At 29.0% G+C, this 72,089-nt stretch overlaps 5 protein-coding genes and 5 pseudogenes across 5 annotated transcripts; 6 read left to right on the forward strand and 4 right to left on the reverse strand.

Moving 5' to 3' along the window:
- Positions 1–665: 665 nt before the first annotated feature.
- Positions 666–5,385, reverse strand: LOC113559952. The gene is made up of 5 exons (XM_026965748.1): positions 5,229–5,385; positions 3,606–3,812; positions 2,272–2,426; positions 1,273–1,509; positions 666–855 (listed from the first exon to the last, which is right to left on the reverse strand). Exons 1-5 carry the CDS (start codon positions 5,305–5,307, stop codon positions 850–852), a joined length of 684 nt encoding a protein of 227 aa, XP_026821549.1. The 5' UTR covers positions 5,308–5,385; the 3' UTR covers positions 666–849.
- A 3,729-nt stretch (positions 5,386–9,114) lies between these two features.
- LOC113559698 lies at positions 9,115–11,016 on the forward strand (annotated as a pseudogene).
- Positions 11,017–15,801: 4,785 nt separating this feature from the next.
- Positions 15,802–17,627, reverse strand: LOC113559697 (leucine-rich repeat protein soc-2 homolog). The gene is made up of 2 exons (XM_026965443.1): positions 17,118–17,627; positions 15,802–16,296 (listed from the first exon to the last, which is right to left on the reverse strand). The coding sequence occupies exons 1-2, from the start codon at positions 17,625–17,627 to the stop codon at positions 15,802–15,804; spliced, it is 1,005 nt and encodes a 334-aa protein (XP_026821244.1).
- Positions 17,628–19,168: 1,541 nt separating this feature from the next.
- Positions 19,169–21,371, forward strand: LOC113559696 (annotated as a pseudogene).
- A 357-nt stretch (positions 21,372–21,728) lies between these two features.
- LOC113559819 lies at positions 21,729–26,280 on the forward strand (annotated as a pseudogene).
- A 5,542-nt stretch (positions 26,281–31,822) lies between these two features.
- On the forward strand, positions 31,823–33,066 carry LOC113559695. The gene is made up of 3 exons (XM_026965440.1): positions 31,823–32,283; positions 32,350–32,599; positions 32,722–33,066. The coding sequence occupies exons 1-3, from the start codon at positions 31,823–31,825 to the stop codon at positions 33,064–33,066; spliced, it is 1,056 nt and encodes a 351-aa protein (XP_026821241.1).
- A 104-nt stretch (positions 33,067–33,170) lies between these two features.
- LOC113559694 lies at positions 33,171–34,834 on the reverse strand (annotated as a pseudogene).
- A 1,908-nt stretch (positions 34,835–36,742) lies between these two features.
- On the forward strand, positions 36,743–43,340 carry LOC113559693 (kelch-like protein 10). The gene is made up of 8 exons (XM_026965439.1): positions 36,743–36,749; positions 36,820–37,012; positions 38,587–38,838; positions 38,969–39,248; positions 40,259–40,662; positions 41,427–41,596; positions 42,251–42,614; positions 43,049–43,340. Exons 1-8 carry the CDS (start codon positions 36,743–36,745, stop codon positions 43,338–43,340), a joined length of 1,962 nt encoding a protein of 653 aa, XP_026821240.1.
- Positions 43,341–48,058: 4,718 nt separating this feature from the next.
- Positions 48,059–54,187, reverse strand: LOC113560210 (33 kDa inner dynein arm light chain, axonemal-like). Its single transcript, XM_026965978.1, has 5 exons — positions 54,089–54,187; positions 53,215–53,494; positions 51,722–51,867; positions 50,884–51,081; positions 48,059–48,128 (listed from the first exon to the last, which is right to left on the reverse strand). The coding sequence occupies exons 1-5, from the start codon at positions 54,185–54,187 to the stop codon at positions 48,090–48,092; spliced, it is 762 nt and encodes a 253-aa protein (XP_026821779.1). The 3' UTR covers positions 48,059–48,089.
- Positions 54,188–69,010: 14,823 nt separating this feature from the next.
- On the forward strand, positions 69,011–71,308 carry LOC113559691 (annotated as a pseudogene).
- Positions 71,309–72,089: the final 781 nt, after the last annotated feature.

The raw sequence follows: 72,089 nt of genomic DNA on the forward strand, positions 1-72,089 counted from the left end.
TAACAAGGTTATATACTTATACCATCAGCTTTATTAAACAAAGATTAAGAATATAATACTTGATATTCATATACTTTTAAATTAAACTCTTTCTTCTGTCACCTTTCACCAATTAAAATAATATTTATCCAATCGATTAATAATAGAATTAGTAAGACTAATAAATCGTTGATATGAGTACCATGAATATTGTTTTGGAAAAAAAAATATTTCACCAACACCAATAACTAGTTGAACTGGGCATGTTTACTTAACATTATATTTTGGTAGATCACATACCCACTTTAAGAGTCTATTATTCTTAAACATTTTTTTCTCTAGAGTTCGTAAGAGTTTATTTTATTCAAGCATTGTATTTTGGCAAAAAGGCAATAGGTGAAGTTGTATTAGAAGTCACCGTTAAGTTATTTGTATTTATAACCTATCAATTATTTTACAAATACACGACGAATGTCATAACATTCATAACAACGAAAAATAAATTATTAATAATATTATATTTGTACCTAATGTACCTATATATATGTATAATAAAAATAATGATTTTTGTTATTAAAATATATTTATTCTCTTCTCCTCACAAAATACATGCAAATTAAGAGAATAAATCATAAAGGTAAATCAAATACTAAAAATTTAATTATATAAATGCCGTTATAAAAAAAAAAATAATATATACGATTGTTATGCAATTTTTAAGTTATATAAATATTATGTATAATTCACTTATTGAGACGGTAAAATATATAAAAAGTGATCTTCTGTAAAGGTGGGTACATTTTTAGTTGTAGTATCTGGAGTGGTTTTAGTTGTTGGACAACTTGTTATAACTGTGCAGTCATCCTTTTATTAGACCTAAAAATATTACAAAATAAAATTAATTTGTATACAATTAAAATTAATATATATTCTATGTATTTTCTAAATTATATTGCCATTATAGCAACACAATAATATTCTGATCATAACGCTATTTTAAAGCCCAACACAAACTATTTGTTTAATGTTATAATTTTATTATTAAAAAAAACCCGAGGAACTTTCACTATTATGTATAAAGTGTCAAATATACTTTGTTATTGAGTAACCACTGTAATGGATGTTTTAAATTTTGAATAATTAATAACAAGTACCTTAAGTGAACGAATCGTTATTAGTTTATTACCTATATGAATATCTAATGTCATCTACATTTGAACTTTGGTCACCCATAAAAAATAAATATGGCTTCACACTAAACCTTAAACATTGAACAACTGGTAAGGTACTTACTTTGGGTTGTTCTTTTTTGGGGGGGGATTCTATTAATGATTTTCCCAACAGGTATAAATACAATGAACCATTGGGCCATGTTCGTCGACCTTCAGGGACGTATGATAAGTTATCCTGTCCCATGGTTTTCGAAAGGCTATCGCACTGGCTTTCATGCATCATCCCTACTCTTGGTGCGCTGATCGCCATTCTTATTATCTTCACTCCCTCAGAAGTAGCATTATGCACATCGTAAACCTGTGGACCAAAAGGTATAAAGAGAAAAAAAAATCAATTAACTGTAACTTATATAAATAGTACAAATACACTGAAACGCCCCCTCCCATTTTACAACCGTCAATGATATTCTTTTTCACACCTATAAATTCAACTATAATATTAATGCTAATAACGTGTTAAATTTTAGTTTAAAGAAAACGATAACAATGATACTATGCTCGTACTTAAAAATTTAAATGATTTTTTCATTCTATATATTTTTTTTAAAGGTTCTTGAATAGTTTTTGATTGGTATCTGTTAACAATTAAACGTTATGTTAAACATATATAATTATATTTATTTATTGTAGAAATACCTATGTATTGTTATTATTGGGATAATCTAACCGTCAAATAACTTTGGTTAATAATTAATATATTGGCACAACACGGGGACCTCATTAATTTGACTGTATACATTTTTAAGCTGAGTATCTATTTCTACTATTTTAGTATATGCAATATGCCTATGTCTATTAGACCTATTGTTTGTTTATAATTATTTTTTAATTTTTTACATGCTGAAAATACATTTTTTTATAATAATCTAAGTTACCAATAACAAATATTGTATCAACAATCATTCGTCTGAAAACACAAAACCTATATTGTATGTAGTATGTATTATAATGATCATCAATCGTGTGCTTCCCCTCTCCATAAATAAAATAGGTAGTTGTACGAATTTGTCTATTATAATAATATGTTATATTAAATAATATGTAAATATTCTATACTCACGGCACATCTGAAGAATAATGTTGATTTGATTTCCGTATTATTTTTCATGGATGGCCTACGTTCTAACAGCGTTATATAATGCCAGCCTCGAATATACTCGTTAGTACGGTGCGGATAGTATTTTGGAATACACTTAAAAACGAAGTGATCCATAGCTGATAGAGCATAACAACAGAACAAATACACGAGTATGATAAGTATATTTGTTTTTATTTCTAAATTAAAATAATGTATCTTAAATGTAAGTTGGTATTTAATTAATTATTGTCATATATGTTCTTATGTATTAAATATTATGTGAAATATTCATAGTTCATACATTATTTATAACTTTGTTTAGTGTTTACATTGTACTCTTTAGCACTCTTTATCCCCTCTAAAAATCAAAGGTATATATGTTATATTTGTGTAAGAAAGGGGCGGTGAAGGCGAAGCCCCTGCAGGTCACTTTATATTGGATTATTATAGTCCTCCTAAAAATGCAATCAAATGTCCACCTATACTTCTTACATAATTGTATACATACTAGGGTAGTAACTTGAAGTTACTATCACGGTTATCTATACTCTAAGCATAAATAATACGGTTTTTTGAGAGTTAACAATGACTAAATAGTAAATAATACATAAATAATTTTGTAGAGGGATACCAAATATTACCTATATTAGCATTGAATATAATATATTGTATAATCAATGCTATTAGCTACTATATGATGATTTATTTTGAGGGGAATTTTACCTCAATTTATGTCCTATTTATGCCAAATATGAGTATAAAGGTATTTACAAAAAATAAAACAAAACATACCCGGCCCGGCCTTCCTAAGCGGCCCGCTAATGACAATGGGGGGGGGGGGACAAATGCCCACCTCATTACCACCCAAATGACACCATTGCACTGATAATGTGATATATGTAATTAAAGAGGTTATTAAATATTTTATATTATAAATGTACAGTAGTGTTATCTGTAGCCCTTATAGGTATTCTAATGTGCATACAGTTATTAAGAGTTTCTACACTTATTGCACACCCGATACCAATACCGATAACCTATTATATTATGTTACTGTGAATGTCATCGTATACCAAAGTCAGTGTTGACAATGATAAAATTTGTATTGATTCATTAGTAAATGTCTACATTTTTTTTTTTAATTTTTCAACATTCGCCAATTTAGGTGACTGTCGGCATTTATCAACTGTGGACATTCACAGTAATTAGTAACATATTCTACAAGAAATACACCTAGCTCAATACGCTGACCCGCACTAAACGTAACCTTTCACGTATTGTGATTTGTGACAATAATAATGATTTGTTATACGTACAAGTCAGGTCATCGCAATGTCCGTGTACACTTGTTTCCACGGGACGTTCAAGCCACATACTCAACAATGGAGTTTTACTCAATACCGTATCTTTATCTAAGTAAGCACAACCGTACATTCGTGACTTTGTTTGTATCGTGGCAACCTCAAAGTATTCTCCTAGTCCAAGTGGAGGACATGATGGTTGCTGGGCATAACCTGTGATATCTAGACACAAAATATAAATAATAAATTAAAACATATGCGTATTTTATTGTTTTCATAGTTTTGTTTATGTTTATTTCACATGCAAATATAGCTGTTTAGAGGAGATGTCATCACCAATATTATCACAATGGTCAAAAAATAGGTTATAGTCAATAAATGTTTATAATGTTTGTGTAGGTATTTTGCCAGCGATTATTTTAAGAAATTGCATATTTTTCTAGGTTTATTATATAATATTATATATGATAAATCTATATATTTAGAGGAAAAAACTATTAATGAACGTCTTATTATGAACGTAAAACATAGACAATTTACGTTTGGCATAATCAATTTTATGCTATTAGCATTAATATTAATGTTAAAGTCGATTAATCTATTATCTAGAACATGGATCACCGACTAATATTTTTGAAGGGCCCTCACAATTGTAAGACATATTTACATTATTTAAAAACCAATAATATTTAACAAAATTAATAATTTACAATAATACCACATATAATGCTGTCGTAATATGTGTTATTTATTCTTTGTCTGCGGGCCGGATAAAATGGGTTCACGGGCCGCCATTTGATGACGTATGATCTAGAATTCTAGAACATATATGTTTTTATTGATATTTTAATTTTTAAGTGAGTTATGGTTATGTAAAGTATTTTAACTTTCAAATGCTCATAACAGTCTTCAATAAAATCCTATGAGATTTTGAGCTTATATAATAAGAATTCACTTTTACTACTAATTTTAAATTAACCTATATTTGTATATGTATATGTATATTCTTGTACAGTTTTTTTAAAATATTTTTAAACATTGATCCTATTAAAATTTTGGATGGATCTCTGGAAGCAGTTATATATAAATGAGCTTAATCAATATCAATTAAAATAATATACATATACAGTAATCATATCTGATACCTACATAAATATATAGACAGATAGGTAACTATGAAATACAAGTTAATACAAATTATGATAATATAATTTACTAAATAGATGACTGTCATCAAGATTGTTGCCACGAGACATATATAGTTACTGTAATACAGCAGATGATACTCAGATATTCTGTACACACATTTCACATAAATTATATAAAACACGTATTTATCAGATATTTAAATCCATAAAACAATAATTAAATATCTGTATATTATTTCATTATAATAATAATTATTATTATTATCATAAATTAGTGGAGTAAAATTGTAAAGTAATAATTAAATAATTAATAACTATTAATTATAATGACCACAGAATGTAAATTAAGTTTAAAGCAAATAAAAATATATTAAAAAAGAATATTAATAAAAATAAAATAATAACAATTTACAAATCGAAATTGTAAATGAGAACAAATATAAAATAATATTTATAATAAATTAACGTATACTCATTAGTCATTACTCACTTTGTTTTGTCTCGGCTGCCACCCAGGAGGATGTGATAAAAAGTAAAACGTAGAATGTTCTTGATATTGACTCCATCATTTGTTGAAAACCACCGCGATTAAGTCTGTAACGGGCGTAAAAAACGTTTAAAGATTACAGTTGGACATAAACCAAAGAGTGAACTAAAAAACTGACGGTAACACACTGATTCTGAACCGCACTCTACATACTTTTCTATAAGCTACTACGGCGGCGGTCGTGCAGGTGGTGGTCCCTACCACCGATCACGCGTCAGGGTCATCGTCATAATACATAATATTATAGGAATGCGGCACGCTATACGTTGAACAGTTGTCTTGTGTATAGCTGAAACGACGTGTGCGGTCGATCAAACCAAATATTATACACAGCACGTTGTTTAGTACAACTATACGAGTATACGACATGTATATAGAAATACTGGTACCGCGACTAAGACTTATTTATCGACGGGGGAGCAGGCATATTGTATACGTTGTCGTATTACCACTTGCCAGGCAGTCATTCGACAAGGGCGTTCACAAATATGCTGGTACACTGTACTAACTATATTTCGTGCCGTTTCCTTTGTCCGACGAGTAACCGTGTGAACCACGTTTTATTTAACATGTATATACGCACGCACCTGGCGTTATTGTTACTCATATTCGTTCAGCCCTCCGCGCTCGTAAAATGACCGCGAATAAGCAGAAATTGTTTTTACAAGATAATAATTAGTTTGTGTTATAGATGCAGGTGTCATGGTCTTATAATTTTTATAGTTCACGATTAGTACAGCCAATTCATAATATTATAATGTGCGATCCGTGCATCGCTTATGAAAATAAAAATAATATTCAGTTAGGTACGACAGATCGCCGTGTAGATTATATAACCTTGATATGGGCAGCTGTTGACACAATGGTAGCATGGTTTGTTTAGCGGAGCGTTGCGTTTTAGAATTTTCGAAGGGCGTTCGTCGCAGCCGCCGTCGACATCTATACAACCACCGACACCGTACGATATGCCCACATGCAATATACATATATACAAAAAAGCATCATGAAAATATTTACGATGACGTCGTTACGTGCGGAAGACAGGTGGAATAAACCCCACGCCCCCCGAGTGTGTTCGTAAAGATAAAGGGTATTGGAATTAGGATAGGTGTCGGTGTATCGTGCGCGTAAAATTACACGACGTGTGTTGAACATTTTAAGAGTAAAAACATCTCTATTTGCACCGCAAAAATATATAATTTAGTATAATATATTTGAGTAGAAAATTCATCGAATGCCGCAAACCCAGTCGATTCGGATCTTTTTTTTAATCGTTAATAGACTCGGCCTGATGACTTCATTACTTTGCGGCTACGACTTGAGAAGTTCGGCCATATTTCAAATAGTGACCTAAAATTGCTAGAACATACGCTTACATAAGGACGTGTACGGGTGCGGTTAGTCGAACTAGTCGAAGACGTCTTGATTGCTACTTGTGTGGCTGGGTGTTGGCCAATCGCACAATGGAACATTTACAGTTAGTCGATTAGGAAAATTTATATTTCGTAGTTAATATTTAGTTTTGTTGGTTTTAATATTAGTTATGATTGATATATTATTAAAGGTAACAACATTGTGTTTTGTTGAAATAGTTCTTTTTATTATTTTTAATTTATGGTAATATTTTACGTACGTATAACTTAATTTAAAATCAAAATATCAGTTTACTTTAATAATATGTCTATTCACTAATTTTGTGATAATAAATTAATGTGGGTGTGGAGTTCTTTAAAAATTATGTACTAATACACACAAAAAAAAAAAAAAATTGTGTATGATGTAAATTAATAATGAATTTTCAAAGTAAAAACATTTTGTAATTGTGATTTTAAATGTTAATTTCATCAAAACCAAATCTAAAATAATATAATGAAATAAAGTTATTATTATAATACTATTTCATTTAACAAAACTAGCAGTTGTTATTATTGTATGACGTATTAAGTACTGACGTACAGTTGAACAGTGTGAAACTAACACGATATATTAACAAGGTGATTCTATCAAACTGTTTTATTGAGTAAAGTATATAAATTAGCCTTATTCAACGTATACTATATACAATAGAAGACGCTTATTAGAAACACTTGAATCATAACTATAATATTTAAAATTTAAAATGTTGGTCAGGTTTGGTTAACAATCTTAAATTGCTTGTCTACTGTAGCCTGTAGCCTATAGATGGCTTAATGCTAATATTAATACCTAATCGATTATAAATTCACGGCTAAAAGTGCGATACCTATGTGAAGAGAATATTAATAGTTTGACAACTACAGATATCATGGATATAAAAAAAAATATTCACTATAAATGTTCAAGTGTGAATTCAAAGTTGCTAAAAATTTAACAGATTCCATTTGGCTTTAAAAGAATTATGTGAAATTAAATCAAATTAAGATGAAATATTGTTGATTATAAATACCTAATTTAATCATATAATCTAGTAACAAATATATAGTATTTTAAGATTATTAGACTCCTACCAAAGGCTAGATCTAACTTTTCAACACAAGACCGTGAATCATTCTATTAATTTTGAAGATCTTAATACTCTGGCTCACACTAATAATATTGAGACTTTGAGAGTTCTTGGGTCTAAATAAAATCTCGAAATAAAAAACAATGGAGTACCTACCGACCAATGTTGAATAGCTACTCGGTCGAGTACATGTGGAGTAAGCGTTACGGTCCTAATAATCTAAAAAAAAAAAAATAGTGGTAGTGAATTAACGGAAAAGGTCCTATTATTGAAAATACATTTTAAAGAACCTTTATTGATAAAAAAATATTTTGTATTTAACTTTTTACCACGAATTAAGATATACTTAAGGTATATCTTAATTCGTGCTTTTTAGTTTTACGCCGGGAACTAATTGTCCGTGTATAAGATTATGACGGGAACCAGTTGTCCGCATACGACATTTTTTCGCGGGGACCAATTATTGTCCGGGGAGCGTATTACTAAACCGACTAGAGCCCCAGCGTCGTATGTAAATTACTAAGACTAAACACTTTCTCATATCTGTTATGAAATGTTAGAACCAATGTGTAACTGTAACTTTTCTCTCATATTTTTATATTAGTACATAGTTTTTTCATATTAGTAAATAGGTAGTAGGTAATTAATGTAAATACTATGGATAAAAAATAAATGGCACAACATTATCTTGTATTAAAAAAAAAATCAAAACCTTACACAAGTCAAAGTAGTAATTACGAGGTACCTAAGTGGTCATTAACTACGTAAAATAATTTTTCAATATTGGTATTCTGAGTAAATACTTAAATAGTTGTAAAAAAAAATGGTACCTATTTATATTAATGTGTACCAGATACCCCTAATAGAATGTTTTTAAAAACCTCTATGGTTGAAATTTCAATATGTGGTTATTGCTAATATCTACACAATTATACTTTTAATATTTACTAAAATTACCTATTTATAGCTAGCTTAACAAGTGTACTTACCTACTCTAAATTATTACTAATAAGTAAATTATTTACAGTTTATATTTCATTGAAAAAATACTATATGATATTTTAAAACTGCTACAAGATAATAATATATCAAAAAAAAGCCAAATATATTTGATGGTATGTGTACTATTTAGTAATGTACTATCATAAGTCATAACTATTAAACTATATAATATAGTCATTATTGTAATCAAATGCTTCTTATTAATTAACAATTAAGTTATTTTTAAATTTTTTCTATTATACTAATTTATACTTAAACAGTTAAATACTTACCTAATTTCTGATAAATTTATTGATTTGACAGATTTTTAACAGTTTATTACTAACACTTTAGTAAATATAAAATATGACATTGGCAGCATTTTCAGCATTTGTACAATCAATTATAGTATACTATAACATATTTCCTATTAAAAGTCATGATAATTAGTCACTGAAACAAAAATTAAGGTTGATGAAAACATTAAAAATACATTGGTATTATACTTTATAATTTTTAAACTATCCTCTATTATATAGTTGTCTTGAAAATGTATTTATGTTTTAGGTTACTTGGTTAGCAGAGTTAATAAGTGTCAATGATGTTGGAAATAGTGTTCAAAGAATTGTATCAAGAATGTTAAGTAATGTTTTACTATCTGAATATTCATTACATGGATTTAAATCAAAGCTGTTTTTCAAGCTTAAACAACTATTGAGTAGGTAAAGCATATAAAACTGATTTATTTGATGTAAGACGTAAGTCAACAATAAAACTAAACCTATCAAATATAAAATCACTATAGGTAGTTGATAGATATTATTATTAAATATTGAAATATGTTACATTTTATTTTATTAATCTAACATTATTATTGTATATTCTAGATGCTATATTAGTTAATGTAAAGTATAGTGTTGTTCCTGAAAATAAATCGACAATTCATTAGGCATTTAGCTATCCCATGCTCCCTTCTGTATCAAAAAGCTATTTTTGAAACAAGAAAAACTTGAGAATTCTTACATTTTTTTAATTCTTCGACAATTTTTTATTTACTGTTTATGATATATAATATAGTTAATATTAAATATAATAATACTCACCAGTTATATTTTTATTTTTATTTGATGATACATGATGTACATTTTATGTTTAAAGTTTATTTTATTATTTTTATATTGGATCATAATACATAATTATAATTTAAAATATTGATATACCAATATGTTATTTAATGATAAATATGTATCATTATACCTTAAAATGTGTATGCTATAAGAGACAATAAATTAACATTTTAGTTGAATTTGTTTGATTAGTTACAATAACCGTACATATTTAAAAAGATAATTTTCCATTATAATGTTATAATATTTGAATAAAATTATTATTAACTGAACATTTATTAACATTATAATATTGATAATATGCAAGGCTGGGCATTAACAAGTTAAAAAGTTAAGTTAATTTTAACTAAGTTACTTAACAAGTTTATTTTTTTAAGTAACTTCTAATTTAACGAGTTAATTTATTTTACAGTCACGTTAATTTTTTTTTTCCTAGTATAATTTTTATAGATTTAAAATTAAAAATTCTATTTTGATTTTTACAAATTATTTATATATATATATATATATATATAAATATATAATAATAATTATTGGAATAACGAAATATTATAAATATAGGAATAGAAAAAAGGTATTTAAATATTTAATATTCATTACAATAATTTAAAACTATTTGAACAAATTAAACATTATTATGTTTTGTGATATAGGTTTCAAAGGTACATGATTTTTAGTCCATGTCAGATATCATCTGCTATAGTTCCTAAGTTTAAGTTAAACTGGGCTAGTTTAGAAAAAAAGCCAGTATTAAGAAAAAGTTGGTTGAAACTTTAAGATCTAGTAGTGAAGATACAGATAGTATGTTTCTCTTTACAATCTTTGAGTCAAAATGATTTGTCACATCAAAATGCAACTGACACAGAGAATGATTTTTTGCTTTTTGAAGAATGAATCCCAGAATAATAATGCTTCACAAAAAATAGTATCTGATTATTTATTAAACCCTAACATAAAATCTCCAAATGATTTACCAGCATTATTGAAATTACTATATATTGAGTATAATACTGCAGTACCATCATCGGCTTATGTTGAACGTTTATTTTGTGCGGGTGGACAGCTTTATAGTAGGAGAAGAGGTTCCATGTTTGATACTAATTTTGAAATGGCATTATTGTTAAATTTCAATAAATATTTGATTAAATTATGATAATAAACATGATAAATTTATTTGTATTCAATATTTATGTGTGTAATTTAATTAAATCCTAATAACAAATTTAATTACTAATATTTAAAAATTTGGGTATTAATCAAAAAATTAAAAATTTTAACCATTATTTTGGAAAACTTGTAGGTAATAAATATATATTGAAATAATTTATTTGTTTTGTTGGATTTTATAATTGATTGAACTGATTGAAGTATATATAACTTTATAAGTAATACTAACTAAGTACAGTACCTACTGTAATTAATATAATTACGTATTGACTTCAATTATGTTATGTTATTTGTTAAGCTTTAATAAAAAGGTTAGATAATTAATTTTATATGAAAAAAAAAATAACTTATTTTTAACTAAGTTAAGTTACCTAGATTTTGAACTGAGAAAATAAAAAAGTTCCTTACTAATTTATTAGTTATTAAATTTTAACTAACATGTAGTGTTATTATATCTTAATTCAAACTTTTGTCAACGTTTAGTAAGACAGTCATGCTAATAAACTATTAATAGTTTATTAGTACATAAATATCAACATGTATATAAATAGCTTATGCGTTAACATACAATTTACAATAATCTTAGTTTAATTGTTTGTTTAAGTATCCATATAATACAATAAATGCATATAATTTAAATTCTTAGTGTTATAATTTTTATATCTACGTTATAAGAAAACTGAAAACTCACTTTGTTGTACTGCCGTGCGGTAGAATGGTGTAAATAGGTTTGATAGTATAAATAGCTTAAAATTAATCTAAATATTTAAATATTTCATTGCTTAATGCAAATAATAATATATATACTATTATAATTATTATATTATTATAGTAATCAATCCATGAATAGTAAAATTAATTGGAAATTTATAAATTTTTAACCACAAATTTTAATGATTAATAATTTTTAACTTTTTGTGATATCTATGAATTTTAATACAGCAATAAAATATCTAGATAAGCTTAATACACTATTTTCAAATAATCAATTCAATTTGAACGTACAATTTCTTAATAAAGGTCCAAGGATCATTGTAAACCAACTTTTCGAACTTCACTACTTAACACTGCACGTCTGCACTTAATGACAAAAATTATATATTAACGTCACCAAAAATGATGACTCGAGAAAATTATTAATTAAAATACTATTAAATTAAATTATAACTAAAATGCAATTTCATATTTTAATATAGGTATCTACGCAAAATTTGAGTGTTTAGTTATATTTATTCGGAATAATATTGTACTTCATACAATATAAATATAAATAGTGGATGCTCTAATTCTCTTTTCGACAACTACATATTTAAACAAAATAAGATGTGGAAGAATTTCAGTTTACAGCTCCCTAAGTGTTAATATAATTACATTTATTGTGAATATAGTCATAATATTATAACTATAACGTCAATAACCAATATAGTCAATTTCTATAAACACGTTACACTAATTTAAATAGGTTAGATTTTATATTAACATATAAATCTACTTAATACCACTAACTCAACAACAATATATTTAGACTTACTAAATTAATTTGATTTCAACCAATATAAATTAATTGTCTTAACCCATATTATCCATTAGTTGTATCAATCATGTATTCATATTATATTTGTTAGAGGCAATCACAATCATTAAGTTATTAACTCAGCTGCTATAGACTCTGCAATAACCGATCACTATCCCTAATTCTACAATTAAATCATTCTATGGTACTTATAAATACCATTATCAATAAAAACCAAATAGATATACACATTTTAATAAATTAAAAAAATAAGATAACTAAAATTAATTTAAGTGACATAAATACAATTAAACTTAATGAAGATGATATGGTAGCACTATTTCCAAAAATTATAAAAAACCTATTAAATAATTTTAGGTATGAGAAAACAAAATAGAATCAATAGATTCAACTTAATAATATTATTTCTCTCATGAGAGGTAACTTTGTTCCTGGGAAAGATCAATTAAATAAAGGTAATTTTAAACGGCGCGTAGTATTCACAACATTATATCCATTTATATCTATCGTTAAAAAGTTTACAATTATTATCATCAATTGATAATTAAACAAAAAAAAGAGATAAAAATTAGGGAAAATAATCTTTATTCATTAGTATTAAATAAAATGAAACACATTTTCATACAAGAATTATTCTACCATTATCAGAATAAAAAGACATTTGCCTCAAAATCCAACCATTTCTTGTTTGCTATCGATTATCTTTAATTATCAGTTAATATAACGCATATTAATGAACAATTAAAATAATTTTTTATCTTTATTTTTTTTTTAAAAATTTCTAACTCTGTCTCCAACACAGACATAGCTTAAAGGAGATATAGAACATTATATCTTTAAATACTTTTATTTATTTTCTATTTAATTCCTATTTATTTTTGAAAAATAAAAAAACTATAGAATAATATATTTTTTTATATTTAAAATATGTAAAATAAAATTGTAAATTTTATCTAATAACTAATTAATATTAAACAAGATTTAATTTTCTATTGAATACTACAACAATTAACAAATTAACTCAACCTTTGTCTACTCCAGAAACAGGTAATTTATTGAAATTATAAAATATGCATCAAAATATTAAAAAATATGTTATAAATATTATTATCCACAAGAAATCATAGGCGCACATTAGATTTAAATTTAGAGGAGCTAAAAAATGAATGGTACATGAATGTGAGAGGACTTTGTCCCCGCCTACCTTCCATAGTACTGCAATTAACTATGTTATAACAATTTTAGATTTTTAAACAAATATAATAATAAAAAACTTAAATTAATCAGACTTGTAAAAAAAAATAAATTATTCTAGTAATATCTAACTAGGTTCTACCAATCAAAATTATAAAAATTTTAAGGTTTGGCCAATAAGATTTGTTCACAAAAAAAAATTAGAAAAAACGTGGTACAGTATAAAAATATACAAAAATAAAAAACAACACAGGGCATTAGATGCTAAAGTGTTTTACGATGTTTAATTAATTGGATTTTTACATAAAACAAAAATTTAAAAAAATTAGAAGTTATTGTACACATGATGATTATAGTCTGTAAATATATTTTTTTATATTTTAATTTAGTGTAACAAGTTCTTTATTAAATTATGTTGAATAAATGTTATACTGTTATTTTATTTATCATGTAGGAGTAGTAAATAATATTAATTAATAGTATTTGTTTATTAATTTTTTTTTTAAATCTACTATCTATACTTTTAAAAATTTCTAATTCTTTTTCTACAATACAAGCATAACTTAAAGGAGACAGATAATTGTAATTGATATCTTTAAAAACAATTATGTACATTGTACACACTCTGTTTTTGATTAATAAAAAAACACTGGTAGATACCTATAATATATTTTGTATCTTAAATATGTAAATACAATTATAAAATGTAATTACTAATTAATATTAAGCAATATTTAATTTTTTATTTATTATTATAAATTTTTGCAATATAATTTATTCATATATTTTGTTGACAAGTTTACAAACATTGGACAGTAGACTATTCTTTAACACCAGAGTTTTTACTGATAAATTGTTCAAAATACCCTGATATATCAAAAAATGAAGAGTTAAGTATTTCAAAAGACAAAAGTTTATAATAAGTTAATTTTATCAATTGCATTCCTTATAAGTGTCAATAAAACAGAAATTATTATCATCATTTAAAAAAAGATCTTAAAATTTATAATAATATCCACTAAGGTGCATCTACACAAGAAACTATATTTTATTCCACTATAGTACCATACCAACACACACCAATAAGTAAGTTTTTTAATATGTCCTCATTTATGACAAAAATATTTTTAATAACTATGAATCAAATAGAATATTAAACACTAATATACTCTGTAATCTGTTCAAAAGTTAATACAATTTACATTTGTGCATTATATATATTTTAGTCTGTATAACAAAATAGTAGATATCAAACTATAGGTAATACCATTTCACTAATTTTATAAAAAAAATTAATTAGTTTTGAAGTTAATGTACTTTCCAAATTTAAATTATCCTCAATTAAACATACACTATAAGATAATCAACTAGACTTTTTCATATTTTGTATAACATGACATTTAAATTAAAAATACATAGTACATTTACGGTTATTATTTGTGCAGATGCACAAATCTTTCTATCCTTGATCAAAATTAAAGCAAATAATCAACTATATTATAATAATTAATATTATGCATTACTTTTATAATATATTTAATATTATTGAAGAATACAATTATCAATTTTTATCATCTTAAATAATAATAAAAAAAATATTTGTGAAATATTTTTGTATAAAAATTTAAAAAAATATATTGTAAGGAGATTCATATTTTTATATGATAAAAATCAGCTATTTTAATATCACAACATGTATATATAAATAATCAGAAAATCTACTTAATATAATATAAACAAAGGATCACATTTTTATATCACAGTTACAATTATTACAAATGAAAAACATTTATATAAACGTGAGATTTATGAATTATTTTTTAAAATAATAATCTTATTTACAGTTTTATTTGTTTAGTTGTTGTACAATAATTATCATGATTTCATGAAAAAACAATAATTGATAGTAATAATTGAATATATAAAAACTTATATGACTACTTAATTAATAAATTATTATACTTATCCTTCAAATGATCTTATACAGGGGCAGACTGGGAATTGTGGGCTATTGCTCCTTTGCCACCCTGGCTAGTTTTCACTTGGTATTTTACAATTATTTGGAATACTACAAGACATTGATTGCATTAGATAACCTATGGAAAATTCGGAGAAAGGTATCTCATCTTTGCTATGTGTATACTTTATTTTAGAGTAATCGGGTAATATCCATCTATTACACACAATACAACGACCCACTAAATTTAAGTATACCCACAGTGTACGAGGTATATCTTGTCTCTTGAATGGTATATTAAAATTATCCATAAAATTGTACAATGACAAATTTGTTAGTGGTTGAACGGTAATTTTTGAATAATCTTCATTATTTTCTTTGTTCAACACATCCAAATAACGACGTATGTACGATTTTTTTTGGCATTTCGTTATGACCATTGGGTTATCTAATAAATTCCATCCAAGATTTTTTCCAAAAAAAAGATTTTGAGGAACATATACTAATGCATTGTGTTCTAGATTGAAGTATACTTTCTCAAGTTCTAGAAGACAGTGAGGTATATATGTCTGAAAAAAAAATCAATCATTTTCTAATTATTCATAGGATTAAAACAACTAGATATATAAATTCAACATTTTTTATAGTTATAACTTGCATGGAAATTGAAATATCATAAAAACACAAAGTACAAATACAGAATATATTTTTAAGTTTGTTTGATATTTCACAATTTACTCAAAAATTAAAGGTTACACACTAGATTTGTTTTGTTGACAAAAAATTTGATTTTTACGAGTTAGAAAAATAAAATAAAAATAAGAACCCGTAAATATTGTCATAGTTATTAAAATAATGTTATCATTAGTTGAGATAATAGAATAATGCAGTTAATTATTAAAAACTATTAAAAGATTTCTGGTATAAGTAATAAACATTTTTTTTTTTATCAAGTACTTACATAAAATATAAATACAATTTTTATAACTACCTAACTATTTAGATATTCACTTTTTCTTTACGTCATTTATTATATTAATTTTCAAATACATATTATAAATTCTAAGTTCTAAATTAATAATGAAGAATAATATATTTTAGGATTTTACCTAAAATCTCAAAATTAATATATTTTTTAAATAATCTTGTGATATATTTTCCAAAAAACTAGAATCAACTAGTATACTAAAGTAATAACGCTGATTGGATATGAAAGTAGATGGTACAATTTACATTAAAAATACAATACATTCAAAAGATAATGTAAAACAATATCATGACTATCCACAGCTAATCAATGTATTGGAGAAAGAAATCACAGAACAAAATCATGGTTTATAAAAGTACATTGTAAATAAGACAGTTAGTAGATATAAATTCACAATATTACCAGTTCATTATATCTTGCAGATAACGAATATAGATTTTTCAGGAACATAATTTCAAATGGCAATCTTTTGAGGCCAGTAGAATCTAAATTTAAGGATTTTAATGTATTGCAAATTGATGTCATTGATATCCAATTCCAGAAGGTATCTTGATTGGTAGGTAGTTTACTACCGCGTATGCTTAGCACTTCTATCGGTAAACGGCCAATTTCTACAGGAATCGTTGGTAAATCACAGTTTTCCAGCCGAAGTGAAGTCAAATGAGTCATGTTTAATATACGCTTATCAAAACTGTCAAGAGCTATACACTGGACAGCTGTTGGATCAAAACGATTAATAATGCGCTCCCGTAATTCATTGACCATGATTTTTCTCTCATCAGCCATAATTCGAATTATATCGTCCAAACAGTTGATGTCCAGTGATTCTATTAGCAATAGTTTATTGGGTTTTTTGAACTCCAATTCTAATTTACCATTGCCAATATTTGCGTGGTACACAAATCTCAGCATGGCTAAGTCGAAGTAGATTATACGTGGTTCCGTAAAACATAAATAGTGTTTGTTATTTATCGTTTGTGTCACCACTCGCGTTTTGAAAGCACGTGCGTTCGACTCCTTTAATTCTAAATTTTGGATTGTAACATATAAAACCGTATTATATTCAGACATTATTATTAAAATTGACGCGCACGTTCACGATTTATAAAATAACGAACAGTAAAACTGACTACTCACTGAGTACTGAGCATTATACGGTCGTCGTGGTTGGGTAATGGGTATTGTCGGTGACACGAATACTGGTGGCGGAGGCTGACCGCCGCGATCCAAACGGATCATTCATTTTTGTTGTTGCCGCCGCCGTTCCGGAACGCAACAATAGACTGAGAACCAGTGTCGGCCTGGCATAAAATGGGGGAATGACAAACTCCTGCAAATGTAGTGTAAACACTGTAAACTCCTACAAATTTAGTGTGATCTCCTACAAAATATCAATACCGCTCGTATCGCTGTAAAAAATATCAGTCTTGCAATATATTAACACATAAAATAAAAATTGTTTGAAAAAAATAATAAAAAATTCAATAAAACAATACTTAGTCATAATCATTAACGTATATTTGTATGGCATACTTTGGAGATAAACTCAAAACGTGATATTTCTCCTCGTATATATTTGTTTTTTTGATTAAGTATGAATTGATATTTAGAGATTGTTTTTGTCTGTCTGTGACTAACTTTACTGCACAAAACGGTGAAAAACGCAAAAGATTCACTAGACTAAACTCAAACAGTACACAGTTATACAAGTAGTACATATTAGTATGTTCTGATGGCAACCCATGCGTCCCATGCATCCCATGCGAGCCGCCATACGACCTCCCGGCCCGCCGCCTGATCCGCTACGTGTGTGACATATATTTACCCTTCATCACCTCACCACAGCCCTACTGGTCCACCACCGCTCGCGTATGTATGCGATGTACATTTACCCTCTCCCCGATCTATATATTTAACCACTACGTGTTTACATCTGATCAGTTATCAAGTTATCATTATCATATTATTGTATACATTAATAGCTATAGTTACAACAACAAATTAATATATACCTATTATTGAATAACATACAACGATATCAGAATCTTCCCACGAAATACTATCATACCTATTAGTGAATAACACGCATTAATAACCAATATATATATATATACTAAAAAATACCCTAATCGCTTACAAACAATAATAATTAAGTAAATACCTATTATTGAATATCATACAATGATATCAGAATCTTCCCACGAAATACTATCATACCTTTAAAAAATCCTAAAACATAATTGAACGGACAATGATATAGAATCAGTCTGTTCTAGACATCTATAATTGTACGCATACGTTGTTCGCTACGTGTTTTCGAAGTCTCCAAGCAATTATTTTACCGTTTACAATAAATTGTCTACTATTTTACAATTATCACTACATGTTTTTCTGTGTTTATTTTTTTTAACATATTATATTTGTTATCAATTTATTCCTTAAACTATATCATTATGTTTAAATGCAATGAATGTTCATCAGTCTTCACCGTGAAACGAAATTTGACCGTTCACCAGAAGAGGCACGCGGGTATATGTTTTAAGTGTTCTATATGCATCAAGACATTCTATAACAAGTCACATCGTAATAGACATGAGAAAAATGTTCATGGTGAGTTTACTTATTTTATTCAATATTAATTTATATCTTATATAATAATATTTATTTTTCATAAGGTATTGTTAACGTTACGGTTAATCGTCAGCCCGCTCAACCGATTGATAGACCGAGCGTTATACAGTATGCACCACCTGCAGTCAATACACCTCAGGGGAGTATTCAGATTGCACCTCAAATTTTTGTCCCCGATACACCTCCCAGTTGTTCGAGTACATCAACTGACATATCTCTATCCGATGATGATATTTGTATGACAGCTATGGACGAATATGAAGTTAATACAGGTTAGTCTATTTTAAAAATTCGTATAAATCGCATGTTTAATTTATTTAAAAAATTTTTATAAATCATAAGTTTAATTTTAAACTTATCAAGTGGTCTGTGAAGCGATCAATGGTATAATAGTTGGAGTATTCCGGCATTGTATCGATCATTTCACTCGTCGCATTCTATAGGGTAATAGTTGGAGTATTCCGGCATTGCACTGGCTGTCAGATCGTTTGATAGGTTTATTTTTTTAAATTATTTTTTTTCAACACGATTTTATACGATATTTCTTTTAATATATATATATAATATACATATATCATAGGTATAATAATATAGGGAAATTAGTTTTTCATTAGATTTATTTATAAGGATTTATTTATATTTAAGATTCTTATACAACTACGAACGTTAACGGTAAACGTGTATCCACCGCCAACACCACGTCAGCTGCTAAGGCAAAGAAGGCACGCATGAGCTTAGTACAATCCAACGAATTCGTTGAGATTTCATCGTCCGCCAACCGTAAAATCGTTTGGTACTACGCGAAAAATATAAATAATATAACGATTTATTCTGAGTTTTTCCGCTCACTCAAGTCTGAGCTTAAAAATTTGATTAAAGTCAGCGTACAAAAACATGCTATTAAATTCAATCTAAAACGAGAGGCAACTTACAGCAGACCAAATATATTAAATTCATCGGAAAATAGAGCGTTTAAAACAATAGCAGTGGAAATATTTATAGACAGCAATATTTCAGAAATTATAGAAAAGGCGATTGTTAAGTTGTTGGATGAACAAGAGACATATAAATCGCGTGGAAGTGGGTTCACATTAGATTCTATAGACGGGTTATTGGTAACCATATATAGATATACTCCGATGGGTGGATCATCATACATAGCGTTACCAGCGTATATAGATAGAAAACGGGGTACAATTAACCCTCAAAACAATGAACAACAATGTTTTAAGTGGGTGATACTAGCGAGGCATGTGACAGGGCAGGCCGTATGTCGAGTTGGAGAAAATTATACTAAACATGAAGCTAAATACAATTTTAGTAATATCACGTTCCCGACCCCTATATCTGATATTGTAAAATTTGAAAAAAATAACGTCAACGTATCCGTAAATGTTTATGGGTTGGATAAAAAATTTCAGCCACTACGCAAATGTATGACGTATGAAGTGTACCCGCTACGTATTGTTGACGATGAGAAGGCTGACCACTTCGATCTACTATTGGTGACGGATGAAGAAAACTCTCATTATGTGTATATATCGAATTTTTTCCGACTCATTCGCGCGCAGAAAACTAGACATACAGGGAGAGTTGTGTTCTGTAAGAGATGTTTCACGTCATTCGATAGTCAAAGTTTGAAATTCAAGTTGGGTGGACAGGCGGGACTGCAACAGCATAAGCTGATTTGTGGTGTACAAAAGCCTATATTACCTTTGATGCCGAAAGAGGGTGAGTGTCTATAGTTTGAAGCATGGAGAAACACTCAGAGACATCCCATAGTAATATATGCAGATTTCGAGACTATACTGATGAAGACTGACGAAGCGAAGGGGAAAAACACAGAGATAATACATAGACATGAAGCGATGAGTTATGGGCTCATGGTGAAAGCGAGCAATAACGTACCGGTAGAGCTATTAGCGAAACATAACATATCAACAGAACCAATATTATACCGAGGAAGTGAGAGTCGACAGGATGTGGCGAGACATTTTGTTAAAACAGTATCTGAAATAGCATTAAACATAGAAAAATTATTGAAGACGAATATTTCGATAAACATGACTATGAGTGACGTTCAGACTCACGAAGCAGCTACACAGTGCAACCTCTGTCGAATCAAGTTCACATCACCCACAGAAATACAGCATCGTAAGACAGCCGACCATTGCCATCTCTCAGGAAAATATCGTCAAGCTATATGTAACACATGTAATCAAAAACTTCAAACACCAATTTTTGTACCGTGCTACTTCCACAACTTATCGAACTACGACGCGCACCTGATAGTCAAAGAACTTGGTCATGACATCCAAGCCATTAGAGTAATACCGAACAGTGAGGAAAAATAAATATCATTCTCTAAATACGTGTCAAATAAATTTTCAATCCGCTTCATAGACACTTTTCGGTTTATGGCATCAGGACTGTCAACTCTAGCCAAAAATCTTGTGACACCGGGTCTAGAGAACTTCAGAGAGACCGCTAAAGTTTTCGATGAAGTCGATATGTCACTCGTGACTCGGAAGGGGGTTTACCCGTACGAGTACACGGATGGATGGAAGCGGTTAGATGAAGTAAGACTACCTAGGAAGAAAGAATTTTATAGCACGTTAAATGAGTCGGGAATAAAGGAAGAGGAATATGATCACGCGAAGGAGGTCTGGGACCACTTCGGTTGTAAGACTTTGGGCGAGTACAGTGATTTGTATTTGAAAATCGACGTTTTGTTGTTGGCAGACGTCTTTGAGAATTTTCGCGATGTCTGTATGAAAACGTATAACCTTGATGCCGCTTACTACTTTACCGCACCTGGGCTGAGCTTTGACGCAATGATGAAATTTACAGGTCAAAAGTTGCAGCTGTTGACTGATTATGACATGTTATTGATGTTTGAGGATGATTAGTATATCAAAATTATTTTTAAAATATATATAATATATATATAATAATCTTATATATATATTTTTATAGGTATTCGTGGTGGATTGGTACAGGCAAGCATGAGGTACGCGAAGGCGAATAATATAAAGACCCCAGACTATGACAAGACTAAGGATAAATCTTGGTTAATATATCAAGACTGTAATTATATTTATATTTTTTATTTTATTTTATTTTCAATCCTAAACTTTAAACTTTATAGGTAATAATCTCTATGGTTGGGCTATGAGTCAGTACATGCCATACGGTAACTTCAACTGGGTTGAATCCAACCTGAACGGACTGAGCGAGATGTCAGCAACGTCAGATAAAGGACGAGTATACGAAGTCGATATCTCATACCCACAACACTTACACGATCATCATAACGATCTACCTTTCCTACTACAAAACGGTATACCACCAGGTTCGAAGGTAAAAAAATTGATGGCAACGTTTCAACAGAAGAGGAATTATATTATTCATTATAGGAACCTGCAGCAGGCAATTGAAAATGGGTTGATAGTTGATAAAGTAAATATTTTTATTTTAAAAGCTTTTATTCATATTTATATAAATAAGTATTTTTTTTTTTTTAGGTACATAGAGTTTTAGAGTTCAGTCAGTCTGCATGGTTAGCAGATTACATTAACTTAAACCAGTGGTTCCCAACTCAACAATAGGCACGGACCACTTTTATAAATTTTTCACCGTCACGGACCACTTCCTGATTTCAACCCTCCCCCCCTCTTTATATTACTTATTTTTTTTATAGTTTTATATATAGTTTATAATTTCTAGGTACAAAATAAAATCAGAAATACAGTTTATGTCGTGGAAAAATATTTTAACTTATTTATTTAAAAATTTAATTTAATAAAAAAAGCTGATACAAATTTAAATTTTACATTTTTTTTTATTTATTCAATGAGAAAAAAATATAACAAATGTATATTATTGAGTATTAATGTGACTTATTAGGGCGCGCTTCTTTTACCAGTTGTGAAATTCTTGGAACGATGCTGTTGCTTAGTGCCAGTCGCATATCATCACTTGAATTCAGACGATTTCGTTGTTTATTTTTTATAGATAATAGTGAAGAAAATCCTTGCTCACATAAATATGTAGTTGAAAAAACTATGAGGAAACGTAATGCTGTTTGCCGAATGTTTGGATATCCCATGGCCTTTTTACACCAAAACTCTTCTAAGTTTGTACTATATTCAAACGAACTCTTCAAGTTGCTGTCGTTCTGAAGATCTATTAATTCATCTTGCATTTCTTCTTGAACATTGTTGACTTCGACAGTGAAAGGATTACGAATTAACTTCTTAACAACATCAGTGTCTACTACACCATATTCTGGAAAGTATCTATCTGGTAAATTCCTCTTTAAGGACTCTTAAGTGTTCTAATACATTATTCTGAATATCTTCTGTAAAACATTTGTAGTGTTCGTCATCAATAAGAACTCGCAGTGTAGGAAATACAGAATAATTTTTCATCTGAGTTTTGTCAATCCAAAGATTTATCTTGCAGACAAAAGCGCGAACTTTATCTTCAAATACGAAAATATTTGCGGAACCTTCAAGTTTAACATTACCATAACCTTGCAGTTGCAAATTTAGGTGATTTAAGTGGCCAAATATATCCGCAAGATATGCAATTTGCATTTCAATTTTTGGCTCTCAAAGTTGCTCATGTAAATAGTTCATACCTTTATCGATTAAAAAAACCTTCAACTCCTCTCGAAGCTCAAATAAACGTGCCAACATATTTCCTTTTGAAAGCCATCTTGTTTCAGTATGAAATAGTAATGTTTCATACTCAGCGTCCATATTTGCACATAATTTTTGAAAAACACGTGTATTGAGTGCACTATTTTTAACAGCATTCACTAACTGTATGGATATTTTCATCGCAAAAGCTAGATCTTTTGGTAATGTTTTGGACGCCAACGCTTGACGATGTATAATACAATGCGTAGTTAATGTGGTTGGATTTTTTTGTTTTACCAATGTAGCTAAACCTGAACGTGATCCGAGCATAGCAGGAGCGCCATCGGTACAAAATCCAGCAAGATTTTCCCACATTAGTTTATGTTTTTCAAAATAATCAAGGATTATTTTCATAACGTCAACCCCTCTTGACGTAGTTTCTAATACTTGTGATAGTAATAATTCTTCTTTTATTGTATTATCTGCACTTAAAAATCGAACAAAGATTAGCAATTGACAACATTGTGCTACATCCGTACTTTCGTCACACTGAAGAGCAAACCAGGGAGATTTTTTTATGAGGCATATAAGCTGTTCTTCAATGTCTTGTGACATATTTCCTTTTCGCGATTTTACAGTGTTATTTGATAAAGGAATGTTTTGTATTTTTTTTGCTGCTTCCTTACCTAAAATCTCTTCTGTGGCTTTCAACAAACACGGTTTGATCAAAGTTTCACCAATAGTATGAGGTTTTTTAGATTTTGCAATTAATAGGGAGATCTCATATGAGGTATGAAGCACTTTTTCAGAGGTTTCAAATCTCGTACCACTTGTCCCAAGTTTCATTTTCTTAAAGTTTTCCTTCTTACCTTCAAAGAATTCTCGAGAACGATCACTAAAATTTGGGTGGACTGTCTTCAAATGTCGTTCTAATTTTGCAGGTTTTAGTGCATCATTACTGAGAACTGTTGTACAAATCACGCACTGTGGTCTTACTTCCTTATTCACTGTAATATCGGTGAAACCAAATTTAATGTATTCATCATTGTATTTTCTTTCAAATTAATGAACAACGCAGTATTTGGTATGTCACTTTATTTACTTAATTTTACTATTTTACTATCAGTTTTTTTTTTTCTAGGGAAGACTATGCAATCGAAAAGGAAAGAAATGAAGATGGAGTTAGTGTCGTGTGAGAGACGATTACAAAGACTTATTAATAAAACGACATTTAAGCATACGACTAGGTATAGTGAAAACCTGAACGCGGTCGCACTGGAAAACAAAATAATAAAATTTGATAAACCTATCTATATTGGTAAATAGACTTTTTAATTTTTATAATATACATTATTAATACATTTATTATATATAAGATTTGCTGTACTTGACATCTCCAAGACGATGATGTACGATTATCATTATAATGTTATGAAAAAACATTATACTGATAATATCAAGCTTATGTATACTGACACAGGTAAATATATTTAAACTATCCTCATGCATCTACATAATATAATAATTTAATATCAATATTACAGATTCATTGATATACCTTATTAAAACCGATGATTTTTATAAAGACTTACTTGACAACTCCAACTTGATGGATAGACTGGATACGGCGGACTTACCTCCTATCCACCCGTGCTACACTACAGCTAGGAAAAAGGTGCCAGGCTTTTTCTCAGACGAGGTAAAAGGACATACGATGACCGAGTTTTGCGCACTACATGCAAAATCATACGCGTACAACATAAATGCAGGAGAAGAGGATGCGGTGAGAGATAAGGACGATAAGGATAAAGTTGGTGGAGAAAATATCAAGGCTAAGGGGGTAAGACAGCATGTGGTTAAAAACCATATGACGTTGGAGGAACATAGAAGGTGTTTGTTTGATGAAGGTAGAGTGGAGGCATATAAAGATAATATATCAATCAGATCGTTCAAACACCAGCTCATGACAATAAAAACAAAAAGTTAACATACAACAATTATGACGACAAGCGAGTGGTATTGATTGATAAAATACATACCTTAGCTCATGGACATTACAGTATAGAGTAAGTTATTAAAACTATATACTTTTCAAATTATTTTACCTTTTAATTTTTATAGGGAAGACGAACCTGGAGAAGCTGAGGAGTAGTCAGAACTTGATTTTGAGGTAGATGGTGAAGGACGTAGATGGTTAGATTTTGAAAAAAGTTTTATGAGAGAGCTTCTTCAGTACAGTACTAAATAATCCTACCACTGTTTTTAAAAATATTATATATATATTCAATTTGTAAATAACACTGTATATATTACTATAATAATTTATATTTACGTTGTATTATATGAATGTAAGCATGTAATTGATAAATTATTAAGATTGATTAATGCAAAAGCCATATAGTTACCTATATATATACATTTATATTTATTTATTGTACACTTTTTTTTCCTATATAAATGTTTCAGATAGGAATCATTGTATTTAATTAAAATATAAATAAAAAAGCAATGTTAACGTATAATATTATTATGTTTATTAAATATAATATATACAATCTCTTTTTTTTTTTTTTACGAATTATTTATATACCATTTTCTTATAGCAAATACTTTATAGAATGTACATTGTTTTGGATTAAATTCCATATGAAAAATACAACAAGGTAGAGTTTCATCGTTACAAATTTGATCCAATCGAGGGTAGCCCAAGTCTTCGATGTTAATGAGTGCAATGTGTGGAATATAGTTCATAAGAAGTTGTTTTTTCTGCTCACCCTTCACGTAAATGCACTCGAATTTCAACGAATTCAATATCCTCCCGAGTTCCTCGTACTCGACATCGCCATATTCCAGAGATAGTTGATGATAATTATGCTCCAACCACTTGTTAGTTTTTCAACTCTTGTTGTCCTGCATAGTTTTTGAATTTTTAAAAATCCAATGTTGAGTTGCCCATGTTTCTGTGTCGATTATAGACATTTCTTTAATAAAATATTTATTTTTTACTCCAAGAACGCATTGAATGTCTATGATGGCCGAACACATTATGACTTGTCTTTATAATGAGATTCAATAGTACTTATTATGTCAGGTAATATTTTTCTCAATTCAATACACATATAGTTTATCAAAACTCCAATACTTTTCACTTGCTCTGCAACTTCTATAGACGATAGTTGTATCGTTTTTATTTGTTCTTCCTGCACATGAATGGATTTATAATTTTCTTCAAGTAAATGCTCGATTTGATCAAATTTATGTGTATATGTTTTGAAAGACTGCTCGATATTTGTTACAATGTTTTTAGTATCACTCGATTGAGAACTACCAAACACGTTCATAGCTAAAGTACGACTGACACTATTTCTTAACATCACATGCATTTATCCAACTATTATGTGTATTATCAAATCCTATCCACTTGACATATATTTGTTTTCCCTTCCTACGTATAATTTTTTCGATTAAATATTCGTTTGGGAAATTGGTCTTGTATATTTCTTCAGAGTAAAAACATCCGGATATAGGTTTACCCATATAATCTTGTAATTGATAAGTAACGGGTAATGTATTATTTATTTTGATAACTTTGAATATTTCCGTAGACCAGTTTGGTAGATAACCTTTTGTAAACACGCCTTTTTGTGTACTGATACGAACGTTATCGCCGACTTTGAATTTAATTTTTACATTATTAATTTTACACTGTTTTATTACCAATGATGCGGGGTCGGAATCTGCCTGTACTGGTGTCATTCCTATAGTCCTATGTCGTGAATTATTGTATTCGTCAAGCAACTTTGGTAAAATTGAAACCCATTCGTGTGAACCACGTGCAGTGAACTCTCTATACATTTTTTGTTTCAGAGTACGGTTGAATCTTTCTACTATACTCGCTTTTAGAATACTGAAAGTTGAATATTTGTGTATGTTATACTTGGTCATTAAAGCGTCAAAAGTAGTGTTATAAAATTCTTTTCCGTTATCGAGTTGTAAAAGTTTTGGTGAACGAACAAGTAATATTGTAGCCATCGCACTAGTAACTTCTTTACCCGATTTTGTCTTTAATGGTATTGCCCAAGAAAGTTTTGTAAAACAGTCAATAACACATAAAATGTACTTAAATCCACCATTTTTTTTTGAATATGGTATCATTTCAACCAAGTCAGCTTGCCATAAATCATTTTTTCCATAAACGATAACTCTACGCCTAGTGAAATTTTTCCTTGCTGGCTTGTGAAGTTCGTTGGCGATTTCCTGTTTAGACATTTGGAATTCGTTTTATTAATCCAGCCTCACGTAATTCTTCGAAAATCGAAATTATTTCGTTAGAGACACCTGTATTACCGGCTGATGTTGACGCAAGAAGTAAACGTAATCGATCGACCAACTCGTTTGGATTATCCCAATATACTAGGTTATTTTTCTGTAATTTCATGGACAGCCCGCCACCCGAGGGAAATAATTTCCTGATAACTGTAGAATATTTAGAGCTACCCTTTTTTATTTTTTTTCCGTTTGTAGTTAAATGTACCGATGTTTGAATTAATATAGATTTATATATAGTTAAATCGTTGTCAGTATAAACAAGTGGATTTTTCAAAAATAATAACTGTGTAAGACCTGATGTTGATGGGTAAACAGTACCATCAATAAGTATAGTGTTTTCAATGAATTTTACTTCTTTATCACCCAAGATAATATAGCCGTTTGGAAGTTTTTTCGGACCATAGATTTTATCCAAGTCTGTAGACTGAAGCCAATTTTCAATTTCTTGTTGATAGTCGTTAGCAAATGAGTTTTTCGATTTATCGTTATTATTTTCTTTGATCAACGATAATCCGGGTTTATTTGATATTTTAGTTAAAGGATCGATAATTGGTTTTAATGTCTGTGTCATTAATTGTTGAACATTATCTGACCCGGTTTTTAATGCAATATATTTACGTTTGATACTTTCCTTAGCTTTAACTAGCTCATCTAAAACAGTAGTTGATTCTGTCATGACTACGTTTTGAATGACACATTTTTATTATTTGTAACGTGTTATATAACTACATAAGTATCAAACCTAAAACAATAACGTCCGTTATCACGATCGCTATCTTTACAAATAACGACAAATGTAAACCTATCGCGGTTCCAACATGTTACACAAAACTGTTTAAATTGCATATATGACATATCCCCAGAACAGTGCTCGTTGTACACGTGTCTTAAATTGGTTTCATCTTGTTTGAACAATACTATTAAATTTGCATTATCACGTATCAACTGTTTAGGTACTTTAGAATAACTCTGAGCCAGATAAAATATATCTATTTTATTATGACGACCTCGAGAGAAATATTCTCTTATTACTTGTTGCTGTTCCCCGATAACATCATCCAAGATAAAAATTGAATTTGATAAGACTTTTTCAGGTGGAATTACTTTATCATTCTCGAAAAAAGTAAAAATATTGATACCGTCAATACTATCAATAATACGTTTTAATAGTTTATATTTTGGTTGTTCAAGCGTTTTAGAGTATATATAAACGTTTTCAAATCGTAAACCGTTTTCATCGACTAGTAGAAAATATATAAGATTGGTTTTACCACATCCCGAGCTCCCGAGTACTAACGACCTTATCGTATTTGGGAAAAGCTCGCCGTGTCTCAACTGTATAGTATCAGGGGTATCAATGTTATAAATTCGAAGTTTTTTCTCTTGCTCGATAAAGCGCATTTTTAAAAAGAAAAAATTTTCACTATAAATACAGATACTATGTTAGTGAGAGCGTCACACGATGTCTCACGTTCGTAAGCGGAACAACAATAAGGGGTCCGGTCTTATTAACTCTGTTATAAATCATTTACCCGTGGAATTACATTTACCAGGCTACAGGTAAGTCATTGTAATATATTATTAAAATCTCAACTAAATTATATATTTATGTTATAGATTTGCTGGTCCTGGAACCAAATTAAAAGAAAGATTAGCACGTGGAGAACGTGGAATAAACCGTCTTGACGAGTTGGCCAGAGCTCACGATATCGCATACGAAGAAAGTAATTCGCTAACTGATAGGCATAGAGCAGACGAAATATTGGAAAATCAAGCGTGGGAGGTGTTTAAATCTAAAAACACTGGTATCAAGGAAAAAGCTGCGTCTTGGCTAGTTACTACAGCCATGAAGGTCAAACGCGCTGGATGCGGATTTAAACAAATTGTTTCAGCTGCTAAAAATTCAATCAAAAATAAAATGAATGAAAATAATATAACTAAATTAGTAAAAACATGTCTGTCAGCTGCGAAAAAATCTAAAAAATCTAAAAATAATAAGACTAAAACTCCAAGAATTATACCAATACCAAAAAAGGGTGGTGTTTTACCGTTAATACCTATTTTTGCTGGTTTATCTGCATTAGGCGCACTTACCGGTGGTGTTGGTAATATAGTAAAAGTCGTGAATGAATTAAATTCTGGTAAAAACACTCCTATTCATTTAGGTAAAGGTCTATATCTAGCACCTCATAAAGGTAGTTCTTATAAAATCGTAAAAGGTGAAGGTTTATACCTAGCACCATACAAGGGCGGATCAGTCAAGAAATCAAGAAAATCTTCAAAAAACTAATTGTCACGTTACCCGATAGAGCGTTGTACGATTATGAGATTATAAAATACGCTGTTTTGTTGAAAATACCTCATTTCATCGGTGTATTTTCTAGAGACAAGTTGCCACAACGTATCAAAAATCAAGAGTCAGCTGTAGTTAATTTAGACAGTGAAATCGGTACAGGTACTCATTGGGTAGCGTATAAGAAAATCGGAAAACAAGTTAAATATTTTGACAGCTACGGAAACATACCCCCTCCGTTAGAATTACAGAAATATTTTAACGGATACAATATTGAATATAATTACGAACGAAAAATATAATACAATAAACTGTGGGCACTTGTGTTTAAAATTTTTATCATGTATACTATAACTTTAACCGGCAACTCAAGCGAATTATCATGCGACTTTTTCCCACCTATAGAAGTAAGTAAAAATGCAAAAATCGGACTGTTAGGTTTTCAAACGAATAATTCTATACCTAATGTAAACGACAAGTGCAATAAACTAGGTTTCGTATATAATAATCTCGATTTACGTGTAAGCACTAGTTACACAATACCTACAGGCTCTTACGAGTTGAAAGAAATTGAGGCGGCAATAAAACGTGCACTACCCAAGTCGGATATTTTATTCGTATTGAGAGCAGATAATAATACATTAAAATGTTCAATGTTTTGCAGTGAAACTGTAGATTTTTCCATGTCTAATAGTATTGGGCAGTTGTTAGGGTTTAAAAATGGTAAATATGATGCTAATATCAATCACGAATCAGATACGTTGGTTAATATTACCAAAACAAACTGTATATATATCGATTCAAATCTGGTTATGGGTTCATTCGTCAACGGTAAGCAGTGTCATACAATACATGAGTTTTATCCGAATGTACCTCCAGGCTATAAAATAATAGAGGTTCCAACACATTTGGTGTTTTATTCTCTCAATGCTACATCTATAACGCATGCAAGTATAATTTAAAAAAATCAAGATAATGAGTTGATTGATCTACGAGGTGAACCAGTATCAATACGATTATTATTTCAAGACTCGTGATGGGCTTGCAATTTTATAATATAAATACGAATGCATATGTAAAACCTGTTAGTCGTGTATGAAACAATATCAAGGTAACAACTCCTAAGAAGAAATACTCTAAACGTAAACTAGTTGAACATAGTCTAACACCAGAAAATTTGGCTTTTCTACGCTCGCTAAACGCTATTTAATATGGATGATATGTATTTAGATGTCACGGCTGAATACACCGATGATTGTAAAATAACTCAAATTGAATATCATTCATTTTTACCTTATTCAACATCTGCCCTCTCCAATAACGATGAAGTACGTATTGCTTTACATAACACAGAGTCTTATACTTTACCATGTGAGAGTTATATTTACATCGAGGGTACAATAACCAAACCTACAGAAATAACTGAAGAAATTAGAGTTATAAACAATGGACTGTCATTTCTTTTCTCTGAAATGAAATATGAAATAAACGGTACTCAAATTCAAAAACTTGTTAACCCAGGTATTTCGACTACATTAAAAGGATATTGTTCGTATAATAAATCAAATATTATATCGCATCATAACGCTGCCTGGGATTGTGATATTAAAAATGCCAATAAAGATTTTATCGACAGCGGTAATTTTAACGGGTGTATTAATCTTAAAGATTTGTTTGGTTTTTGTGAAGATTATAAACGTATTTTAATAAACTGTAATCAACAACTTATATTAAATAGAGCATCGATCGATATGAATGCTGTTAAACAGTTTAAAAATAATGAAATAGTAGACGCTCCTAAACTAAAAGACGTTAAAATAAACATAACAAAAATATTGTGGAGAATGCCTATAGTGAAAGTGAGTGATAGAGAAAAAATACGACTGTTGAAAGTAATCAACAATCAGAAACCTCTAACATGTGCGTTTAGATCGTGGGAACTGTGTGAATATCCGTTTTTACCTCAAAACACTTCGCATTCGTGGAAAGTAATGACATCTAACAAATTAGAAAAACCTAGATATGTCATAATCGGTTTTCAAACCGATAGGAAAAATAGCTCGAGTAAAGCAATGTCATTTTTCGATCATTGTAAAATTAAAACGTAAAGGTCTATTTAAGCTCTGAAGTATTCCCATATGAAGATTTTCAAAGCGACTTTACTAAGAACAAGATGGCTACATTATATCACGCATATACCGAGTTCCAGAAATCATACTATGGTTATAACGATGTGACACCTCTATTGAACCGTTCGGATTTCAAAAATCTTTCTCCAATTATTGTTGTCGACATGATTCGGCAGAACGACAACGTGAAAATGTCAACCGTAGACCTCAGGATTGAACTTGAAGTTGATGAAGCGTTCTCATCTGCTACTTCAGCATATTGTTTAATATTACATGATCAAATTATAACTTATAATCCATTTAATGGAGAAGTAAGAACCTTGTAAATATTTATTGTAAACCTTAATATTAATAAATAAAAATACTTTTTTTATATATCATGCTTATTTTTATTCTACATATTATCTAAATTATTTAACTTTTATAAATATTATAATAATCTACGCTTTACGTTACGCAATGGTGCTGGGTGTTGAGCGTTCCGTTTTTTTGCGGACTTGTTAAAGAATGATGGTGAGGGTGGAGGTGAATGAACGAAAACAGTTGGACCATCGTTCTCGTCAACTGCAACACTCGTTGACAAAGGTTGTATATATCTAGGTGTAATAAACCACGGAGGGTACTGTCCACAGTTATCCGAATCGTACCCATCGGATGTTGATGGTAGACTGTTACTAAATCCATTGTTCTCTACGATAGGCTAAACAAAATAATAATTTATATAAATATATTATATGAGATGAAGGCGGCGTATTACGTATGTTAATAGATACAATATTGTTTTTATTTGAAGACAGATATTTTATAAATTACCTTAGCTAGAATAGATATATCATCATTTTTCTGTATACTTGATATTTCGTTGTCTGAAGAATAGTTTGGCGATATCGGTGAATACTTGTACTGTAAAAAGTTTGTGATCAAATATATATGATTGTTTATAATATTACATTTATGTATTACCTTAACTAAATTAATGTCATTCTCTAACGGATTGATTTCGTCGCATGCATTGATTTTTTCTTCTAATCTACTCATTTCATCATTTACTAGTGAATAGCTAGGTGACAAAGATGACAGGCGTCTGAAATTCTTATCATATAGCTAAAATAAAAAAATAAATGTTATTTTATATACGTATTAATATATTAATAAATTATTACTTTAGGGTTTTGTGCGTTCCATTGATCCATACAAAGTATAGCTAATTGTACAGTAGCAAACATTTTAATTTGACTTAAGCTCGGTGTAGCCATACTCTGTCTGATTTCTACGTTACGAATGAAATTTTCCATTTCTTCCAAATTTTTAGGTTGTAAATCCACTCGTAAGCACTTTTCAGTTATATATTTACAGTATTCGTCCATTTGTCTCATAATTTTTGGCTTTATGTTTAACTCTTTTTCATTAATATTCTCAGTAATACACCATTCTAATTCCTGAAGTCTTATTAAATCTTTACGATTTAGTAAGACTCTGCATCCGTCAATATCTTTAGATTCAATTACTAGGACGTTTGAACCACTATAAACCATAGTTTATATTTTATAAGAATCGGTATCCAGAAATATCATACGTTTATATGATTGTGGAATGTTCAGTATAAAAGATAAGATATTACCCATAAGCAAGAATATACGTCTTAAAAAATCTATACTAATTTTAACATAACGTGATGATGTTAATAAATGAACAACTGTTTGAAATTGTTCTGTTGGATCGATACCGATAAATATAAATTTTCGACCTGTAAAATCTAACGCGTAGGATGTAGACTCAATGAGTTCGGTCGGAGGTGATGGCGGCACATAAGTGAAGGCTCTCTTCTTCTCGTTGTATAAGATAGCATTATCTACGATTGAACCGGCCATATTATAATTTAATTTAAAACTTGTAAAAACACTGAACACTGAAAAATTATAGAAATAATAAACACTAGACAATATTATAAGACTTGGAAAACTATAAGCTCAGAACAATTTATAAGACTGTTCGAAACGTAGATGAGAATTACAAGTGTGTAAGACTAAGAACAGACTGAATGAATGTCGGCTCTTGCAGAGCCAAGTGCCTTTCGATGAGTTCATTATTGGGTAGGAGATATATTATTGTTGTTGATAAGTATAATATCTAAGAGTCTAACGTAGTACATTGTACCTATAGTTTAGATTGGATATTAATATGTTATTCACTAATAAGTAATTAAATTGTTGTTGTTGAGTATATGTTATTAACTAATAGGTATGATAGTATTTCGTGGGAAGGTACAAATATCTTTATGTATATCAGTAATTAATATGTTAATCTGCAATAATATTAATTTTATCTTCTTGTTATTAACTAATAGGTATGATAGTATTTCGTGGGAAGATTCTGATATCGTTGTATGTTATTCAATAATAGGTATTTACTTAATTATTATTGTTTGTAAGCGATTAGGGTATTTTTTAGTATATATATATATTGGTTATTAGACCAGTAGGGCTATGGTGAGGTGATGAAGGGTAAATATATGTCACACACGTAGCGGATCAGGCGGCGGGCTGGGAGGTCGTATGGGTCGCATGGGTCGTTGTTTTAACTAAATATGTAATTGATAACTCGTATCAGGTGATAGTAATAAAAAAATATAAGTACATAATTTATATTATGTTGATCACTTAACGGATAGGAAGTTGGTGGGGTAAATATACGTCACACACGTAGCGGATCAAGCGGCGGGCCGGGAGGTCGTATGGCTCGCATGGGATGCATGGGACGCATGGGTTGCCATCAGAACATACTAATATATACTACTTATACAGTTACGAGCGGACTACGTACCGTCAATAAACGCCAATTTGTTCGGAAATTTCCGATACAGACGAGATTATCTTTTTTTATCGTTACTCGACAATATTCGATTCCATATCGCTGATCTATTTAAAACATTTTGTACTGCAAATACCCATATAAACGTATAGTATAGTATATAATATGGATATAACCTAACCTTCGAGAATCATCATACAGCGTATGAATACGCTATATTCAAGCGTTTGTTTGTTAAATATACATATATTTATTATTTTCAAATTCTTTCCCACTTCATACAGACTTAGGACTGTCTCAAAAGAGGTGTAGTTAAAAATGAACACTAAGTAAATTATAAAAAAAATGTATTAAAATTATATAAAAGAGCATATTGTATTATTGTGTTATTGTGAATAAAATTAAGAATAAGTTAAACAACGTATGTAACGCACGTTAGTAAAACGTGAGTATAATTATATATAAATATTAAAAAAAAAATCAAAAATTTTAATTATTGGTAACATTTTTGGCACAATTTTTTTATAAACTCATTGTATGTTATTTTATTTAATGAAAACTCGTTGATTATTTGCGCAATGAACTCCTGTTTTTTTTTCATAAAATTCGATTACTTATACCAGAGACTTAGAAAAGCTCAAATTAGTATACTGGTATTACCGTTAGCAGTTTGAGAATTTTCCTGTTTATAAATTTATTTTCGATGGGAGCCGTTTAGGAATAAGCAAACAATGGACGGGAGCCGTTTGGGATGCGCCGATTTATCCGACTGGGTACTGAGTACGTAAAATAGACAATTTCAATATTTTTTTATCTGCAATTAGGTAGGTATGTCTCATTTTATGTAGGTAGGTAAAAAGATAGATTAGTGTACACTAGTGCGGCACCGTAGTTGACCGTCCACTGTCCAGTGTAAATTGACAATCATTGATTATTGCGTATTTGCGTCTGTATCTATATGTATTATGAGTATTATGACCGTACTCGTTTCTATATTAACCAAAGTGTTTATACACCGGTATTGAAAAAATAAAATGTAATACTTATCCAAACGTCAGTTTTTTACGAATATATTTTATTTATTTGCATATTATACAAACATATTATTATTTTGATATTTCAATTTTAAAGATAGGTACATCAAGTAAAGAGTAGAGTTTTAACATTTATAATTTTAACCTTAATAGTATTATGAACGGTAAGTAGACATTTAAAACGCTTGACGACTGAACATTGTTTTAACAAAAATAAATTTATGCACACTTTAGAAGTTGTTAAAAAAAGCGACGCAGAAGATTCATACAGACGTCGGTTGACCCGGCAAGTTTCTATGCACACTTTGAATGGCTTTAACGAACTCCGGCTGAACGTAAAACTCTGTGATGCGTCATTGATCCTCGATAGCGGTGACACATTTCCAATACATCGATCAGTATTGAGCGGTTCAAGCGATTATTTTAGGTCAGTAGGTACCTAACTAGTTGTATACCTACAACTCACGTCTCACTTGATTCATTACCTAGGTCCTACACTAAACCCTACTGCCCTAGTCCCGAATAATTGAAAAACAAGAACGTTCAAATAAAACATTGTATAGTCCATGTACTTAATGACACTTTAAAACTTTATTACCTATAATATTATAATACAGTCTATTACTTAAAACTATAGTTGTCAATATAGTAGTGTTAAATGTTTATGTTTCCAAAGTATTAAATATATATATTATATAATATATTTAATATATTGACATTAAAAACTTAAGTCTTATTAAATATATTTCATCTTTCAGTGTATAGTTATTTATAAATTAAACTTCAGATTTCATGGGTAGTATATACATATACTACTTATAATAACTAGGTTTAAAAAAAACAACAAATTAATTATACATCCACGAAAATAACGGCCATTAAAGATGCATTACAATAAACAGCGATAAGCTTAAAATTAAAATATTAGAGTACATTATTATTTAATATTTGTCAGTAGATACCTATTGGCCATTTTAAATAGTTTAATTTAAATTCGAAGCAACAGAATTTGGGCTAAAAGTTATTTAAAGATGAATATGTTTTATAATGTTTTTAATAAAAGCTAGAGCTTTGATATTCGTAGATACTATACCTATTATAATATTACATGTCAACCACATTATTTATTTAATTAAAGCTTTAAAGTATTTTTGTATAGAAATACATAATTCAGTTATTATAAAAATAATATAATACACAATTATTATAATAATTCAATATTACTAATATTAATTTGAAAAATTATAATTTTTTTTAGTCTTCGCGTAGGTATTTAATATTCCTATCATTATAATTTTATTTATTTTTAACTTATTTATAAAACATAATTAGTAATTAAGAAATACTATAAGTATGTAGGTATGCTATACTATGTTTATCATATACATTTTGTATTAAGATTAAGATTTGACTAGAATTGATTATGTATAATGTGTGATAGGTAATTTAAATTTAAGAGAGATTTAATTCTCTTTATATATATTAAGACTACTATATTAATGCCTGCATTGATTATTAATAGGTAAATGTTTTATACTATGGTACTAAGCAATGATACAAAATGCAAATCACTATAATTAGCAACCAGGTAGTATACCTATAGTATGTAATAATGTGAATAATTATTTATTAAGTTTATTTTAAAATAATTTTAGTTCTATTGAAATAATTCATTTTTTTATGAATGGCAACATTTATTCCAATCATGGCTTTCGCTTTCCATTACCAGGCCTCTTGTAGTGTATATAATTTTTGTATCACCTTTTATAAACGTGATTGAGGAATACCTTTAGATATAAGTAGTAGGTACAATAGGTACATACTACTACTATTATTATTTTTAGATAATTTTAAATTGTTTCTTCTAGCATGGTATTTTTATTTTTATCGTAGAACACTATAATGAATACAATAATATAAGGAATAGGTATTATTACTTTGCGGTTGCTTATTCTAAGGCAATCATTTTTAAAAGGTGTATTGTACATGCCATGTTTTTAGAATACTTTTCACTACTACGTTGCATGAAGGAGAATACACGAAAATAAATCTAAAATCGATTGAAAGTACAACAATGGAATTTATTTTGCAGTATATTTACATGAGACAAATTGACATAAACTATGAGAACGTAATGGATATCATGCGGACTGCTGATTATTTATGCATAGACGGCTTGGTACAACTCTGTCACGAATTTGTCGTTGAATGCCTGGGACCTGACAATTGTGTTTCTGTATTACAATTTGCCGAGTATGTGTGCTTAGTATCTTCTAAAAAATAAAATTAAAAAACATCACTAGATACCCACGGAAATAATATTACTATTTAGGTTAATAGGTAAAAATAATATGCTGTATAATAATAATATGTCATCCGACAGTTACTATTACTTTGGATCATTGACGAATGCCGCATACAAATACATCATCAAAGAATTTATGACCATTGCAGAACAAAGTGACGAGCTGATGAAACTTCGTCAAGAAGAATTAAAACAAATAATCGAAGACAACCAACTGAACGTAAAACAGGAAGAATGTGTTTGGGACATTCTGTTGAAATGGGTGGACAAGGATCCCAAAAATCGGAAAAACGATTTGTTGTTTCTGCTGCCCAAAGTTCGTTTCGGTCTCATGGACTCCAAATATTTCATCGATAACGTAATGATTATAATAAACCTTACTTGTTTATAAAGTTTTAGTTCTGTTTATGTCTGGTTTTGCTAAATTAATATTAACTGATTCTACCAGAAAAAAATTGATAGCCAAAGATTTCCATTTTTAGTTTAAATGTTGTTTTATGTATTATGCGTCAATTAATACAACATGTAATATAACTTCGAATTTTTCAACATCCAATAAGAGCTAATAATTTAACAAAAACACAAGCACAGTTTTTTTTATAGACATTTTAAGTTTAAATTTAGACGAAAATAAATGTTTAAACAAAGAGTAACAATTTTAGTTTTTTATTTTAATTAAAGAATATTATTAACAGGTACTTGACATTTTTGAAATTTGTTGTTATATTTAATAATATCTCTAAGATATTTTCAAATGCATTGCTTTCGATAAAAATGAATCTAACTTAGCATATTTTTAATAGTAAAATAAATTACTTAAATATCATTCAATAAATTTAGTTATGTAGTCAGATGACAGCATTTCGCTCAAAATCGTTTTCATATACAAGTATTTAATAAGTAAATTAAATTTTAACACATACATTACAATGATTTACTTTTCAATAATGAGGTAGGTACATTTGTAACCTAGGTACTGTAGAATAAAGCGGCTGTATCTATATTTTTTTTATCTAATTATTAATAATTGATAAAATAAATATCTATTATTTATGATCTACGATTGTAGGATGACAAAAATATGTTGTATAGTTCTGTAGACATACATATATATTATTAAATTGTTTGCACTATTAAATATAGTCCCTAAACAATATTTTGAGCAGAAACATCTTTTCAAAAAAAAAAAAAAAATTTCGGTGGAAATGGGAATGATTTCTTTTTCATATTGAGGAAACAATCTATATGTAAATTTTGTAACAGAATTTTTCGTGGGAAATAAGGGTAATTCCCGGCAGTATCTAATTATTATTTATTATTACGGTATATTAAATAACACATGACGAATTGTCTGTGATATTATTGCAGGTCAAGGACCACCATTACATAAAAAACCGGGACGATTGTAGACCTTACATTATTGAGACCCTGAAATTTATGTACGACCTTCAGCTGACGTCGAGCATAACCGATTCCATTGCGCCGACGCTCGCACGTCCCAGGTACCCATCCGAAGTATTGTTCGTCATTGGCGGATGGAGCGGTGGCAACCCGACAGCTATTATTGAAACATACGACACAAAATCTGACCGATGGACGAGAATATTCGAAGAGGACTCACACGGGCCTAGAGCGTACCATGGTACCGTCGTTAAGGACCAGTATATCTACATAATCGGAGGCTTCGATGGATTGGAGTATTTCAACTCTTGTAGAAAATTTAACACAGTTACGAAAACATGGGAGGAAGTAGCACCGATGAATTGTAAAAGGTAAGGCAACGTTATTATATTATGAGACAACCATTGTCAACCATTTATAATTTGTAACTTTCGTAGAACAGTACCTGCATTTAGACCACGCTATAATTTGGTTATAATAAAATATGTAGAGATAATATAGTAAAGTTCGTGTGTTTAACTTGGAAATATTATAATATTGTTATTACCTTATTACTTATTAGATATCTATATGATAAATTGTATTGATACCTATTGACACACGTCATACCTAAATCCTAATCGAGAGACAAGACTGCATAGTTTTAGGGGCCTACTTTTTACCAATTTTTTTTTTTTTTAATATAAACATTCAAAAAAACTTTTAAAAAATTAAATTAAAAATGATCATATCGTGACAAATAAAATTATGATACGATAAATTCATAAGCAAATTTGATAAAAATATGAGTAAAAGTTAAAAAGTAAATTAGTAAATAAGTAAAAATATGAATTTAAGGAAGTTTAATCTAGTACGTGGTAATAATATTGATGATTTATATTTTTTGTCTGTTAATGTGAAGTAAGAGTAACTATATTTTAAATGTACCTATAATGTTTAAAATATAAATTATTAGTTTTGTGGTATAGTGGCGGTTACCGCGACCAAGTGTTATACAGATGGAATAAAGTTCACAGTATTTTTTAAGTTTATTTTTTTATTGAATCACATTGATACGAGTATACTGAGAAAAATTGGATATTATGAATGTCTATAATTACTATAAATTGTTGATTATTATTAACTAACGCTGCAGATGTTATGTCAGTGTTGTGTTGTTAAACGGCATAATTTACGCAATGGGTGGATTCGACGGTCATAATCGGTTAGGTTCCGCGGAAAAATATAATTTCGAACGAAACCAATGGACGATGATAGCGCCGATGACTTCCCAGCGAAGTGATGCATGTGCAGCTGTACTGAATGGTAAGAAATATATCACAAAAATCTATCTGAATCAATAATTCTCAACTTGGGAGGCGTAATTTGTCATTATGAAGTAAAAGTTGTATTTATTTTATTATATATTATACATAATATTCAATATTTTCAATTTATAGAAAGGGGTGAAACTTTTTAAATAAAAGGGTTGGGAACCATTGATCTAAATCGTGCGTGATCGGTGGTCGTATATAATATGTTTTATAAATACACTAATATATAATCTTATATTTGAGAAGACATTGCTTGTAGTCGATAATCGAGAACAATTTAATTTTTAATCGGTGAAAAAAAAGTCAATAAATATTATAATCATTATAAGGGATATGAATTAATATATATGTTTATCTATTAAAAAACCCAAAATATAGTACATATTTAATTACATAGAAAGTAGAAAATATATTAAATAAAAAACTTAAAGAATAAAATAAAAGTTAGTTTTGTCATGTGATTAAGTCGAAATATCAACTGTTCACTTTTTGATTATCGACTCCAGTTCGCTTAGTGTTACAATCACAGTAAAACGTATATACAAAACGACCTTATTATATACTACAGCTTACCGCCATGTATAATAATAATAATAAAGACAATGTTTCGTCACAATTGTCACACAACCATGACATTATCGTGCAGGAAAAATTTATATTACCGGCGGGTTCAACGGACAAGAGTGTATGAATTCGGTCGAGACTTACAACTTGGACACCAACGAGTGGACACTAATACCAGCCATGCATACCAGACGAAGCGGCGTGTCTTGTATAGCCTACCACAGCTGTCTGTACGTGATAGGTGGTTTCAACGGGCTGGTGAGAATGAACAGCAGCGAGAAGTTCGACCCGACCACGAACCACTGGTCGCGGGTGGTGGACATGTACAATCCTCGGAGTAATTTCGCGGTCGAGGTACTTGACGACATGATATTCGTGGCCGGTGGTTTCAACGGGGTGACCACCATAGCGAATGTGGAGTGCTACAACGACAGCACGGACGAATGGTGAGAACAAGACGGATGACTGGACGTGATTTTATTTTGTCTAGAAATTAAAAATCGAATTCCATCGCCCTCTCACTAATTTTTATACTCCGACCTGCCAAATAAAAATGCGTGGAGTAGGTCGTGGACTCTTTACACGTCGCTAAACGTATATTCTTAGAGACCGATACCTATTATAATGCATTATTGGGTTACTAATTTATACTTACCTAATTAAACGTCATATAAAATTAATGTATAAGACAATTAAATGAAAAAAAATATATTATATTATAAGTACAGGTAATTTGGATTGTGTAAAAACATTTATTATTTTTTTTTATTATTATACAAAACAAACTTAACGATTAGTGTTGCCACTTAAATGTATTATCTGTGGGCTATCAATATTTGGTTTTTTAATTATGTTTTATTTTTTATTCAAATATATGAAGGTTTGAAGCGAAAAGCATGCAAGTGTACAGGTCAGCGCTGTCGGCGTGCGTCATGAAAAATTTACCTAACATTGAAGATTACATGCCTCTGGACCGAGATAGACTAGATGAAGGCCGGAAAAACATCGCGAGAAATTATCGGACGACTAATAACAATGAGACGGAATGGTTGGTTGAGAACGAATCCGTCAACACGGTCACCATTCAAGTGGACAACAATAATCGAAACATCGATAGCGACGACGACGACGATGTAATATTCGTTGATGTCATCAGAGCCGAGCCACTATGATTCGTAGCGTTATATAATATATATCATTATCATAGATAACTACCAGCTACAATGACTGCGTGACATTTAAATTTTTTCTAATATAGTCCTGCAAGTACTGAGAAATCAAATCTAAAGACATTAATATACATTATTTAAAGACCAACCATGTCATAGAAAATATGATGGTTTCCATGATAAATATTTATTAGATACATATTTTAGTCAATTATTGTTTCTGCACTGACAAATGATTTTTATGTATTTTATATTTTATATATTTTTTAAAAACGTAAAATGTAGTATTTAAATAAAAACTTCTATACTAAGTATACTACTGCAAAACTAAGTAGTATCTTCAATTTAAGTTTTGCGTTTCTTGATGCAAATCAGTCTTGTCTTATAAGGCTGTGAATTTAAAATGTTAAAAAAATACAATGTAAAATGCACTTAAAATACACTTAAAATGGTATTTAATTTTTGTATTGAGAGTATATTATATGCATAAAAATGTGTTTATTTAATAAAAAGTTGATTTAATTTGAATTTTGATTTTGAAATTTATTGATTCTTTAATAATGCTATTTGTCTGAAACATTTTTTAAGATTTTTTAAAAGGTTTTTAAATGGAATTTGATTAAAAATACCAAAATATGAACTAAAAAACGAAAATATGACATAAAAAGGCAAACAAATTATCTATAAAATTAATAACGTCAAAAAATGCAAAATAAAAGTTTCATAAATGGATTTGTTGTAACATAATTTAAATGAAATACTTACAAAGCTATGTTTCATAACTACCAAAACAAAAAAAATGTACTTTCCTACAAATTCACAGCCTTACTCATGAATAATGACTTATCCCTCGGTAAAAATAATCTAGGATATACCCTGGAGAATAATTTTACCGGTAGAAGGGTATTAATAACCTAGGCTGCTTTTACCGGCCCGGTAAAAGCAAACTAGGAAAACATTGCATTTGAAAATGTCATTTTGCGTTTTTTACTGTAAATTATAATACTGTAACTATAATACTTATATTAAAGTTTTAGTATTATAATTTACAGTAAATAACGCACAATGACATTTTCAAATGCAATGTTTCCGGCAAAAAATAATTCAACCAACCGTATTATTAGTAGTAAGTTATGAAGACTAATATTAGGTATAGTTAATGTTATTAATAATACAGTTGGTTGAATTATTTTTTGCCGAAAACATTGCATATGAAAATATCATTTTGCGTATAAAATATAATAATATACATGAAAGTTTCAATTTTAATATTTGTTAACATACAAAAAATAATCATGATCGTTATTAATCTTTTAAATATTTATATTAATTCCGTCCAAATAAAAAAATTTAAATGTCTATAAAAAAAAAAAACCTGCACCTATGTATTTTAAATTTTTAATGGTTATTGAAAAACATGCAAGTTACTAGAAGTCTCTAGCCCCATAGGCGTGCGCTGACCTGAATTTCGGGGGTGGGGGGCTACAATTTTTTCGGGCCCTTTTCTTAATTTGCAAGACCTTCTCTTAACAAGACATGTACATATTTTAATAAATTATTATGCACGAATAAACATTACGTACATTATATCACATATGAATCAGTCGTATACTAGTATTATTACTATTACTAGTACCAAGTAGTTATATAATATTTCATTAGATAGTTAGATCTAAAATCTATTTTCAAGATAATTGCAATTTATTTTTTTTATTATTTTTACTTTTGTAGTCAATAACATCTAGCTGTTATAATCATAATAAGTTTTATCGCGCAAATTTAAAATATTTCAAGTTGTGTTGTTTTTTTTATCCCAAAACATAATTTTTTACGCAGCATATTTTAGAAAAAATATCCTTTTTTTTTGTCTAGTAACATTAGTAAAAATACGGACCCATATATATGCTATAGGATTTAAATTTTAGGGCGGCTAGCCCTATTTATTATTAACACAGAAGACTACCTACTTTTAATATTTTTTATTCTTGTCCAGAAATAGGTTTTATAACAATGCGAGTGATATAATACAAATATATTTTATAATCCTAGGAAACTATTTTTAAATTTTACATAGTTTTGCATATAAATATGTTTGAGTAAATGTAATAATTATTAAGAACATATTTTATATAGATATACGAGTAGATTAATAAACCGAAGAATAAAATTAACTTTTTAAGTTATTATACAAACAATTTTTTTAATATGTATAGCAATTTTTTTTTAATCTCGTATTTCCCAATAATAGCTATATTATCATTTATTATATCACTTTAATATATTTGTATTTAACATTTTTATTAAACTTCTTAAGTTTTTATAGGATTTAAATATTTAATTAACTGATGTGAAGTAGTTTTTTTTTATTGAAAGGGCAACAATTTTATGAATTGGCACAGGGCTAGTAAATGACTAGCGCTGGCACTGGAAGTATCTAATTCACTACTAATGCCAAGTATTGAATTAAACTGTCAAGCTTTTTAACCCACAAGTGAAAAAATGTTTATCGAAATGTAAATACAAAGCTAATCAAATAGGTTTGGTAAACATTTCAACTATTTCAAGTAACTCATCTGGTTATTCGTTTTAGACTTTTTGAGTTAAACCGAAAAATCTAAATCAATCTTGTCAATAACAGGTTTTGCGTAAGGATTCCGTTTTTGTCTAAAATACAGGAGAAAACCGCACACTTATTATTTTGACCACAAAAAGGTCAATAGACAAATAGTTTTTTAAAATTCTATCATTTATTAATTATTATTTAAATAAAAAAAAAAAATAATAATAATGTAATAATAATATCCTATATAAAAAAAAAAAGGAAAGTGGATATCGCTCTGCTGTGTAAAAAATATGGAGTATATGTCATTATATGGTACAGTGATATTAGGTTTTCAACTCGGAAAAATTTCCACCTAGCTGAATTTTGGTTTACATCTTTATGACATCGTTGCAAACAACGTGTGAAAAGTCGCCATCTGTATCATGTACGCGTCAAAGGTCACGAAATTGGCTTTTTTGAATATTTCGTTTTTTATGAGTCGTACAATAAAAAGTTCTGGATGTAAATTGTAGAGAAGAAATTATCTATAAAAAGGTTATATGCCATTTTCACGTAAAAGTTATTGTTTTTGCGTTATAAGGCCATCAAAATGTACACTTTTAATGAAATATGAATTTTTTGCTAAAAACAAGTAGCCTTTGCGTTAATATCTTGCTTTATACTGGTTGTACTTGTACAAAAGAAATTTTCGTACAAAAATTGTAGAGGACAAAATTATCTACAAGATAGTTATAGAAATATGTCCAATCGCACTTGCTGTATACAAATTTTAACGCTTACCGTACAAAATTACGATAATATTCTATATATATATATATGTGTGTATATAATATAATAACGATAATAAGAATGCATTCGTTTCCGCACCGCCATTGAGGTAGAAACTAGAAACATGGCGCGTTTTTTTTCGTGATTCCCCCCCAGTAGGCCTAATCCATGTAGTCAACAATTATATTATCGTAGTAAAGTTATCTAATAGTCAAAACAAAGTAATTAATATTACATTTTAATCATTATTAATCATCAACTTCGCACTCGTCTTCTTGCATTTCTTCATTGATTTCATTAGGGATTACTCGATTACCATATCACTCCAGGTTCCACAGCTAAATTTATTACTGCGTCTAATTGTAAAAAATTTGTCGGTAAATTTTTTAAATGCCTGTTCGTCCATATTATTTTTTAATTTGTGCATATCCTGCACATATAAATGATCAGATTTTGCATCCAAAAAATATCCAGAAGCGTGGAAAAAATACAAATTCGAGGACCAACGGCAGTTTTTAATAAAGAATTTCAAACGAGCATGCTATTTGAAATTCTGTATAGTGGGAGTTTTTCATATAACTTTATTCAGATTATTATATGCCTTTGACAATTTATTATCCAGGAAACGTTAACTAATGTCGTTTTATTTCTATGAAGTGATCAATAATTTCTTTAAATATATTTGGACTATTAGAACATTTCAAAAACTTCCTCTAGTGCAGAATAAATGAAAACATATTTTTATTTGATTGTATTAATTTTTCTTTGTTCTAAAATTTGTCAATATTGCTTTTGTACTATAAGCTATGTAGTATGTAGTATGTAAATATGTAATGATTTTATATTAATAATTATGCCTATTAATTTTTACTTTTTTCATCGTTGATTAAATGATAAACAGACAATACAATTTGTTGGTTTTTAATTCGGCGACACAAGATTTTTATAAAATTACAATATGAATGATGAATGTATTTTAAAATTAATGATCATCGACCAAATTGTGTGTAACCCATGTAGAGGAGTGCGCGTTAATCGTTCGAAAAGGTAGCAACCACAGATATATAAAACAACATATTATGTGGTAGCAACCGACAACGCATTGTGTAATTGTAGTACATAATATATTATTAATTATTATATACGTATTAAATGTACTAATATATTTTATAAAATTTATCCAATTAATCGGATAGCGCCAATAGCAACTTAGATAGATCTGAAAATGTTCTTTTCTTTCGAAAAATTCGGTATCGGATATATAGTATATTATATCTATATAAATATGTCGAAAATTTATTTTATTATTTATGCGATTACAATAATATAAACTATATGCGTAACACACTTCATCCCGTTCTTCTATACACCATACGTGTTAGTATGTAGGTGATAATGTTACTGCAGCAATTGTTTTCGTTTTATACTCTTTTCGGTGAAATTATTGACTCCAATTGAATCTAAAAACACACAATATAGATATTTAACTTATGTTCACTATTTCATAGGCGTATCCAAAAAAAAAAAAATATTAATAATAATAATTTTATTCAAATTGTTCAGTATACATATAATGAATGCACAAAATACTTCTAAAAAGACAGTGTGTAAACAGAGTAGAGAATGAAATAATATATCAAAATTAAAGAAAGAAAAAAATAAAATTTGGTGTTACAGGGTGGATAGGAAAACATAGATCTAGTAGAAAATGTATTGATTTATAAGAAGCTAAAGTGATACAACATTTGATGTATATTTTAATTGGTTATTAGCTACAGACGAAATTTTTAAACATTTCTTTTTTATTATGTAAACCATTACAAAGAAATATTATTGATTTAATCGAAGTGGTAATTAATTTAGATAAATATTTAACTAAAAAGTAGGTATACCAATGAGATAAAATATTTCATTAAGTTTTAATCATCAAACAAAATATCATTATAATATTTCTAAAGACTAATGAAAAGTACTTTAGAATATAATATTTAAATCATTTGTAGATTATTTTATCAATAAAATTAATACTTGTTCGTATTATAAAGTACATAAATCAATCATAAATGGATCTAACGATTTGGAATGAAAACAGGATTAGAATTATTACATTTGTAAAAAAATCAGACGATTTTAAGTCCCTGATATAGTTTAATAGGGAGTTAAAATAATAAAGTATGGTAAAACACGTTCTAGAAAGAATGAAAAAAAAAAACAAGAATTTTTTTTTAAATTTTATAATTTTTTTGATGAAGATTGATTTCCACGCATATACAAGTTATAAGAAGCAATTTCGCGTGAGCAATAATAAACATCGTTTTTATCGTTCTTTAAGTAGGTATATGATTTTACGATTTATGGTTTTAATGTGAACCATATAAACTATGAATTATGAATTCAGGTATAAAAAGATAACCTATGTTGAATTGCCAAATCTTAAATAAAAATAAAATATGACTTTTTATCATCTACGTGAAACATGTATGTAAGATACATACTTTCCTATATACGTATCGTACCTTCCTATATTTTATAGAAGTAAAAAAAAACAAAACCATTTATTTAATTATAATTTTATTTTTTGAACGTGCATATTAATTTATAATAAATATTTTTTTAAAGATTAGTGCAAATAATTTATTATAATTTGATTTAAATAATATCTAATTATTTATCTATACACGCAGTAAATTAAATTTATATTCGCACTCAACGACAACGTGCAACGGTCCCCTGTACAACGCGGCTCACACTAAAATTAAATTGTACATTCTAAAACCCAAAATTCTATAAATTAATGAAATTTTTCCTACAATATCCTTTCCTAACAAAATATCCTGTCTCATTTTATTATTCTCCATTATATTAAGTAAACAGTTGTACATTTTTATACTTTTAATTATTATCAATTATCATTAAAATTGTATGCGGTAATTTAAAAAAATTACATTTGGCCCTTTCTAAAATCTTAGTGAGGGCCACTGCCCTACGAGATACTCAGATACGAATTTGTATATATTTGTAAGCGGTATTGTGTCATTTTTGTGCGCGACACGCCGACACCTATTATATGCATATAATATGAGTTTGGTGCGGTAATTTTTAGTATTGGGTATTCGGGCCATGCAGTTTATGTAGGTACAGTAATAAAAAGAGCTATATAACAACGTAGGTGCAACGTAGAAAAATAATCTGTAATTTATATTTTATTTAAAATAAGTATATATTATAATATACTCTGTAAAACAACTATGACTGTATCTTCGCTGCCCGTGTATATACGAGCGTATGTAATTTGCGCCAAAAACAACCTGAAGAAAAAAATATTTATGTAATTTGCGCCACATTTGACATTTGAAAATTTATTTGGTAATTTGCGCCACCTTTTAAAGTTGTAGTTAACGCCATATATAACTAAATATAAGCACATTGTATAATCAGCACCATTTTTACCTTCAAAAATTGTAATTTGCGCCACTTTTTTAAATAACTAAACAATTTTTTTTACAAAATAATATATTATTATATTTTTAATCATTGATCAATCAAATTAATTTTAATAGTTATACATTTCTTAAAAATTATTTTAAAAAAGTATCAAATATAAGTACCTACAATTCCTGTAATTAAAAAAACATAAAAATCAGTCATATTATAACTATAAATAAATGTTTATAATAATAAAATAACTAAAAAAAAATTATCTTTACAGATTAACATATTGTATTTTTAATTATTGATAAATCAAGTTCATTTTAATAGTGATACATTTCTAGAAAATTATTAAAAGTAATTTAAAAAAAGTATAATTCCAATGTATAAAATTCAGCCATATTATATTTTAATAGTTATAAATAAATGTATATAAGTAAACTAAAATTCCAACAAATGAAGTTAAAAGTGTGATTCACTGCAGATTACATATTCTATTTCGTTTTCTGTCGTGGCGCAAATTACTGAAATTAATTTTTAGATGTGACGCAAAATACATAATGTTATATTTTTATATTTTGGCGCAAATTCGGGGTACCTAATAAAATCGGCGCCAAATACCATCTCCCGTATATTTGTATCATGAGAATTGTCTCTAGCTGTGGCCTGTCAGGGAAAACCAATTGTAGGCTTATTTCCATGACATCCGCAATGAATAAAATTATCTATGATTACATTTCAATTTCCCTGTATGAATTTATATTATTATCTTATATTAGTTGTTACTTTGATCAGTTGATTGGATTTTTTCAGAGATGCTAATTCTTCGGCTTGGCGTTTGATCGCGGCGTCGCGTTGTTCGGCCGCGTCTTGTTCAAGCTTCACTGTATTAACATTAATTTCGGCCAGCTCAATTTCCAAATTTTTGTTTTCATAAATCAGCTGGTTAACTTTTGTTGATAAATCGGATTTTTTGTGTTCCCGCTAAAGACAAAGGCTAAATAAGTTGTCTGGTTTAGGGAATTTTATTTAAATGGTCTCAAAATTATATTCTAATCAAATTATTATAGATGAAAATTAAAAAAAAAACAATAAGATAGACAAGCGCAGAATTTTATCACAATTCTCAGTGTATGTAGGCATGCTAATGATACAATGGGCTCCTTAAAAATATAGATGTACACACCACTGCGGCATTGCCTTATAAATATGAATATTTATGATTGCCGCTATTATTGTTATTACTGATTTTTATTAGACAATAATATTAATATGAGGTTTATTAACACTTTTTTTTTTTTTAATTGAGAAATAAACATATTTTTATAAATGAAAAAGGTATAATTTCATGATTCTTGTCACATAATAATATTAAGTGATATTCACGACTATCAATATTTTACGTAATATTACACGTAGGTATGTGTTATTTTTTATTATTCTAAAAAGTGTTGCTGTATGACCCACGAAACCATCATCAGAAGTCATTAACAAACTATAAACATTGAATACGCCCCTATTGTATATTTTCAATAATAGATACACGTTGTGGGTTCTGCTGAATTTTCTATTATTATTATATTTTACCTAATACGTACGCAAAATACAATATTATGACACTTGCCCGTAATAACTTTCGAATTCCGTTAGCTAATACGCTTTCGTACAGTTCTTTATATGCATCAATGGTCATCTGAATTTCATTACGGATCTGGATCAACATGTAACCCCGTTCCGTACAGTTTAACGTTACTTGTCTTATGATTTCGTCTGTATCAATATGGATTCGATGAGCATTAATTAGTTATATGAATTTAAAACTCACGCATTTTGAAAACCATATATTTAACTCAAATATAATGCAATAGTCATTGTTGTAATATTAATTAAATATTTTTAATTAATGTTTGCCTATAAAATATTTAAATTAATAACGGATTTAAATGTCAAATCTCAGATAAGATTTTATATTTAATTTTTTTTTATCCATAATCTGTTGTCAGAAAGAGCCATATCTAAATGTGGAAATGGAAATCTTTATCATGACGATTCTCTTATAATACTCATCTTAATTTACCTTAATTATCTTAATTTTTAATTTTTAATGAAAGAGTATATCGCGGAGCAGATCTTAAGCCAATTTCTGATTCTATAAGTTGATGAAAAATCTAGTAGTTAATTTCTTAAACAATCAGCAGATGCGCACATAAAGTTTTTTTTTCATCCGTTTTACCAAGCATTAGTTTTTTTTACATAATATCTGATGTAGTATAGTAGTACAAAACTTTTTTGTTGTTCTTGGTTCACACTTTTAATAAATTCAATGATGAGCGGGACAGCTATGTTAAGTTAATACGTCGGAAGTATCATCTATGCGCCAAATCATAAAACCAAAAACATTATTTATCTTCACGAACTACGCTAAATGTTAGCATCAGATACATAATCAAATTTAACACAGATTTTTTACGAGAACCAATGGGGCTAATAAATATATAAATATATAATTACGATGAAATCGCTCTGATAATATCTATTTTTAATGTATATTATATAGAATGCATATAGATGTATAATATTATAAACCAAAATACTTAAAAGAATCAAGGAAGTCATACTGGCTAACACTGGCGGTATAAGAAAGGTACATTATAAATTATAATACATATTACAAATACGTTAAATATGTGTATCTCGTCCTCTCACTCTATTGTTAATACGAAGTGATTTGTTTGTCGTAAACCAGACACTACTTAAGGATTTTTAATTCATTTTTTTTTTTTTTAGTAGGTTCTATTTAGTGTTTTTTTATAATTCAAGAATTTTTACACAATAACATATGATATAATGCTTAAACAAATAAATAAAAAATCATTAAACGTAACCTTTGTCTTTACATAATTCCAAATTTTTCTAAATTTAAGCTATCTGGTGTAAAAAAATAATATTTACGTACGTTTAATAATACGCTAAATATTAACGTTTAATTTAATAAATTGTTCCCCTTTCTACAAAAAAGAAAATAATTTGTTTATGCGTATTATTCTATTCAATCAACTAGCTTCTCTAAGGTCTTATAATAATCATATAGGTATATCTCAGGTATTTCAAACTTACTGAAACATTGGCCATATAATTCCTGCTTAATCGGGCAAATCCCAACTTCTTTGGCATTATATTGTCTCAAATATGTATCAAAATTCTCACTGAGTTTTTTTACATTTAATTCTGTAGCTGGTTTATTGGATATACATTGACGAAACGTATTACCATCAACTTCCCATTCTTTAGGTGGTAATATACTATTCAAAATGTCATCACAACTATATCGTTCGCATTCGTCCGTATCATCACCAGATTCCATTGGGCGAGCATTGCTCTTAATAGAACTTTTATCCTAATGAAATAAATTTTAAAAAATTGGGTGTTTTCGTATATCATATAAATATCACATAGAATCTACATACAATTTCTATTAATTTACTTTCTAAAAAACTCAAGATTTATGCTTAATTCATGAACAAAAAGTATAGAAACTTGTTAGTTACTAGTTAATATTACAAGCTTTGAAGTTTACAAAATTAATGCTATATTTCAATTAGTAATAATTCCTGCAATCTGTATTTATATTGCTTTAGTGATATATATTTTTTTCATTCAAATTGTATAAAGAAATATAGGCATGTTTATTTTTTTCTTAAATATTATTTTATCAATAAAAATTATCATATCATATGCTACGAAACATTTTTTATACATGATTAATTTAAAATGAAGAGAGTAGTTTTGTTACTTCTTGTATTGAACATTACCCAAATAATTTTATTATAATTTTCGGATTAATTAATAGGATTATATACATGTATAAATTTAAATAATATATAAGTTAAAGATGTCTGACACTGGCAATTTCTAAAATATTATTACAAGTATTTACAGAAAATATTAAATGGTACCTACCTATAACTAATTGAAAAAAAATAGTATTTACCTGTTTAGTAAGGCTATTATTAGATACCAATATTGGTTTTTCAAATAGCACCAAATTAACTTTGGATTGAAGTAATAATAAATCTTCATCAACACTCATTTTAAATACCTTCAACCACTAGGAAATTAATAATATATACCTGCCTAGTGTCTATAATTGTATGGAGTAAAATATTATTCAATTTTTTATACAAAAATATTGATTTTTTCTTATAAATTATATAAATATTATATGATAAAAATAAACGTTATGTAGATATAATTTTCAATAAACAAGGAAATCAGTGTTAAAATATAACATGCTTAATGTCATAGAAACTATAGAATTTATAATTCTATAATCATTGATAAAATGATAACAACTATAATTAAAAATACACAGTACCTATCCTATTTACATAAATACATAATTATTGAATCATCGTCACAGAATTATACATTCTAATTAGTAATTGCTTTATATTGACGTTTGGGCGTTTGATAAATAGATACCTACCTAGGTGGCTACGTGTTATACATATAAAATTATAAAAAGGTATAATTGGCCTATTGGTATATTATACAATGGTATTCTATTTAAGTTGAAAATTCATAAATTATTTGTGATTTGTACCTAAGGTTAAAAAACCAAATACAAGGTTCTCCATGAATTTTCCTTCAAATAACTGTAAAAAAAACTCCAACGTTAATATAGAAAACATTTTATGAACGTAGGTATGCAATTTAAATTTTTACGAAATAACGATATATTCTAAAACGGTTTAAAATATTTATTGTTACCTATTCAAAAAGTATAAGTCGTAGAAATTCGAAACTTTCACCAGTAGTTGAGAAAAATAAATTACTTGTATCAACAAAAAATATACTAGTATTTAAATATAAGTAATAATATAATAAATTCTAGAAAGACAAATAATCTCCGTTCAGAATCGTTTTTCGTATATGATAATACCTAATTATAATTGCATTAAAATGTAACACATCCGTTATAGTGACCTACTCTCCACCCCTACTATACAGCAGAGCGAGTTTTTTTATTTTATATTGTACACAACAAGATGTTACCTTTGGCTGCCTAAAAATACTATATTATATACACCAAAGTGTATATACATAAAAGTAAAGCTGTGTATTCAGATTAATACAAAACCCCAATGGGGTTAGGTTCCTTCCAAAATATCGTTTTCTATAAATTTCATAATAGGTATTTTTACTCTAAAACCATTATTTTTAATGCCGTTTCGTTTGTTTTGCGTAAACATGTTTGATGTTTACGTCGTTAGATTTAATTTTTATTGCCGTTATGTGCCGCCCCTCGTAAACACGCCACTGAAATCACCTATAGATTTCGTCTAAATAAATCGTATTTTACGTCTTTACTTGGTGACTGATAAATATAAAACCAACCCAAATAAACGTCGAGCTTGATGTATATGCCTATTGATGTTGTAATTGTGCTAAATTATCTTATACTTGCGGGTAACTGAATAAAAAAACTAGGAAAAAACGCCACCGATTGGCTCTTTTAAACGAATACGTATGTAATGTACGATTATAACAGTCCGTATCGGCAATGTAAAAAATCTAGACGACGTTTATTATTCGGCCGCACGAAAAAACGTATTGTTAGAATAAAAAAAGGGAGAGATTATTTTTCGAGTTGGAATTACGTCCGTCACGTGCTGCACTCTATCGCGGGATCGCCGCGACGGGAATCGATGTTTAAATTTATTACTATTACTATTATTATTATCATCATCGTTCGTTCGCGACGCGCCGCCGTATGAAAATAACAATAATAATATAATTTAGGGCGCGGTCGGCGGCGGCGGCGAACGACGGAACGCCAACTGCTTGGCGGTGGTGAAGTTGGCCGCCTGATTTACGCCGCCGGTACGTCGTGCACGCCGCGCCGCCGAAAACGATCAACGCAGACGGCGCTCACCGGCGCGGTATTATGACACGTACTCTGGGCCGGGCCGTTTTGGCGACCTTGACCGAGAGTGGGCCGCTGCCGGAGCGCGCTCCGAGTTTCGGCGGCGGACGGGCCGCCCGCGCAACCGGTACCGCCGTAAGGTCCCCTATAGTCGGCGGCCGCAAACTGGTTGCCCACGCCATCCGCTCGACGACGATAAAATTATTATTATAAAAAACGAAGATCATTTACTAGGGCTAGGATTTCTATGCAGTAACGAATTGTAAAATATGCATTTTATTCATCGAAATATGCAAAAACAATTTTTTTAAATATTAGTTAATATTATTACATGCTATTATTAAATTATGATTTTTACATTTTCAATTTGTAGAAGATTTTTATTGGCTGAAACTGCTTTCCACATCACACGATGTTGTTGGAGCATATTTAAATGACGTGATTTGTCCCGGATTTAAAGTAATATTAACATCTTTTTCTTCCGTTTATATAACCACCGTTTATAATGTTAAACATTTTTAGAAATATTTTGAATCCCTTACCTATTCGTCTTTAGTATTAAGTTCTTTTTAGTTGAAATAAGCAGTATATTATTTACGATAATTCGAAAAATAAACCAATAATTATAGATGTTTATTAAATAAATACCATTCAAAATTAACAAGATTCTCAACAATTTATATATATGCAATTATATGCATTATGTTAAAAATATCAAGAAAAAAAAATTGTATTATTTATTCAAGAATAAGCCAAATTGTGAACATATCTGACAATCAATCAATTTGGACCTAAGGAAAAAAACATGCAAATGCATAGAAATCCTAGCACTAGTTTAACAATAATAAATAACAAAACTAAGAACCGAGATTTGTTTTTTATTATCTGAAAAATTGAACGATACATACGGTGAAGAAAAATCAATACATAATGTCTTTGAAACGTGTGTATTATGATTAATACGAAAGCGTAAATATTTGAGCCTTGTTCATCCGGTGTTGCTCTCTATAATAATAATGTTATAGGTTTATAACAATCAGAGAAGTGACTAGGTATACCGGTACATTACATACAGTCATGAGAATCTGAATCATGTTATTTTTTTAAATTTAGTTTGTCACATAATGCGACCAGTGATGTTCTTATAATTACTTCAAAACTCGAGTTTATTATGCGACTGTGCTACGTAAATAATACGGACAAGTGCGAGAGCAAAAGTAAATTAATTGTGTATACCTATACCTTTTTATTAAATTTTAAATTCGTTGAATCCTTTATCGATCAAATAAAATTATATACCTAACATATTATCATGATATAGAAAAAATTATGGCACCAGTTTTACATTTTATAATTATCTCTAATCAATAACCTTAAATTTCTTGAAAAACTTTAAAAAGATATTGGGGAGCTAAGCCTCCCTAAGTCCCCCTCAGTTTATGCCTATGAATTAATATACATAAAGTATATACATATGTGTATATTATATTCAATTTTATTAAAAATGTTATTAAGTTTAAATATTATTTGGTAAATCTAAGTATAGTAAACATTATTTGGGTTTTTGGACAGTTTTGCGGGCAATACAATTGGACGAATGTGGCAATAGGCTACATTGCTATAAGAAGTAAAAATCAATTCTGATGAAAATAATGAGATATTAACTATGTAACCAGCACCAAAACAAAGAAATAGTTTTGAATTTTTAAATTCTTCATATTATATATGTCGGTTTTAACATTATATCTCGTTTTTGACTTACTAAATAAGAAGATTTTTTCGATATTATTTTTTATTTATATTTATATTGTACACATTTTTAATTGATTTAAACTGATTATTTTTACTAATAGTAATGTACTATATTTTATAACGTTTTTAATAAATTTACTTGTTTTATATTTAATTTTTACATTTTAATAATTTACATTATATACACTTAACACTTCGGTTTATAACTAAATACATTAATATAATACTTTATGTATATAATGATACAAAGGGTCCGCGTTGTGCAGTATAAATGGAGTAAATGGACCGTACAAAGTGACCGTTTACTATACGTTATATACGATTAGATTACGTTCTCATTCATAGCAGGGGCGTCATTTCAATTTTTTTTTCGACATATTTGACATTATTGTGATGTGACCGAGCGGGCCAAAATTTACAATTTAGAATTTTAGGTACGCAAATGTATAACCTGCGTATCGCAAATGACGCCCCTGATTCATAGCTTAATGTATTATCTTGTTAGATGTGCACATAGTTATATTATAGTCAGGTTTAAATTCAATTTATATCAATTTAAGAAATACCATGAAATATATTTGGAGGGCCACAGCAAAAAGTTCCAAGAGCCGCATGTGGGTTGCCGGTGTCTGCAATAAATAATCGATTATCCTTCCAGTAATTGTACGATATCCGGCTTTGGAGAAAAATAATCTTTGTTCGGCGGGTCAGCTACAACAATCCAAAGAAATATATTTCCAATTCGTTTCATTTCTAAACCCACTCGTCTTTTGTCAATTATTTATACGAAATACATTATATTATAATTTATAATACATCGATAACACAATATCGAAAATACTATACAAAACTACAAAAGTGAGTTCATGTCCTTTGTACAAATAGTACTCCTTACCACCCACCAATAAGACGACCCCGCACATTCTATAGAAACTTCAGGAAAAATAAAACGAAATAAATGAAAAGGTTCTGCAGTACACTTGTGTTGTATACGGAAGAAACAGCTGTCCGCCTGTCCGCGACGCCATACTGCGTATATTATACATTTTATTTTAGTGTTACTCACATGATTTGCTCGGTGACCTTGTCCACTTCCTGTTGAGTGCTATACATACAATACATACATATACCATACAAGTATACAATATAATATATACTGGTTGGTCGGTGTGTAACGCAAACGATGTATTTTGTGACCGGGCGTACGGCATATTATTGTATTATTGTGAATAACTAGTTACTCTATGAAATTCCTAAATATACTCGTTAATATAAATAAATTACTCTGTTTTACTAGTTATTATATAAAATACTGATTGGGTTTTCGCTTATGTATGAAATTTATATAATTAGGTACATGACCGGGACTGGATTAGATAACGTACAAGATTTGTTACCGTTGTCGTTTTATTAATAAAAATAATAACCTAACCTAACCTAACGTTCCAGAGTAGATATTTGTCTACGAAAGGCATCCGAATCCTAATCACTTGGTAATAGTCAAGCGTTTTTCAAACGTACATACCATAAAACGGTGCAAATATTTAAAAAATAATTTACTTTATAACTCTAAATGCCATCCAAAAAGTTCTTGTACTAATAAATAAATTGTAAATTGTAAAAAAAGTAATAATTTAATAATTATAACACTATAACAATAGATTTTTTTTATTTAATTTGCAATTTGTTTAAGATTTTAAATTTTAATAATTATTCTAATAAATTGACGTGAAATAAATTAATATTAATATTTTATATAATAATGTAAGGTGTGTTTAAATCTAATTTAACCATATAAGGCATTATAATTATAACAATAAAAATATCCTGATAAACGAAGAAGAACCGTAGTTACTTACAACCTTATTTTTACGTGGTGAATTTCAACCGTGTCAAACGACCGTATATCGTATTATGTATAGTAATAAACTAATAACTATACGTCTATACTATATGGTTAAATAGTTTCTTAGTGCGCAGATTGCAAAGGATTTTTTTTGTGTGCCATCACTTTGTCGGTTAAGCGCTCACATGGAGTATATTATTATTATTATTTATTTTATTATCGTCATATTCGTCAGTGTTATTTTCGAAAGTGGCTGAACACCGGCTCCGCATTGTTCTTAAGCCGGCGTGTTTGTGTTCATGCACGTAGCATGTAGTTATTGTGTTTATTCGTTTTATTATATACTTCACTAGCCTTAAATACACACTAGACGATGCACGTGCAGCGTAGATATCGTAAGTACCCGCCTTAAAATCCGATCTATATATTCTACATTTTGGACAATAACTCATAAGTCGGCGTCTTGCTGTCGCACACCCCTCAACAAAGACTACAAAGGAAAAATCTGATTACCGCCGGCAAACGCCTCGTGTAAACCCAAGGACAAATTCCAAATTCCAAGTTCAAACTCACCAAATCCATATATATTTTTGTCCGTACATTTTCGACCCTCTCATCTACAATATTTATATACTATATAGAAACACGAACAAAACGACCCAGTCCATCCCACGCTGCGGCTCAACGAAACGGTTTAATAATAATAATATTATTTCATATTGTACATATTTTATTAAAACGTAGGAGCGTAAGCAGATAATACAAGGAGCAAAATTAAAAGTCAAAATCACTTTTGACAAGTACCTACTTATACTAGTTCAACAGAACCGTATTACTATAGTTGAAAAGTAAATTTATAATAACAATATAAATATATAATAAAATATCCTTTGAAATATTGACTGAATAGAACACATAGACCAACTCAGTGACCTAGTATACTCAACACTTATAATTGTACAGCAAATTGTTTCTACTAACTTTTAATTAAAAAAACACGATCGATAGTAGACACCATATCGTTATGTCTATCGTTGATAACCATACGCGGAATCATACGTAGACATATCATAAGCATTAAAAATATAAAACTACTCACAATTATTTTAATAAAAGAATTATTTTTCCAACAACAATGAATTCCAGCAAATAAATACGAGTATGCATTAATTTTAATTTTGGTGAATACAATAGAGGTTTTTAAAAAGGCTTTTAAAACCCTATTATATACGAATATTATTATTATTATATTTATATATTATAATGAAAAAAGAACAAATACGCTTCACGTATGACGGTCCTCGCACATTTTTATTATATAACATATACTTTCCAATTTATGTCGATAATAAATTGTTACCATCCCCTTATCCGGACAGTCCATCCATGTGTAAAGAAGAACCTTTATCCTTTTGTTGATATTTTATTTTTCAAAATCCAAAACTATGGTCTATGACCCAGTTCGTTGACCAGTCGCCACTACAGGGCGAAGTAAAATTTATATGTGGGCAAAGTAGACTTAAAGAGACCCTTTTAAAATTTTTTTAGTAAACATTATTTAAGTAAAAAATAGTTATTTAATAAATATTAAGATATAGAATTTTTTAAAACAATAAACTCTAATTATTAACCTTTTATTTGCAAATGTAGTTTTTATATAATTTTATTTACACATAATTATAAAATTAAATACATATTTTTTTAAATTAATAATACTATAAGAAGTTTCAATTTTTTTTATTTACAAGAAATGGACTTTTCGGCTTTTTTCTTCGGCAACAAGAGTATACACAATACTTGTGTTGACTATAGAGGAATTCCAAGAAACGATCATTATTAGATATTAATAGTTTAATACTGACAATACTGTTTCTGTCAAATTGTCCTACGATTTTTAGAAATAATAAATCATGTTTCCGATTTTAACTGACGCTTTTATAGTGTATTTTCTATATTCAATAGTAACAAAAAATAACTAAAATGTATTCTAATATGATGAATTATTGACGAGTTTCTATATACGTAATTATTATGTTTATGATTTTTTTTTACAATAAAATAATTTCATGGATACAATAATTTTTGTATATTTACTTCTCCCATATTTCTCTATGGTTAATTATAAAGCCCTTTAGAACGCGAGGCCGTGAGCAATGGCCCACACCGCCCACGCCAAGCGCCGCCACTGTCGTTGACTGTCAATGTAAGTCGTAAATGTGTTTTCCAGAAACGCGTATCCCGATCGTTTTCAATTATTATTATGACGTGGGTATTGAATATTATAAACGTAAAAGAACATGTCCACTGCGTGTTTGTCATAGTCTGTCCAGTGTGTGTTTGTTCGGAAGAAAAATAAATTTATACGTTTGTACATACATATACAATATTAATAATATCATATACGACGCAATTTCGAATTTCTATATTTTATAATTTAATACTTTATCTTATACCGTATAAGTGCGTATCTGTTTACGAATATAATTTTGATAAAAAAATTGTTTGTAAAGCATACGATTTGGAACAATTTCACATTAAAATATGACGTCATAATTTCGTTGTTATTATATGTATATATATATACTCTGATACTCAGTACACAGTACACTTTATTACGTGAATATTACAATTCTCAGTTATAACTCAACTAAATAATTTATTGGTTTAGACCTATTTTAACAATATAACAATTTAAGGTTTACAATTATATCTTATTTATTGTGTTTGCACTGTGCGTAATAAGTGAAAATTAAAATATTATTATTATTATTTTCATTGACCTGATATTATAATCAACTTATTATTTGTCACATTATTAAAATTGTGCGTTCATCAGTAATTGCTGTCTGGGGTTTCGTGCGTATGGTCAGTCACAGAACACGGCACCGGACGCGTACGGTCAGTCACAGAACACGGCACCGGCCGCCTGGTAATAATAAGCCGAAGGTCGAGAGCAATACGTGAGATTCGATCATTTTCTCGGCTTTATAGAAAAATAACCATTGTAACGCACTGGACACGACCCATTTCAATATATATTTCCCGCTGTTCGTTTCATTTCTAAAACGACCGGTCAGTCCTCAGTTCTTAAGGGGGCCGTGCGGCACTGTATAAAACATTGAAAGCAACAATAACATCTAAAATGCAATACGTATAAAAGATATGGACAAATACACCCACAAAGAAGACGGTCACACGTTCTCTAAGCAGAAACTATACAGAAGTCGATTTATTTTACTTGTCACTGTATAGGGTAGAATAAAGGAACGAGCAATACAAAAAAGACGACAAGATCTTGCAGTGCACATGTGTCGCCTACATAATATATGTATATTGTACACGGTACAGGGGATGCAAATGTCCGACTTTCTGACGCCGTACTGAATTACTTTTGTTCAAAAAATATATTGTCTGTCGAAATAATATTTCGGTACGTCATAGAATGGATATCTATTGATAAGTAGGACCTACCTACCATTTTAAAAGGTTTCCATAAGAATGCACGTCATGCGATGTTAACCGTAGAAAAAATCATTTTCGCCATCGTCCCAGTCTATAAATCTTTATATTGTAAAAGGTAAAATACAAAAGTGTAATTTGTAGATACGTTATTATTGTTGTATTTGGCGGGTATACAGAACATCGGGAGCCAAGATTCTGTCGGTATAAAGCGCACTATACAGCTAGTATATAATATTAATATATGTATATGAGTAAATGAGATGTTATTATACTTATCCACTGGAATAAAAGAACTGTTTTTGTATTACTGTAGTAGTGATGTTGTGATATACTTAATACCATACCACAATTTTTACTACATGTCTTATATATTTGCACAAAAGTAAAAAACTTTTGTAAATATACGTATACATTTTTTTAGTTCATATATTACACATGCGTTTCAGTACTGCACACTAAAATAAGAGCGGATTATGTATAAAATATATTACCGTTGCATATCAATATAAAGCCATAATAAATAATAAAATTAGTGTCCTAGTGCATGGTATAAATATTTAATGGGTAAATAAATGTTTTGGTAATTTGTGCGTTTTATACAATATCACACAACGTAACGACCAAGGTCAACACCTTCAAAACATGTTTTAAACTCACAACCCCTTCGATGCTTATATACACAGTTATAGACACAATGAGTACCATAGAACCGCTTTCAGACGAATTTAATTTATACCGTAATTAAATAATAATAAAAAAAAAGTTGGAAAAGGTAAATAGGTTTTAAACCAGATCGCAAATAATGTAATATATATAGGCATTTAGGAATACAATAAATTGAACCATTGGATCATTTCGAAACGATATTTAGAAAATACTGTTTGAAAAATATATTTTATTGTTTTTACTAATCCATCATAGTCGCAATTTCAATAAATAAAAAAAACCGAGGGTGCTAAGCTCTTAATTTTTCAGTCATAACATTGAAGTGTATAATCCTATTATAATGTATAATATAATATTAGAAAATTCGTTTAAACGCTGTACAGTCAAGCATCGAGAAGGGGTATACGCGATCCGTTTTACGAAATATTATTGAAGTATATACGAATACGTCGTAAATATTTTGATATTTGATATAGGTAGGTTCGACGTTTGTCGTCCAGGCATCCGGTTTCGGGCATCCAACACCGTTGCTGCCGCCGAAACTCCACTGTACAGATATGTGTTAGTGGGTAATCAGAAAAAAAACCCAGGGAAAAAAAAGCCACAGGAAAAATAATCCACGGAAAATAAAGTCAAATTAAAATAATTAAATATATAACAATTGAAATTAAAGTATTAAATTAGGTGTTTAAAATTTTTTTTATACATTATTGGTCATATTGTATACATATATATAATTATTAATACACAGGTTATATGTTAATTTGTTTAAAATTTTTAACACAGTTGGTCATACTGTATTGTCCGTATTCATATAACATTATAGTATTGCAATGTCAATTTTCGAGTAGGTAATAAAAGTATACAAGTAAAAAAGTATAATATATAGGTCAATAAAAACGTATGTGTGTGCTATTGCAGTTAAAATTCCGGTAAGCTTTTGTTTCCTTCTTTGATTTCCAAGCAGAGATTTTTTAATAAATTTTGATTTTTTTCATAATATGGTAATTTTCTTTTGTTGCTTAATAAACCTAGACTTCGCTGTGCCAACTTCGTTTCATCTGTAGCAATTTCTAACCTCATTTTGGTTATTAAAACCCAAATACTTGGATGCTTGTGGCCGACCAGTCTAGAAAAACGGTTATTCCAACCTTCAGTTTGGTTATTTGTACGATCGCTATCTGCCAAAGTCAAATCATGAGTATTCCATTGGTCAAGTAGAAATAGTAGTAGACAATTTCTAAAACATATATTAGTCTCTCCTGGAATACCTATCTGTCTATAAGTCCCATTTACATAAGTTTTGTCAAAATAATCAACTAGCTCATTGGCATGATCTGGCATTATGTTCTTTAAGTGAGCCATCCTATCTTTAACCATTTCTAAAAGTAAAAATGCCAACCCATCCAGTTTTCTACAAAACTCACTAAAACTTTCATCTTCTTTGTATATTTGTTCTAGGCCAAGTTTTTGAATTATTCTGTGTGTACTTTGTGTAAGATGGTAAAAACAACCATTAATGCACATATGCTCTCCCAACACAGATTTTACTGCGTTGATTACAGATTTTTCAAAATCTATATGAAAGCTCGTTGGATCTGGATATAATTGCTGTTCAGAACATTTTTCTAGAATTTTGGTCAGCATTTTTTCATACGTTTTTTTATTTTTATTTTTCAACAAACAGTATATAGATGTTATAAGTGTTTTTTGTATTTTAACTCTTACCACATACAGTTGAAGAAAATCTTTTGGGGCTAAATCAAAGTTTCCGTCAATGTACCAACTTGAACTATTCGATAGATGTTGAAGACCTTCATCTGTAGCAAAAATTACCATACGGTCTTCCACATTCACACCATCGAAAAACAATAAAAATCTTTTATTATGGGGGTCACCCGTTGTACACCATTCATCTAAAAAAATTGTATTTTTTTTAATTTACATTTTTATTAAAAAAAAAATAAGACTGGAAATCAATAATGTGCTTCAATTAAATATTAAATATATTTATATAACTATTTATTATAATATATGTATATATTTAATATAACTATATATTATATTATATTGATACTTACCCACAATTTCATCAGAGTCTAAGGGATAATTTTTTATTCTTTGATTTCGCAGTGTGCGCTTGACTATGTTTTCAGGTGACATCTGAATTTTGTCGTCTAATTTTGCAACACATTCTCCAAAAATATGTGCTGGGATGTTTTTGGTAGTCATTGCTTGAATTTTCATTTCATTATAACACTTACTTATCTCAACCTCTTTCTTGTTTGGCCTATGTGTTATGATATGAGTTGTTCCACTTTTGACAATTTTTGACATTTCAAGATCTTTATACATGGTCCCTGGACATTTGAACATGGTTGCTTTACTACAACGCCATGTAATACTACTTTTCCCGGTATGTTTGAGTTCGTACATGTAGCCCTTGAAACATAATTTGGGCTTATTTTTATTAGAGTTAATGATTTCCATCGTATGTTAAAAATGTAAAATCAAAAGTAGAGAAACTAGAAAAAAAAGACTGAGAGTATAGATGAGTGAGACTAAGAGTATAGATATGTGAAACTGAAAGTATAGTTTATAAAACAGTTATATGTTAACAAAGGAAATGAAATTTCCTCCAGAACAAGATGAAAGAAAATGCTATACATTGAATAAAAATAACATGATATTTTGTAGATATTATCTTGAAATCAATTGATTTATGTCTTTCACCCTAGATATGTTTAAGTATTATGTATGTACATTGTACAGGTTAGGCTACATTTATTATCATATATATTTTTATATTGTTATTAGAAATTTACTATTTAACTGTAGTATCTAATATGATTATGTTATACTAATAGGTACTTATCAAAAACTCATAATATATTAGTGTTATATGTTCATTATATGTTCCATAGTTATTTATTGCTTTTTTATAAATATAATTTTTACATTCGTGGAATATACAAGGATATACTAATTTAGGAAAAAAAAATATTTTAATTGTATTCTGAAAAAAATTCAAGAAAATGCGAAAGGGTTTCCCGATCGACTCAAATTCATCTCGCGATCGACCGGACTAAATCTGTAGGTACCTAAAAAAGTACCAATGCTATACCTATAGGCTATAATACCAGGCTAAGTACTTTATTCTTTATTTTTATATAATATAGAACATGAATATATTAATTTTCATTATAGACTTATAATACATAAAATTACTTATAAATCATAATATATAACTACATGTATAATATATTATGATTATATTCCTGTCTTCCGTTGATAGTTCAAAGTTTTATCTAAATATTTCTAATAATTATTAAATATTATATAGCTGTGATTAATTACCAATGTAAACAGTACGCGTATATTATACAAAAAAAAAGGAAGTCTATAAATCATTGTACATTGACCAGTAAACAGTAAACATTAGACGACTTTAGTTTATACATTATAAACACCTTGTTTACAATTCGACAATTAAACATCCGTCAATTAATATAGACTATTAAGTTCGTTCCCATTATTATCGTTAACATAACTGATCAGATCCACGACATACAAAAATTATCAGTCAATAATATAGAAACGTCTTTTTTCATTATTTTGAAATCTATGCATAAACATACGAGTTACGACTTACATACCATATTGATCCGTGTAATCATTAGAAAACTTATAGGGTAGGTACATCATTGTGTGGTATGGGCACTGGTATTATTATATCGTTACACATTATAATATGATATTTACATCCTGTATCAAATAACGACGAGTATATAAATATAATCTATGTATAATAATAGATAATTATATTATGCATAATAAAAGCTCTAATAAATAGTTGACCCGTTGTCCGCCGTGGTGCTCCCCGTATCCTAAAATTTTTTAATGTTATAGAAGGACTTTCCTTTGTTCATACAATTAATACTCTGCAGGGCTTTGATTTTTGTATTATTATTCAATGTACAACTTAGATATTAGTAATTTTTTTATATACATAAAATTATTATTATACTGTTACAATATATTCAAGCTTTACATTGAATTCTAAGAAAATACACTAATAATTATTAAATTTCGCAGTCGATTTGAGCCTTGCGGTGCAGATACCGTGTCACCACAACGAAAACATGGCCTGTAGACATCGGCCACCACCGCTATTTGTAATGATATTTAATGAATGTACCTAATTAGGTACTTTTTGACATTATTCGTGTATTTTCAATTCAGTAAATTTAATTATGTAATTTAAATTAAAATAAGTTTAATTTAAAATAAAGTCAAATATATGCTGCCTCTTCATACGAGGTGACTATTATAAGTAATATATAATTATTTTTAATAAAAAGAAAAATTGATAAAAACTAACAGGTACAAGAGCCAAGGCTATTTAAATTGAATATTTACTATTCACTACAGTGTCTCATCTTATTAATATAATAGGTATTCAGAGGTCAAAGTATACTGAACAAAAAAATAATTGTGTGATTATTCTTTAGACTTTCATTCTCTTTTGATAAATTATGTTTGTATTAGAATATATAATTGAATGCTGTTTACCAGCTATTGTCAAAGTATAATAATAAAAAAAAAAACATTAAACTTTGATATTTACTATACACTGTCTTTATTGACTATATATAGGTAATAGCTTATATTCTTGATTCGTTAAACATATTTCACACAAGTCCTGTAATACTTAAAACATTAATAAAATAAAAATGTAATAAAAATAATAAAATATATTATATAATTAGTTATTTTATACGATATAGCTTAAATGCAATTCTATGCTTAAATAAGTTAGATGCTCTTATAGTTTATACTGTCATGTCGTGAATCTGATCGGTTATGTTAACGATAATAATGGGAACGTACTTAGTAGTCTATTTTAATTGACGGATGTTTAACTGTCAAATTGTAAACAAATGAAAAAGTATTGTGTTGTTGTGTCAACTGCTGAACTCCACTATGTACTTCTAGATTTGAGGATCGGCAAACCATTAATAGAAGCACTGACCTTCGAAAAGAATTTACATCCGAATACACTTAATTATCCTGAAATATCAATTCAAATGTATAATAACTAAACAAATAGACAGATTATGATATTTGCAAACGTATTAAATATACTAAAACGACAGGTACACAGGTCAAAAATATGTAAACACGCAATCGGTTTGTCTATAAATATGGGGTAGTTTCAAATTTTCATGCAGTTATTCGTAAGCTTTGTGAACGTTTAAAAAATGGCATTCAATATACACATATCTGGACCAATAGTGATTATGCACAATAAAACAAAAGCAGAAATATTTGAAGATCAATAAAATAACAATGAAAGTCATTTTACTCTAAGTTATTTTAAATTCTACGATGCTTAGGCATAACATAAATAAATCGTTACATACATTTCTAACAAAATATTAATATATACCTATTATGTATTTTAGTATTTATATGTTTTAATGATTATCAAATCCATGTATGCAGATCGACTGTTCTACAAAAGACGAGTATGATTATCCAAATTTGAAAAGACGTTTATGCAACAGTTACTGCATTTAAAAGTCATGGTTTTGGACACGGAGACGTCGTGATGATTACAGACTATGGCTAGTACGAAGCGCAAGTAGTTATGTTAGCTGGGATTTTGATCGGACCGACTATAGCTGCGTTGGATCACGGTTTAAGAAAAAGTAATGGTAATGATTTGATTTCGTACAATATTATATAGTTTGATTTGTCATTAACGATGTTTTATAGATGTCTTTATAGCGCTCATCGACGAGTCCAAACCATGCGTATTATTTTGCAATACGCTTAGTATGAGTACAATAACAGATGTATTAAATATAGTATTACGCATCAATCGATATTGAAGATTTCTACCATGGTTCGTGATAGCTTTACTACCTATTCGTGTACCGTCGTTGTCGCGGCGGAACAAATTTTGTTTGCCCGTCCGATAAATACAAAAAATCCAATTGGCCCATGTGCTATTATATGTTCGAGTTGTACTACAGGAACACCGAAAGGAATTTATTTGTCTGACGACGCTATGAAATCAGCTTTAATATCGTTCAAGCGGTGAGTGTTTAAATTAAATAAGTCAGGGAGATCAATGCATGAGTTTAAAAAAAAAATATGGTTAATTTTAAGGTCATTAATGGAAGGACCTATTGAAAACAAATTTATAATCACTTCTCCTATATATTGGTACGTGGAAATTTTATTAATGATGTTCGGTATTCATTTTGACAAACCAAGTCTATTATTCTCTCGACCAATTCAACCACTGAACAAAGACTTGATTCAATAGACAAATTTAAAGTAAGCAGTAAACACTATTATTTTTTCCTACTTTACTACCAACATTTAATAACCGCTTATATCTTTTAAGTTACAATATATTTTATATGTAAAATTAGGTTATAGATAACGCTAAATCGAATACATACTATATATATATATATATATATATACTTTACATATACACGCGTAACATAATAGTGCGTCATAGAATAGAATATCATACCTATTATACGACATGATTTACCTATGTTTATGTGTTATATAGCCAACATTTTTAATGACCGGTGAAGCTACTATCAATGAAACGATGTCCTGTCAAACGGCAAATATAATACCCAGAGTATAACGACATGCGTAGTTGGCGGGTCTCCGATGCGAGCTGATTTACAAGTGACAGTGGTAAACGATTTACTGCGGGGAAGAATACCGATCAAACAAGGGTACGGCGCATCTGAACAGGGTATTATAGCGGTTTGGTCGATGGATTCGGGTATAAGTACCGTCAGAGACGGATCTGTCGGGAGACCAGCGGCTGGTATAAAAATCAAAGTTAGTCGAAAAAAAAATTGTGTGTCGTGGTTATTAAATAATAATAATAATAATAATAATTATGTTTTAAACGTCGTTTTTGATCGTTAGCTTGGAAACTGGCGAATGTGTTGGCCAAATACTGAAGGCGAAATTCGTATTAAATCGGTGTCCAACATGATGGGATATGTCAACAGCGACATGAAGAAAACGATTCGTCCGTACGACGAGGACGGTTGGTGCAGGAGCGGTGATGTTGGATACTATACGGACGATTGCTGTTTGATCATTGTCGGTCCGATTAAAGAGTTGATGATTTACAAGGACCGAATAGCTATTCGATTTGGAATTTCGATCGAAAACCGTGTGATATTCTTTAAATCGCGCCATTACATATACTTAAATAATAACATTTATTATATAAATGTACATAGATAGCTCCGATCGACATAGAAACCGTTTTATCAAGTCATCCTACCGCACTCGATGTCGGAGCGACGGGCAAATACAGTGTTCACGAAGATTTGTTGATAGTAGTTGTAAAAGTCAAATCCGGTTAAAATGTCTCAACCCACGTACTCGTATCGCATGTCAATGGTAAGATTCTACAGCCATGGATTTTAAACGTGTTGGTAAGAAACATCATGGCAATTCCAGCAATTGAGTTAAGTCTTCTTGTTTCATTATCATATGAAGATTTATAAAATAATTTGCAAATATAAAAGCAAGACTTCATCATTTAAAGTTAAATTACCTTATTTTATATGCAGTATACATTAGTTAAGATGTTAAAGTTATACATCTGTTTTGTATGCCTTTTAATTTGTATTATATAAAAATACAGTTTATTATTATAAATTGTAATTTGTTGTGTTTTACTTAATGCTCCTAACAATAGTTATAGTTTTGTAATATTAATAAAAATTATCATTGTAGGATTTTATTAAAATTCAATGGAAATCCATTAACATTTTTCAAAGTAGGCTAAATAAAATAATCAAAATAAAAACATAGGTAGTTTAAAATTCAAATGGATGTCCACTGCTATTGTCTATAAATTTAATATTTAGAGTAGGTATTTTAACTTGTTCACCTATTTTAGGGGCGGCAAATTGTTGGTGCCTATACAGCCGTAAAAAAGATAAATCCGCCTCTGATAACATAATTACATAAACTAAATTTGAACTAAACTATAACAATTACAACACGTTTTTGAAGAATAATATTTTATTACGAGTGTAACATGGCAATAACGATGTATTAAAATGATAAATTTTACCAATTTTTATTCTTTTTATTTTCAAAAAATAATTACAATTTATTTTTTATCGGGAGTATTTTTTGTCTATTTAAAAATTTTATAGAACACCTTAGTATTATTTTACTTTGTATGGTACTATTGTATTGCAAAAAGTTTTCAAAATAAACTAATATTTAAACTGTATAGGTACTTATTATTATTTTTATACAATATGTAAAACAAAA

The sequence above is a fragment of the Rhopalosiphum maidis genome, chromosome 3, assembly GCF_003676215.2.
Source record: "Rhopalosiphum maidis isolate BTI-1 chromosome 3, ASM367621v3, whole genome shotgun sequence".
Lineage (NCBI taxonomy): Eukaryota > Metazoa > Arthropoda > Insecta > Hemiptera > Aphididae > Rhopalosiphum > Rhopalosiphum maidis.

Bases quoted from the DNA above. Each gene is read 5' to 3' on its own strand.
- LOC113559693 (XM_026965439.1), top strand. The intron at 40,663-41,426 runs GTAAGGCAACGT...CTAACGCTGCAG, and splicing joins GCACCGATGAATTGTAAAAG to ATGTTATGTCAGTGTTGTGT. The intron at 42,615-43,048 runs GTGAGAACAAGA...AAATATATGAAG, and splicing joins AACGACAGCACGGACGAATG to GTTTGAAGCGAAAAGCATGC.
- LOC113559697 (XM_026965443.1), bottom strand. From the start codon at position 17,627: ATGCTGAGATTTGTGTACCACGCAAATATTGGCAATGGTAAATTAGAA. The intron at 16,297-17,117 runs GTAATATTGTGA...TTTTTTTTTCAG, and splicing joins CTGCAAGATATAATGAACTG to ACATATATACCTCACTGTCT.
- LOC113559695 (XM_026965440.1), top strand. From the start codon at position 31,823: ATGGATGATATGTATTTAGATGTCACGGCTGAATACACCGATGATTGT. The intron at 32,284-32,349 runs GTTTGGTTTTTG...TATATTAAATAG, and splicing joins TGTATTAATCTTAAAGATTT to AGCATCGATCGATATGAATG. The intron at 32,600-32,721 runs GTAATGACATCT...TAAAACGTAAAG, and splicing joins ACACTTCGCATTCGTGGAAA to GTCTATTTAAGCTCTGAAGT.
- LOC113560210 (XM_026965978.1), bottom strand. From the start codon at position 54,187: ATGAGTGTTGATGAAGATTTATTATTACTTCAATCCAAAGTTAATTTG. The intron at 51,868-53,214 runs GTAAGTTTGAAA...ATATTGATACAG, and splicing joins ATTATATGGCCAATGTTTCA to ACGAAATCATAAGACAAGTA. The intron at 48,129-50,883 runs GTAACAACTAAT...GTGTGTTTTTAG, and splicing joins AATCCAATCAACTGATCAAA to ATTCAATTGGAGTCAATAAT.
- LOC113559952 (XM_026965748.1), bottom strand. From the start codon at position 5,307: ATGATGGAGTCAATATCAAGAACATTCTACGTTTTACTTTTTATCACA. The intron at 3,813-5,228 runs GTGAGTAATGAC...TTTTGTGTCTAG, and splicing joins GGCAGCCGAGACAAAACAAA to ATATCACAGGTTATGCCCAG. The intron at 2,427-3,605 runs GTACGTATAACA...ATGCTCTATCAG, and splicing joins ACATTGCGATGACCTGACTT to CTATGGATCACTTCGTTTTT.